The sequence below is a fragment of the Megascapheus bottae genome, chromosome 5 (assembly GCF_031878675.1).
Source record: "Megascapheus bottae isolate mThoBot1 chromosome 5, mThoBot2.hap1, whole genome shotgun sequence".
In the NCBI taxonomy this organism is placed as follows: Eukaryota; Metazoa; Chordata; class Mammalia; order Rodentia; family Geomyidae; genus Megascapheus; species Megascapheus bottae.
In genome coordinates this window covers 14,994,875-15,055,485 of record NC_143513.1, presented here as the reverse complement: position 1 = coordinate 15,055,485, position 60,611 = coordinate 14,994,875, and the positions used below count along the sequence as shown (strand labels likewise).

The 60,611-nt window shown below is 37.7% G+C and overlaps 1 protein-coding gene and 1 pseudogene across 1 annotated transcript; both read left to right on the top strand.

Moving 5' to 3' along the window:
• The first annotated feature begins 43,535 nt into the window (after positions 1 to 43,535).
• On the top strand, positions 43,536 to 44,542 carry LOC150063032 (heterogeneous nuclear ribonucleoproteins C1/C2 pseudogene; annotated as a pseudogene).
• A 2,201-nt stretch (positions 44,543 to 46,743) lies between these two features.
• On the top strand, positions 46,744 to 59,616 carry Agr3 (anterior gradient 3, protein disulphide isomerase family member). The gene is made up of 8 exons (XM_090332289.1): positions 46,744 to 46,807; positions 49,281 to 49,394; positions 52,939 to 53,002; positions 55,437 to 55,489; positions 56,194 to 56,270; positions 56,694 to 56,757; positions 58,079 to 58,162; positions 59,472 to 59,616. Exons 2-8 carry the CDS (start codon positions 49,289 to 49,291, stop codon positions 59,519 to 59,521), a joined length of 498 nt encoding a protein of 165 aa, XP_090188415.1. The 5' UTR covers positions 46,744 to 46,807; positions 49,281 to 49,288; the 3' UTR covers positions 59,522 to 59,616.
• Positions 59,617 to 60,611: the final 995 nt, after the last annotated feature.

Below are 60,611 nucleotides of genomic sequence, written 5' to 3'. Positions count from 1 at the left end.
ATTTTGCTTACTCATTAGGTCTTATAGATGGAAGTCATCACAAAGAATATTGTCACCCTTTTCTCTTGGGATATGGTTTACAGTTTTAAAGACTTCAAGTGTTTGAAGATATTGTTGTACTCAAGTGTGATATTTTATGAATGCTAATAGTAAAGAACAAAAATGAAGATTATTATTATTGTCTTTCAAGACGTGGATTTGAAACGGTAGTGAAGGCTATTTGCTTTAAAAATGTTCAACTTTTTTTTCAAATTTGTAATGCAAGGAGAAAAGAAGTTGATGTTAAATTTTAGAATTACACTGTAATCATCTATCTCTCCATATTCCCCTCAAAACATCTGGAACCAATACTCATTTTTTCTCCATATCTCCTTTTATTTAAAGAATTATGACATCCATATTGCACACTTTTCAACAAGGAATTTACAGAATAATAATTTGCATTCTCCATATAGAGATTTTGTTCACAAAATCTTCAAACAAGCATTACATTAAATGATAGTCCTGAAAAAATTACTACAGAGGGAAGGAAAGAACTAGAACAGGGGTGTGAAGGTTTCTGCTGATCTGACTTGTGGCACAAATAGATCTGGAGAGAGTGGAGCCGTGGTGTGCTCCCAGGTCACAGCATTAGCATTTCTTGACACCTTGCTAATGGCACTGGTCAGGTTTCCCTAGTTCTCTAAAGGCAGGTAGCAAAGTTCTGGATTATCAGCCTTCAGATGACTATGATCCAGTGAAATATGTTCATCATCATCGATGCCTAGGGCTGTAGTCTTTTACTTTTCTTTTTATCTTTTTTCTTTATTTTTAGTGGAGTAGGAAGAAGGAGGAAGGGGCTAGATGTGCAAGTACAATGCTTGCATTCAGCTTTCTTGCCTATGGCTAATACTCTGCCACCTGAGGCGCACCTCCAGTTCAGCATTTTTGCTTAATTGCAAATTTGGTTAATTGGAAAGATAGTCTCTCAGACTTTTCTGCTTGGACTAGTATCAAACTTCCATCTCACAGATCTCAACTTCCAGAGTTGGTAGAATTTCAGCAACCATTGCCAAGGCCACAGCTCACAATATATTCTGTGGAATATTTTTTCCCGGAAGCCAAAAACCAATCTTGATTTGAAACAATTTAGCTAAACATGGTGGCATAATGCTTATAAGCCAAACACCTGGGGGACAGAGGCAAGAAGATCACTGCTTTGAGGATACATGGTGAGCACAAGACCAACCTAAGCTACATAATTGAGACACTATCTAAAATACTAAATAATATAAAATGTAAGTCCCCAACTATACATATCCTTCTATGCACAGTTCACCAACTAATACAGGTCTCAACATCAATCATAAAATTTGATTATGCATCTTTGCCCCCCATTTCTATTAAATTGCACAGGTTTTTACAAATGACAGTGGCCCACAAAGCACTGAACTAGATCCTATGAGAACATAAAAGTAAATAACATATGACCTTTGAGACTCATAACTGGGTCAGGAAAACAGACACTCCTAATCATAACACAAACACAGAAGTGGTACAAAGCATATTTCAAATACATGGCAATACAGAAATATATATATTATGCCTCATGAGAGAGAGACTCATAGATGGTGAGTAGGTGAAAGAATGTCTAAATTCTTCTAAGGGAGCCTATGATTTCTTCATGGAGAGGTGGCATTTGATCAACTAGAAATAAATGTTTCCTGGGGCAAAAAGTTCTCAGAACAAAAAAGTCAAAACTAAAAAGGTGAGAAAAAGAATATTTTGTTTGTAAGTATATGTGTGAGGTATCTGTGTATGTGGGGTATGTGAGTGTGTATGAATGCATGGGTGCAGGGGGTGTCTAAGTGGGTAGAGGGGCATTGTTGGCACAAAGAAAAATGCAGAAGAAGTTTAAATGAGAAAATCAGGAAATAGCTTATGTCTCATATGAAATGGCTAGAAGTTCTATCAGCAGCAATAGCCCAGTATCATCAAGGATGGTGGAACTCAGCCTAACCTGACTACAATGACAAAATCTCAAGGAACAAGCACAAACTCTGGCTCAGAAGATTCAATGGAGGTGTATCCTAGAAGAGCTGTCGAAGCTGTCACACTAAGCGACACATATGAAGAAAGCAAAAGAAAAAAGAAGAGCTCAGGATCCCAGAGAATGAGAGTGTAGGCATTGCAAGAAGTGATACAGTAAAGATATGAACTCTTGGGACCTCCAACACTAGCCCCATCCCTTTCTAGGAGGCAACCATTGACTGTATGGCCCCTAGGGTCAGGGTGCAATGACTTTAATGTCATCTGTGGCACCATTCAGAAGAGCAGATTTCAGTTAGCCATTTGTGTTTTCCTACCAAACACAAAATAGTTGGTCCCTTTAATTATTTTTACTCTATTCGATTCCTTCATAAACTTATAAGGAGCCAGGCTTCCTTTCTTATGGATTGAGCACATCATAGCAGTGATAACAGCATATTCTCTCCACAGGAATAAATCATACAGATTTAGGATTTATAGATTATCACCAAAGAATTTTTATATTGGTACTATGAAAACTATTGGTACTATGAAAACTATTGGTACTATGAAACAAGATGAGGGGCAGGGGTAGGAGAAGGGAAATGGGGTATCAATGTTTGTGAAGTAATGTATCTTCTATCTGGTGAATAGAATGTAACTCTTCTATTAGTTACAATAAAAAGTATATGAAAAAAAGCCAGAAGTGGTGCTATGGCTCAAGTGGCAGAGTGCTAGCCTTGAGAATGACCAAGGACAGTGCTCAGGCCCTGTGTTCAAGCCCCAGGACTGGCAAGAAAAAAAATGACATTGGGAAAGATGATCATTTTCTTCTAAGAGAAATAAATAGGAATAAATAAAAGAAATTCATTAGTATTTGAAAAGTCATTTGATAATCATTTTATATACCTGGAATCAAAACTGATAGATCTTTAGTATGGGGAATGAAGAGTGAGAAAACAGATATAAATGTGTTGTACTTTGATCAGTGATGGGTCACATCTACCATGTCAGCTCTATAACCGAGTGATGTGACATCTGTCTTGATTCATGTAAGTACACTCCTGGATGTTCCCTCAATGACAAAACTATTTAATGATGCATATTTTCCAAGCTATTTCCTCATTAAGCAACATGTGATTTATATAATCTTCATGTTCTCTAGATTTTTTGTTCGTTATTTACTCTACTCCACATATGATATCCCATTCAGTAACTCTACAAAACCTGGGCTTAAAAGTTGCAGAAGCCCTTGTTTATACATGAATACATCATAGATCATTCTGATATTTTAATCCTATTTTTTTCAGAAGGTAGAACATCTTAATGAAGGAAAGAACTTGAGTTTTAGACCAAACTGCATCATATGTAGAATAATATTGTTATTTGATGACTCGGAAAAAGTCTTTGGATGAGAATCCCCTATTTTTGTATTATTCACATTACCTTAATCCCCATGGAATATCTTTATAATATAGGAAGCATTTAATTCAAATTTTTGGATGGAAAAATTCAAGCATCAATACTTCAAACCTCATTGATCCAAAAAGGGAGCTATAAATTTAGCTATCCCATTAAATTTATACTGTTTTTCAAATGGGGGATATGGGGACTGGGATCCTAGCTGTCCTCTCCTCCTTCTAATAGTAGTTCTTACTAATTCCAACTCTATGATTTCAGATGCCTTTATTGGCCATCCAAAAGCCTGTGATTCATTGCATAGTTTGGCATTTACTTTGCAGACTCAAAACAGAGCTCTGCCAAACTCCTCTACAGCTTTCTTATGTCCTAAATCCAGCCCATCTCAGAATCGCTATTAGCATGAACATCTGTTTCTTAAGTGCTTGTGCACACCCCTTCCTGAGCCATGTCTCTTGAGTGAGATAAATGTTTGTGAAAAGGCCAAAACAACTGCACACAGCTCACTTCTTCAAAGCACAGCCTACAACACTTTTTTTTTTGCCCACATAGCAGCACTTCTTCAAAAATCCTCTTCCTGCAGTAAATTGTGACATTTTGTGTGTATCTGTTTGTGTATGTGTACACACTTGTGTTGATCCTGGGGCTTGAACTGGGAACCTGTGCACCATCCGTGAGCTTTTATGTTCAAGGATATCACTCTACCACTTGAGCCACAGTTCCATTTCTGACATTGTTAGTAGTTAACTAGAGATAAATGTCTGAGTCTTTCCTTCTCAGACTTACTTTGAATTGCCAGCCTCAGATCTCAGCCTCCCATGTAGCTAAGGTGAAAGGCAAGAACCACTGGTGTCCCACACCTGTGAGGTTTTTTGAAGCAAAATTTTCAACCCTTTTCATTTTTCCAGCATAGTATAAATTCACATTTATGATGTTCCTAATTTTGTACACAAAACAAGCAAATGGCTCAAAGTTATATTATTATTATTATTATTGGAAATAACATATATGCATTGTTATAATAAGATCTTTATAGTCATGTGGTAAATTTTCAATTTCAAAGACTCCAAAGGCTTCCTATAACTTGCTCCATACATTTTTCACATCATAAAAACATCTAGTTCTCAGCCAGGCACTGGCAGCTCATGCCTATAATCCTAACGACTCACAAGGTTGACATCCGGAAGATCATGGTTAAAAGCTAATTGGGGTACCATCCTCCCCCACCCCCATTTAGGTACAACCAGAGTTGTGGCTCAAGTAGTAGAATACTAGCTGAGCAAGCAAGCCACACAAGTGTGACTCCTTCAGTTCAAAGCCAGCTATCAGGGGGAAAAGAAAAGAAAAGGAGGCATTCCATTCTTCAAGAGTGCCTAATCAGGGCTGTGAGTGTGACCTGGTGGTACAGTGCTTGTCTAGCATGCATGAAGTCCTGGTTTCGATTCCTTAGTACCATATACACAAAAAAAAACTAGAAGTGGTGCTGTGGCTCAAGTGGTCAAGCTCTAACCTTGAGAAAAGCCCAAGGACAGTGCTCAGGCCCTGAGTTCAAAACTCAGGACTGACCAAAAAAAAGAGTTTCCATTCAATTTAATGCCACTATTTTAACATAGAAATGAGAATTAATTGCTGTAGGAAAGTTCAAGGACAATAAAAAAGAATTTTCACACCAGGCACTGTGGTTATGCCTGTAATCCTAGCTACTCAGCAGTCTGAGATCTGAGGATCAAGGTTCAAAGTCAGCCCCGGCACAGAAGGACCTGAGACTCATTTCCAATTAACCTCTAGAAAACGAGAAGTGGGGATTGGCTCAAGAGTAGGTCGGTAGCCTTGAATTGAAGAACTCAGGGACAGTGCCCAGGCTCAGTTCAAGCCCCATGACCCATTAAAAAAAAAGAAAGAAAAAAAAAGAATTTTCACATTGCAGAAGGCCCAGTGCATGTACCAAAATGTCATCACACATTTGCTGGACTAGATGAGCAACTAGAAAAGAACCCTAATAAATCTGTGGGTCAAAGTCAGACTAGTGGATGTCTAAGTGACAGATATGAGAGAAATAAATACAGGTGTCACCTCTACAGATATCCTGAGTCGAATTTGGAATTCAGCATCTGAGCACATCAGATAAATGGCTATTTGCAGTGAGACTCAGAGGATGTAAGGAGAGAACAAATGGGAACTTGGCTTCTGATAGACTTCAAACACATGTGACCCAACAAAAATCTGTTTTCAGAAAAGTAAATGAAACTCTTTGCAGAAAAATTCTTTCAAGAAGAAAAGGAGAAAGAGGAGGAGAGGTGGAGGAGGAGGAGGAGGGGAAGGAGGGCGTGGGGAGAAAGCCACAGGCAAGTAGTACTATTTATCTAGTGACAAACTCTTGCTTCAAAGAGACATATGTGATTTGAAGCATCAAATGATGGCTAGCCCTTCCACAGATAGCTAGCTGAGCCTGGATATATAGCAGGGTCCTAGTTTTAAGAGTTTTAAGTAACATCACAGAGACTTCTTTTTGCTTATATCTAAGCAGTGTTGACATGAGCCTCCAGTATAGTCTAAATCTCAAAGGACAGAGCCTTCCTTCCTCATGAAACTACAATTTTCAGGACATTCTCTGACCTTTAGGATAAAGCAGACAACACGAGGAGCTGCATTCAGTAAAGGAGTCACAAATATTGACGTAGCATCTCACTGTGCACCACAGAGTGAGAGGTACCTTTAAAGTGCAAATGTGGTTGAGCTTAGCTCAAAATACTCAAAGAAAACTAGCAAGGAAATTAAGTATCTTAACTATCAGGTATAACTATTTAATAAAATTTAGTATGACTGTTCAGTGACCATATTTGTATCTGTAAGTTACTTTACCTAGAGAAATAACTATTGCCAATCCTTTAATGTATCATGACTACTAGCTACTACTAACTACTATCATAACTATGAGAAGGATGGAATATATCATCTATTCATTCTTCATGCCTCTGCCCACCTCCCATCAGCTCTCTTCCACAAAAGGATTGATCAAAAATGTTTGGTCATAATTACTTTTGTTTGAATCACTTCACTTTAAGGTCACAATATTCCCATAGGCATTTCCATAGCCTTCCGCTTCCAGGGAACAACTCCTTTCCTGCTTTGTAGCAGAATAATTGAGCTTGGAGCAACCCCTGGAAGCCTATTCCATGTCACACATAGATTCCACAATGTTCCATCTAGGCCTAGCTACTCCTGTCTCCACACAGGCAGCACAAGCATGAATGAACACACTAATCACAAGTTTGGGAAGGGAGTGAAACAAGAGTGGATGGAGGAAGAGCAACTCAAGTCTGTGGTTCCAACTTGACACTAATTTAAGAGTTCTACTTTGCTGGTGTGGTGGCTCACACCTCTAATCCTAGCTACTCAGGAGGCATAGATCTGAGGACCCCTGTTCAAAGCCATCCTGGGCACTAAAGTCCTTGAGACTCTGATCTCCAATTAACCACTAGAAAACAGGAAGTGGCGCTGTGGCTTAGTATAGTTGAGTGACGAGCTCAGGGACAGCGTGCAGGCCCGGAGTTCAAGCCCCACAACCAACAGAAGAGAGAGAGAGAGAGAGAGAGGGGGGGGGAGGGAGGGAGGGAGGGAGAGAGAGAGAGAGAGAGAGAGAGAGAGAGAGAGAGAGAGAGAGAGAGAGAGAGAGAGAGAGTTCTACTTTGTGACTAAAGGTATTTCTGCAACCATTTACAATGTGATCATAAAATAGCCCTATTAGTCCATGTGGAGAAATATGGTTGATAAGTCCGAACTAATGATACTCATGAAATATCTCAGTGCATCCTGTGCATATCCATAACAATTATTTTTGAAAAGAAGGAAAATCTATGTGAGGACAGTTAAGTATTCTGTGGGAATGAGATCACAAAGAAGTTTTCTGCATCACAAATCTGTATTGAAATCTTTTTGATTTGTAAATGGTAATGCAATCTTTGGATGTTTGTCACCAAAAAAAATTCCCCCAGTGAGAGCCTTTGTCTTCTGGACAAAGTCCATTAATATGACCTCTGCCAGCTGCTTACAAGCCAGGCTCCACCAGCTACTCTAGTCGCATTACACATACCAAATATATCATTTTCAGACTATCTATGTATGTACATTTGACTATCTAATGCTAACACAGTCATCCATCTTTTCTCTAGTTTGCAACACATCAAATGCATGCCTCTGTTTCTATTACTGTATTTTTTTATTATCTTTAAGTAGCTATACAAGAGTTGCCATTCAAAAATCAGTTTATGAATTCAGCATGTCTTGATCCATGCCACCCCTTTCAACATTCTCACCCATCACCCCCAATCTACCCCTTCTCTCTTTTTTTCTTAATTTTGTAGGATATACATTGAACTCAACAGCTAAGCAATATCTCATAGCAAGATTCAATGTACTACTGATTTATAAGTGATATCCTATATTTTCCCCAGTGAGGGGGCTTGAACTCAGGGCCTGAGCACTGTCCTTGGGCTTTCTCAAGGCTAGGGCTCAACCACTTGAGACACAGCACCACTTCCAGCTTTTTCTATGCATGTGGTACCAAGGAATAGAACCCAGTGCCAGGCAAGCACCCTACCACTAGGCCAAACTCCTGGACCCTGATATCCTATTTTTGCTCAATAATGAATTCAGTAAACTGATACTGAATGTTTGCAGCATACTTCATCAGCTCTCTGGAAACATGACTTCAAAGAGACTTTTAACAGACACGTCAGAAATTGCATAGAAAATATCATACTCTAGCCTGCTGTGGTGAGCCAGTAGGTTGAAATACATGACAACAGAAGGATCTGTGATTCTGTCTCGTGTGGATTTTCACTGTAGTTTCTGAGGTTTACTCCTCACACCTACCAGATATTGGAAGCAGTGCCTATCTATAAAGATCCAAAACATGGCTGTCATTTTGTGTATTTGTTATGATAATTTACTAGCAAACTTGAGCTTTGTCTGGAAAAATTGATTCTACTCTGGAATGTTGGCACTCAAATCAGAATGACAAAGAACACATGTAAGGATGGGGGAAGGGAGGTTGTATTTTAAGCACTTCTGTCAAATTGTCTTTCCTAGGCAAGTCATTCCAGAGTAGAATCAATTATACAAGTACACATTTGATCTACTTTGTTATTTCAGGGTAATGATGAAAGCTACCAAAATAAAAAAAGGTATACGACACAGTATTCAGAATGTACATCGTACAAATCTATAGCTAAAATAAGGTGACATCTTGAATTTGCTTCAAAATATCAGACTGTATTTAGGGAAATTGAATATTGTTAAAATTGTTCACATATAATCGTTGAAGCTAGTATTAATAAAGATGATGAAGTTTGAACACAAACAAGGCAACATGAGAGTGTTAAATACCACTTTCAGCCATTCCCATTTTTATATTACATGTATGTGCTATTGCTGTTTTCCCATAATGCCTCTGGGGAGCACATTTTTATCTACAACCCAGGCCACTGTGACACACCCCCACCTCTATTTGTTTGGAAATAAGAGAAAGAGACCCCCAACTCTACTTGTTAAGAGAAAGAATAGAATTAAAACATCAGGAGGGGAAAACAGAAAGGACAAGGAAAGGAGTCACATTGTCCAAAAAGAAGTGCATTCTTTACCTGATTTATGTAACTGGAACATCACCTTTAATGATAATTAAAAATTTGGAAAACAAAAAAGTCTTGATTTCCCATACTAGAGCATCTTTAAGAAAAATGAGTATCCTCTGTTGAAAATCCTTTCTGTAATGAATTTTTGCCATTCTCACATCAAATTAAAAGGAAAATTCTTGAGGCTATCTGTATTTCCAGCCTGATTTAGATTCTTAGCTGTAATTTGGCTTTATGCATTTTTTCCTTTACACACACACACACACACACACACACACACACACACATACACACACACACACACACACACACACACACACACACACCTTAGCATTATTTTCTTAACATGCCTAATACATCTGAAAGGCACATCACCATCCCAGAAAATGTACTGTGCAGACTCAATGCCTCATATAAATATGTGGAACGAAGTTGCATATTTTCAATTACTCCATTCAAGATGTCTTTTCGGTCTCAACTTCTTACTCTAAGTTCATCTGCGTGCTCTGTTTCATATTTCAGTCTAACAGACAACTTCCCAAGGAAACTTGGCTGTGCATGAGCATCACCATTTAAAAGACAAAGACAGACTAGTAAGCAAAAGCATGGGATTTTACTGGCTTCCCACAGAACTCATTCTTCCACACCAAATACAACATTCTTCAACACAGATGAGCATTACAGAAAAACATACCACACCTAAAAATACCTCCATTGGGAAGATACAAATCTGAAAAATGAAATGGAGTTTGGCTGTTCATTGCAACTGAGTCATATAACTAGTTTAGGCAAAAACTTTAAGCAAAATAACTGATATTACTGTTGGAACACGTGAAAATAAAGAACCCATTTTCAAGACTTACTCACATAACTTTAGCTGCCATTGGAAATTTGAAATAAAGAAAAACAGAGCACCGGAATCCTATTTAGTCACTGGTCATCTGCTACCATAATAGAAACACTGCCTTTTTTGGCAAAACAAAAGCTTGCAGTTACCTGGACATGGGAGATATCAGTAGATGGAGAAAACAGGAGATAAATAGAATACCTAACAGAAGTATAGCATGGATAATACTAAGAGACAATCACATTGCCCACTGGGACCACCTTTTCTCTATATTCATGTACTCAATTTAATGATACTACGAGTATAGTACTGTTTTGGGAGAGAACATTAGAAAGGTTCCTAGCATCGAAAAAATGAAGGAGACAGAGAAACATCTAAATACCTTCCAAAACTTCATGAAAAGCACAGACACATAGATGCATGAATAAATTAAAACAATTAGTTCTATCATCTAAAGTTATAGGGAAAATATTGATTGCTTGGTTGATAAATTATCTGTTATAGAGCCACAGTTGGTATCTCTTATTTTGAAACTGAATATCAGATGAAGTCTATTTTGTTGGAAAAAATAAAACCTAGTGAAATGATCATTTATTTGACTGAGATGGAATTTGTAACAATCCTTTACAATATGCACACCACTTTGTTGATATTATAAATGAACAGTCAGCAAAAACGGACTGTACAATTTACTCTCTTTAACTTAAAGCTAGATATTCAATAATCTTCTGAAATATGTTCATCCCAATTAACCAATCTTTTGAATTTTGACAGAGTGAAAGTGCAATTTTATTCCCTTGACTTCTTTCTTGGTCTACATAGCTGCAGAGTCATGTTCAGTTCTAGTCTATACTTTTTCTGAATGAAAGTGTTTTTTAAACTATATGCATTGCTTACTTGTTATCTTCTTGCATGATCACAAGAGGAAACTTGAGGAAAATAAGACTGTGGAGCTTTTCTGGAAAATGCAAAATTAATATCACTTTCTTTTATAATCTAAGACTATAGTTTATTAATTATTAGTGTATCTGGTCCTTGGCCCAGTGTACCTACTTTGATTCTTCCTGTATATGTACAAGCTGACATGTTTAAAATGTGAGGGATTTCACTTTTCCACATCTTAGCTAAGAAACTAAAACTACTAAAACAGGAAGACTGAAAAAAAATAATTTATTGATTAGACCCACATTGTATATATCAAAAATTAAAGTATCAGATTTAGAAAAGAAAATTTGTTTTTGAATAACTATATATATTCTTTTTCATCTTTTATCTTTGAAGACTATTTTAAACTAACATGTCCATATAATAGAATTAGTTTCAAATAGAATAGTAAATCAGTTTCTCACAAACATCATAATGCACATAAAAAGGTTTTGGTATCATTTATCATATTTTTAAACACTACAATTTACTGTCCTAACACCAAAGATCAAATTTCTTATTATTCTAGGATATTAGCATACATCAAACATCATCAAATTCACTATAGAATTGGCTACAGATTTGAAAGCCTAATCTTGTGTTGACAGAATAAGAACTTTATTTTTGTCATTGTTATGCATTTCTAAAATTGCTGATATACTCCATGATGGTGTACAAATTCAGGTACTGTTTGATACACTGATACCAATTGTGATCTTCCTGACCATTCCATATAAGAAAATCCAAGAATCATAGCTCATGCATGAGGAGGAAGTATATATATTTGGTGAACATACAGAATCACTCTTCTTTAACATGCTAGTATCATTAGAATATTTTATATTCACTGTATAATAACTATGATCACAGACATGAAAAAATTCTCAGCCCTTAATCTTCAGTACATAAGATTTCACCTATTTACAGTGCAATCCCATATCACTGCTGGTAATACACCTGAAGCAGATGAGGGACTAGACTCAGTACTGGAAAAGGAATATGAGAATAACTCACTATAACAACTATTTGTTTTAATCTTTAAATGGCTGTACAAAGGGTGAACATTTTAACACAGCCATTTGTAAATACCATAATGTATCTTGAATTCTTTCTACATTCTCACCACCACTCCAACCCACCTCTTCCTTTATTGAAAAATAAAATCCTGATTACTTTGACCCAAGCAGAGCAAAACCTTTTGAATAACCTGTCATAGTCGGAATACCACAAAAGGGATAGATTTCTTGACCATACTCTGTGTGTGTGTGTGTGTGTGTGTGTGTGTGTGTGTGTGTGTCTTGAATTCAAAGCCTAAACAATGTCCCTAAGTTTGCTTTTGCTCAAGGCTACTGAGCTAACACTTGAGCCACAGTTCCACTTTCAGCTTTTTGGTAGTTAAATGGAGATATGAGTTTCATGAACTTTCCTGCCCAGCTAACTTGAAATGGTGATTCTCAGATCTCAGCCTTCTAAGTATCTGGGATTATAGGTGTAAGCCACGGGTACCCAGCATTGAACAGAATAGTTTTAATTTGAGTAATAACTGCATTTGAAGACTGTGATAAAAGAACTCTTCTTTGAATTTCAGATTAAGATGACATATGGATATGTTTTACAATGAGTGATTTTAAAATGAGAGGCAAGAATCTTGGTTCCACCCACCCCATCTTACCACTTCTTACTTCTGTTTCTGCTTTTATTTCTTGGCTGTTCCTTCTCTGCCTCAAAATAATTTGCTCATGGCACTTTCTTGATTGAAGTGTTTGCTTCTGTTGACATAATAGTTTCTTTTTGTCATTGTTTCTGTTCATTAGCTATACTTGTATGTATCAATTGTATCTTTCAATACTATGTCATTGTATTTTCTTGAAACACTTGTAATTTTCATAACCATACTTACCTATTGGGAAACAAACGTGTTAATACTACCATGAGTGGGAGATTTTGCTTGTCCTTGGTCTATCCCAAGTTCTGCGTGCTTCACAGTTCCTCCATTCACAGTTCCTACATTTTCTCAGCAAAGCACACAGGGATTTTCTTTTTTTTAGGTTCAAGACCAGGACTTGAAGTATCTGACACTTTCACTCTCTGTTGAGCACTCTAACATCTGAATGATGCCGACAACCTGAACACAGAGGAATTTTTTTCTTCCATTTCTAGGACAGTTGTGTTACTCATCAAATGAACTACCTCTGAAGTCACCCCTAATTGTGTTCTTAGTACTAGGTTTTGACATTCTATATTTGGCAAAGTATTTTCCTACTTAATGACATTCCAGCCCTCTAAGTATTGATTGTAAGTTGTAGCTAGACTTCTAGAATCTTTTTGAGTCAACCAACAGGGATAGATGTAATGGTGCATGCCTGTAATCTCAGTGTTCAAGAGGAAGAGGCAGGAGGAGCACAGGTTCAAAGCCAGTTTGGCTTACATAGCAAAAGCCTGAAGCAAAAGAAACAAAAGCAGACATCTAATAATATACACTTGGAGGAGAAATTCAGGAAACAGAGGGAGAGAGAAGCCAGTTGGCAGAAGTGGTAGCCTCTGGCAGAAGAGGTTGCTAACAAACCTGGACTGCCTACAATGAGGGTTCATAGCAGCTCCATCCCCTCATCCTTGGATGGAGCCAAGTGCTCTGCAAGCCTTGGTGATGATTCTCTGCAACTTGTGGTAAGACAACTGTCAAATAAACCAAAAGCCCTCCTGGATGCCTGCCACTTTTTATTATACCCTTGGCATCATCTTGCTCCCTCCTCTCATACTTTCCTTGGTTTTTTGTTTGTTTGTTCATTTTGTTTAGCATTAAAAAGTGTCTGACAAGATTTTTTTCTTATCAAATAAAGTAAACGCTGTGTTTCTTGACATATTTTAACAATTAACAACTTAATTTGATTAATAACTTGGAAGAATACAAAGCCATTCTTTCCTATGGCTTTTATGGCATTGGTCTGTAGTTTTCTTGTACCCAAGATTATTAAAATCTTTTAAATTTTATTTGTAAAGGTGATACAAAGATGAATTACATTTACATAAATAAGATAATTAGTACATTTCCTCTTGTACAGTGTTAACCACATCCCTCATTCTGACTGTTTTTCTCATCCCGACTTCCCTCCCCTCAGGTTGTATAGTTCATTTCCAACATAGTGAATGGACTTCACTACTGTATTTGTTCATCCTTTGTCCCACCATTTTTGTGCTTCCCCTTCCCCTCCCCTAATTAGATAAATTTACATACAAGACAAAGGGTACAGAAACCAAAAATAGCCACAAAAGGGAATAAGCCAAAGGCAGGTGGGGAGGCTGGGGGGGGGAGGGGGGAACAGGAGAAAAAAGAATGGCAAAAAATATGATAGAAATGCCTCTCATTTCCATTTCTTCAGATCATTTTAAGAAACATATTTTTACATGATCCAATGCAGAAAGCTATTGAGCCATTGTGATCCTCTCCTACGAATATCCTTTGTTTTCACTGTATGAATGTTTACAGTGCTGTTTAATTCATCATGTCAGGGTGTAATTATTTGTCTTTGACTATCCTCTGTATTTACTTGTAAATTTATAGATCAAATTTAATTATTATAAATAAGGGAAACCATGCAACCTATGTTTCTTGGGGGGCTGGCTTACTCTGCTTAGTTTAATTTTTTTTCAAGTCTTTCCATTTCCTTATGAATGGGGCAATGTCATTCCTTCTGATGGAACCATAGAACTCCATCATGTATATATGCCACAATTTCTTGATCCATTCATCCACTGAGGGACATCTGTCACCCAAGATTTTTTATACTGTTTGATTCTCCCTAATATACAGGGATTATTTTTCCCTGCTGGATGTTTTGTTCCTAGCTTAGAGAATTTTGCACATGTAATTCTAGGAATGTCTTCTGTTCATTTACTCTGACCATCAACAGTCCTTCACTCCAAAGTCTCCGATCTCTCTCAGCAGTGGGAATGCCTTTCTTATGTTCTTTGAAATTTTCCACCCACTCTTTTTTCTGTTCCGCATTTCTGAACCTCTTAGTTTGATTTCTCTCTTTTCTTTCAAATTTCCTTTGTTTGTGACATTGCTTTATTTTGTAGGAAATTTCCTCAGAAATGCCTTCAAGCTCCCTTAATGACATTTCACTTCATTAAAGGCATACTTTTAAGCCAGATTCAGTGGCTCATGCCTATAATGCTAGCTACTCAGGAGGCTGAGATCTGAGGATAGAGGTTCAAAGCCAGCCCAGGCACTCAAGTCCATGATACTCTCAAATTAATCACTAGAAAATGGGAAGTGGCACTCGCGGGGCTCAAGGGTAGGGTGGTAGCCTTAAAGAGCTCAGGGACAATGATCAGGCCCAGAGTTCAAGCCCAAAAGAAAAAAGCCCCCTCCCCCCCAAAAAGGCATACTTAATGTCTAAACTTTCTTGAACTTTTGTAGGCTCCTAGTTTTTTTTCTTACTTTAGTCTCTGCTTACTGGATTATCTTTTCCTTTTAAGATTTATTCTATTTCTTTTCATTGCTTTTTGTCTCTCATACTATTTGTTTTCTTCACATTTTTTTACAAGTTTTTCAACTTTGAGCCTGAGATCCTCAGTTACACGTTTCAAGTAGCTAACAGGTTTCTTCTACCTGCAGCTACCAGCAGTTCATCTTTGTTTGTATGTGTACAATCGTACACATACTATGCATCTCTATTTTCCCTGTATGTCACTTCTAGTCCATGTGTAGAAAGAAATCTATGTGGGATTTAGTTGTTGTTTTCATTGTATGTACGTGTGTGTATGTGTATGTGCACATGCACGTACATCTGTGCATCAATATGATAGGAATTGAATCCAGAGCCTAAAGCAAGCACTTTAATACTGAACTTTATACCCAGTCTACAAAATCCACATACATGGGCACTCATGACTGGATGGCTTTGCTTGGGTCTTTGGCCGAAAATCAACTTATCAGGGTTGGTGACAGAAGCCTTTCAATTCCAGCATGGGGACAGTTCTAATCTATGTTAAAGGTGCACACTCTGAGAATCCTACATTTTGGAACAAGAACTCTGTGGGGACTTCTTTGTTCAATTGTTTGTTTTGCATGCTCTGGTCATGATAGTGAGGAATAGGGAAGTATGAGCACAAGAAAGACAAGGAGGGCAAAGCAGAGATCTCCCTGCAGAGGCTGCTTAGGGAGTCTGGCTTAAAGAGAAAAACACAGTAGAAAAGCCTGAGGCAACAACAGACATCCTTAGGAGATTTTAACGCAGGAAAAGGAAATCAGCAGCTGAAGAATAAAATACACTGAAATGCTCATCCACTTAATATACATAAGAAATAATGACAGGGCATCCTGTCTGTGCTGAATGCTCTACAGTTGTCTATTCTTTGTTTCATCACAAATGACTGATTTGTCGTGCTCTTCTTCTGCCTAAATAAATAGCTTTCTTCCTACTTCCTACCTCTCAGAATACTTCAGTGCAGTTGTGCGTGACATAAACATGTCCTCACCTGTTGGCCTGACCCTAGAACCTGAATGGCAGAGGCAAAATCTTGGCACTGGTAATGATTACATCACCACAGCCTCACTAAGTTGTAATCTAATATATAAAACTAATATATAATGTATTATATATATATTATATAATTATATAATATATAATATATAAATTGTTGTAATCTAATTATATGGTTTGTATGTGTTAATAACTCTGCCTATTGCATTGCTATTATGAATGTGTTTCACAAGCTCTGTTTATGCTTTTGTTCCTGGGAAATTCGATACATTTTTTTTAAGTTGTCATACAAGGGGTTATAACTCCATGAGTCAGATGATTATTTATTTATTTTTATTTACTAATTAATTATTTATTATTATTTGTTTGTTTTTGTTAGTCCTTGGGGCTTAGGCTCAGAGTCTGAGCACTGTCCTCATCTTTTCCTCAAGACTAGAGCTCTACTATTTGAGCCACAGCACCACTTCTGGCTTTTTCTATGTATGTAGTACCAAGGAATCAAACCCAAGTTTTGTGCATGTTAGGCAAGCACTCTACCACTAGGCCAAACTCCCGCCAAGATGATATTTTTAAGTTTATTTTTCTGTGCCAGTTCTGAGGCTTGAACTCAGCACCTGGGCGCTGTCCCTAAGCATTTTTATTCAAGGCTAGCACTTTACCACTTGGCCATAGCTCCACTTTCAGTTTTTTTAGTGGCAAATTGTAGATAAGATTTTCACAGACTTTCTTGCCCAGACTGGCTTTGAGTTGCCATCCTCAGATTTTATCCTTGTGAATAGCTAGAATTACAACTATAAGCCACCAGCACCAGCTGATTTTTTTTAAATTTCATTTCTGCACTAAGTCGAAAGGGTTTTTTTGTTTTTGTTTTTGTTTTATTTTTTTTTAACAAGAATAGCCTATGAGTCGAACAAACACCCTGAGGTGCTAAGGAATAATCTCCTGGGCATTGTTCCAACCCAAGCTTTTAAAATTGGACCTCCCAGGCATTTGCACTATATCCTACTCCCCCATGTGGCTCACCAGTTCGCAAATCTGCCACTTAACTGAGTACTGTGAGAGATGTAATAACAATGCATATGATGTGAGGTAGGCCACCAGAAGGAAGAGCCTACACCATTTGATCATCAAATACAGAGGTTGGAACAGCTACAGACACTGGCAAATCAAATGTCCTCAGGCCACATGAGTGGAGATGTCACTGTGGGAGTCTAAGCTTGAAGAAGTCAACCTGGATTAAATCAGTTGGGGTTCCAAGTTTTGTCTTAGGCAAATTTGGAGGAAAAAAAATGAGAAAAAGTGTTAGTCAACAGTGTTTGTTCATTGATACTCACTTGGCACTAGGTTGGGGGAAAGGGGAATATGGAAGGGTAAGTGGGAGAAAAAGAGGGATGGGATAACAAGGTTTAAAACAAATGCACTCATTACCTTACTTATTGTAACTGTAACCCCTGCTCATTACCTTTTCAATAAATATTTTTACAAAGTGTTGTGAACAATTTCAGCACTAGAGAGCCACTATTTCACTGTAAAACTTGATCATACAAACTTCTTTTAAGAAAAAAAATTAATTCTTCTTGACGTCACGTTAGCATCTTTGTAAACATTTTCTATAATGGACATGTATAACTCAGGACTTCAAGTAAGCATCCATAAGGAGAATTAACTAAGCATTCAAAAAAGCAGTAAAATGTCTCAGAGGAAAATAAATATGTACATGTTTAGTTTATATGGGAATATTGTTTATCCTGAAAGAGAAAAAAGATTTATGCACAGTGAGGCCAAAAGAGGACACTGTTAGGGGAGGAGCACAAGGGCACAAGGCCCCAGTGTCTCTGATCATATAAAATATTCTTTATCAAAAAGAATTCAAGAAAAGAAAAACATTCATTTTTTTTGTCTTGTTTGCTTACCTGTTTGGGAAGGGGTAGGGGACACAGAAAGGGTGAACAGATGCAGTAGTAATACTCAGTAGACATTATGAACTAAAGGAACTATACACTTGGGGGTGGGGATGTGAGGGAAAAACTGGGAGAGAGCTCACTGAGAAGGGGTGACATTGTCCAAAAAGAAATGCATCCATTGTCTGGTTTAGGACACAGAAATTCTTCTATATATCACTTCTTTTTCTTCTCCTCTCCTTCTTTTTTTGTCAGCCATGGGGCTTGAACTCCTAGCCTAGGTGTTGTCCCTGAGCTCTTCAATTCAAGTGGTAGAGTTCTACTACTTGAGCCACAGTGCCACTTCTGGCTTTCTGGTGGTTAATTGGAAATAAGAGTCTCATGGACTTTTGTGCCTGGGCTGGCTTTGAACCAAGATCCTCACATCTCAGCCTCCTGAGTAGCTAGGATTACAGGCGTGAGCCACCAGTGCCCAGTTTGTACATATAATATAATATAATATATATTAATAACAATATAATATAATATATATGAATAACAATAATAACAATTTTTGCCAGTACTGGAACTTCAACTTAGGACCTGGGCATTTTCGTTGTTCTTTCTTAAACCTAGCACTCTATTCTTGAGCCACATCACCACTTCCAGCCTTTTCTGTGTATGTAGTACCAAGGAATCAAAGCTAGGGACTTCATGCATGCTAGGCAAGCATTCTACCACTAGGCCATGCTCCCAGCTCCTATAATTTTTTATTATAATTAATAGAAGGGTTACATTATATTCGCCAGATAGAAGGTGCATTACTTCATACACATTGCTACCTTTTCTCATGTTTTTGTCCCCATTTCCTTCCCCCCATGCCCAACATTTTTTTTTTAAAGAGCAAAAAGGAAACTGGGCGCCAGGATTCATGCTTGTAATACTAGCTGCTCAGGAGACTTGACATCTGAGGATAACAGTTCAAAGTCAGCCTGTGAGACTCTTACCTCCAATCAACCGGCAAAATGTGGAAATGAACCGCGATAGAGCGCCGTTTTGAGCAATAAAACTAAAGGACAGTTCCCAGGCCATTGTCAGAGTGAAAAAGAGTGAGAGCTTAAAGGTGACCATGTGACTGTTGAAATGTAAATATATCTAGTCAGCAGAAAGCACCATTTTCACAGCCAATGAGCCAACCACTTTTTACCTCCTCCTGCTGTAAAAACCCATCAGCAAAAGTGGTAGCTGATGTTGCAGTGGAAGTTAGCCTACAGGAAGAGGGACTTTATTTTTATGATCAACATAAGTTAAATTTTTAGAAAGCAATGGACTCCATCTACAAAGGGATCACTTCATAGATTCATGAAGGATGAATGTGTTAGTGGTTTACAGTCTCAGAAAGTGTGAATGGAGGAGGGGAGCTGTGACAACTGGGAGAGAAACCAGAAGGAAGAGGAAGCAGTGTGGTAAAAGGGGAAGCTGCTTGGAAGGAATAAAAAGGGTGTGGGGAGAGGGAGTGGAATAGAGGAAGTGGCCAAACTGGCTCTCAAACCAATAGTAACTAAGAGACGGTGTAAATATTCCTGCACTTGCAATGCCTTGAGATAGAGATAGTAAAATGTGCAGTTATTTTCATGCCCTGCCCCCACAGCCTCTGAAGTAGCCAGTTGGTCCTTTTGGTTTATCTACCTTCAAAACAATGGTGCCACTCCAATGGCCACTGTTTTGACAATGCTTTCTGCCACACTTGTAAAAGAAGAAATGCCTTAAGATCTTTGAGGCATCCTTTGTTGTTCCATTTTGTAGAAAGGGAAGTGAACACACCTGAGCTTTGAACACATGGTCCACTTGACATCCTTAGTTCAAGCTGGTCAAATAATACTTGATGCTGAAAAGCAATAGAAGACACTGTGAAGTCAGGAAGAAGGATAAAGCAGACCCTGTATGATTAAATTCCAGTTGATTAATTTTATGATGCTCTGATCCAGTGAATATGTACCATAGTTGCTTCTTATTCTAAAACGGAAGCCATATCTCCATTTTCTTTCCATTTATACTTGGAAAACAAACAACTCACTCAATGATCTTTGAAAAACATATATCCCATGAGACAAGGAGGAAACAGTTCGATTTTAAAGAAATGAGTTGGACACCTGTAATCCTAGCTTCTCGGGAGGCTAAATTCTGAGAATCCCAGTTCAAAATCAGCACCAGTAATAAAAACATAATTATCCAGGAAAAAGCTGGAAGTGAAGGTGTGGCTCAAGTAGCAGAGTGCCAGCTCGAAGGAATAGCTAAGCAAGAACATTAGATGAGGTCCTGAGTTCAAGCACCAGTACTGGCATTAAAATAAAGGGAAATTTTTGATTGGTTTATTTTTAGTTCCAGTGAATAGAATAATATAGGGTTGGTTGGAAGTAATAAAATTTTTAAAAAATAGCAAAGCAAACAAAACTTAACCAGGGGCAGAACCTGGACTGCTATCTTATTCATACAATCTATACAATTGTCCTACTGTGAAGAAAAATGCCATCCCACTAGAAACACTAAATCATTTGTAAAGAATATAAGGTAAAATGCAAAGCTCTCCATTAAAATTTTCATCCCTAAACCCTCAAAGTGCTCCTTACTGAGTGGTACTCAGTAAGTGCTACTTAGGAAACAGAGATAGAGGAATCTTGGTCTGAGGCAGGACCAATTCAAAATGTGAATAAAAACACAGGCAAAAGAGCTACAGCAGAATGCAAGTTAGAGCATTCACCTAGCAAGAATAAGGTCCTGATTTCAACTTATACCAAGAGGTGTCATTACTATTGTTTCAATTGTAAATTCACATATTGATTATGGTAGATGCTCTAATATTTAATTTTATTTTATTTTAAAAGTTTTCCTTCAGTGAATATTTCAAATTCTAACTTCTATGTATGTGCATGTGAACATAAAACTTCTGACATCAGAGTCAGAAATTAGCATTGCCATTCCTAAATAAATCTAAGGGTTTTCTTCTGACTAACATAAATTTATCTCCACAGATTAGCATTGCATTCCTATAGATTATATCATAGAAAAAGAAAGTGCCAAACTTGTGGAAGTGACTATGTGTTATGAGCCAGCCTTTCAAGTTGAAGAGGTTTTTTTGTCTTTTAGATTAAAAATAAACCTCCAAAAATAAATAAATAAATAAGTAAAGCTCCAAAATGTTTCCCCTTCTTTATAACAGCATTGCTCAATAGTTGAAGGATTTAGTGAGGAAATGTTGTAACTGTTTCTCTATGATATTTCTTATTTGATTAAGGACCTTAGGAAAAAGTAAAGGACAGTGTTTGGAATAAAATATTTCATAGCAGGACAGGGAAGTAAACAGATCTTAGAGGCCACAACAGAGGGAATGAGGTAGAAGGGAAGAGGAACTGAATAGTGAGAAAGAGCTGGGAAGCATATTCTGTGTCAGTGTCAGCACAGCTGACAATGGAATTTGGAAAGGAAACCCACACTGGGAAGGGATAGTTGGGAAAAAGGATAGAGAATTTAACATAAGGTCCCAAACTAGCCTGAACAATCAAAATATGATAATAAAGAGAAGTTTGTTAAAACATTATCTGTCAAGGATTTTGAAGAGCAACTTAAGAAAGTAATCCTATGTCATTTATAAAAGAAATTCTGGAACAGATGAAATCGAACAACAGTATACAAACACTTGAAGTTGACAGCCTTGAAGATGGTAACTGTGGACTTTTTCTTTTTCTGGAATACTTCCTATGTCAAGTGTTCAGAGAAAGCCCCTTATGCATCCTGAGTCAATATTTAACTTCCTTTGTACAGATCTCTGAACTCCCATCAACCGATTCCCTGAAAAAGAGTATGTCTTCCATTCTTGGACCATTTGCCTACACAGCATATAAGAAAAAGACATCCATATAGTGCCAGTGGTATTCCTTAAAATGTTATTGAAAAGCCTGGTGCTGGTAGCTCATGCCTATAATCCTAACTACTCAAGAGGCTGAGATCTGAGGCTCACAGTTTGAAGCCTTCCTAAGCAGAAAAATTTCCAGTGAGATTTTTATCTCTGGTTAACCACTTAAAAAACAGAAGTGGCACTGTGGCTTAAGTGGTGGAGAGCCAGCCTTGAGCACAAAGAGGCTTAGGGTCAGCACCCAGGCCCCTATGTTCAAGGCCCACAACCAACAGCAACTATAAAAAAGTTATTGAAGGAATTTTTATTTCACTTTAACAACTTCTTTAAAGTGAAAAGGAGGAGAAAAATACTTGTTTTTCAACAAATGTACAGAAATGGACTTGCAACTTAGAATAATTGGCTCATCACTTTATAGCTGAGCCAACTGAATCACATACAGAAATCACATTATTGTTCAACACCCCTAATCCATAGTATAGTCATGATGTGGATACCAGTAGATTAAAATAAATTTCCTTTAAAATATGCATAGTAAATAAACACAACAGCAACAATTATAAACCGATGTCTGGGAAAATGTTTTACATAAAACAAGCACATGAGAATAACAAGGGAACCAGTTAAAAGATGATCAACATGGAAGGTCTCTTTTAGAGTCCACATTTCACCTAAGGCTGAAGGATGAAGAATCATCAAATGGAGGAACTGGGACTGGCCATTCCACGAAGAGGGAAGCATACGTGCTTATGTGTGCTGACCAGAATTTGTAGAGCAAATGGCAAGAGTTTGGGAAAAACTACTGAAACAAGAGCCTAAAGAGTGAAGAATTGTGTCATGAGACATGAGATAGGAGAAAAGAGAAAAAGAGGGACCAGATCAACTTGTAGAGTCTGGACTTTGGAGACCAATTGATTGCAAGTATTTTCTGGTTTCTTTTCTTTTTTCTTTTCTTTCTTTCTTATTTTAGAAAAAAAAAAAAACTTTTGGTGGTTAATGCCTACAATCCTAACTAGGGTGATATTGGAGGATCACAGTTCAAACTCAGCTGGGGCAGAAAAATCCTCATGAGACTGTTATCTACAATTAACTACTCAAAAACTAGAAGTGGTAGAGCACACTAGCATTGAGCACAAAGAAGCTCAGGGACAGCACCCAGGCCCTAAGTTCAAGCCCCACAGCCACCACCAACAACAACAACGAAATATAACTTTTGCTTCCATGTACTAAAAGAATTCGATTTCATGCACAATAGATAGAAAATACATTATAGGATTTTTTAACAAATAAAGAAGAGCAGTTACTGGTTGAACACAGATGCATGCATAATATATCAATTCTGGTTTCCAATATTTACTTGGAAATAAAACATTATTTAAATCAGAGTTAGCTGGGTGCAGTGGCTCACGCCTATAATCCTAACTACATTCTTGAGCTAAAGAGCTCAGGCACAGTGCCCTGCCCCTGAGTTCAAGCCCCATGACCCACAAAAAAGGGGGGGCTGGGAGTTTGGCCTAGTGGTTAAAGTGCTTGCCTAGCATGTACAAATACCCGGGTTCTATTCCTTGGTACCACATACATACAAAAAAGCCAGAAGTGATACTGAGGCTCAAGTGGCAGAGCTCTAGCCTTGAGAAAGTCCAAGGACAGTGCTCAGGCCCTGAGCTCAAGCCCAGGACTGGCAAAAAAAAAAAAAAAAAAAAAAGCATGTGTGTCTAACCGTATATGAACATTTCATGAGGACAAAAATAAGACATTGAAGGACCAATTTAGACTTAGCAGTTATATCTGGAGACATCTGAGAGAATATATATTTTTAAAAAAAAAGTTTCCTGCAGGGTACCAGTGGCTTAATATCACAATCCTAACATCTCAGGAGACTGAGATCCGAGGATTTCAGGTTGGTTCATAGCCAGCCAGGAAATTCTGAGACTCTTACCTCCAAGTAACCCTAAAACAGGCCCGAAGAATTGCTGTGGCTCAAGTATAGAGTGCTAGACTTGAACAAAACAATTGAGGGACAGTGCTCAGGCTCAGAGTTCAAGCCCCAGGACCAGCACAAAGAAAAAGAAAACACTCTCCTGCTTGTGTTCATTTTTGGTAAGCAGGTCTTCTCTCTGTGACCACTAGCACTTCTATATGCTCACTGTCATTGGGTTTACTAAGAAAGAAGGAAAATACGTCCCTTGTTCCTCACAAATTTCATCCATTACTTTTTCTTACTCAGGTCTCTAGTTACAGAAGACAGTCATTAGAAGGCTAGTTGGGTTTGCTTGGACTTGCCATGTTCAAACACCTTTTAGCCACATTATTAAATGTGTAGTTCTCTATGAGAAGGTGCTAAGAACTGTTCTGGTACTCTACAAATGACCCCAGCTCCATCTGTTTCACGGGAACGTTCAGTGTTTTGGAGAACAATGTGGTTTTGAAGTTAAGATCAGATTTGGAACTGAACGGATTTCTGGTAAGTAAAACAGAACTGAAATGCCACAGCTGTGAAGATTGGTCTTGTAGTCTCCACCACCACCAAGTGGCAGGTACAGCTACTACAAGTACCCCAAGATACCACAGGCTCAGCAAGGTCCAAACACTTGCCTGGCTGTTGACCAGCATTGGTTTCTAAGAATTCATTTAGAATATACATAGTCAGTGACTCAAAATCTGTCACTTTCCTAAAATTTTAGCTGAAAATATAATTCACTACTGTGACTTAAGTACTAAATATGACACTAACAGGCATTATTTGAAGAACTCACTGTATTAATCTCAAATGGGCACAATTGCATACAGGATAGAAAATTATCCAGAGCTTTAAAACATTTTCCCCAGGGATTCAGGCTGGCCTTATTTCACACAGAAATTAATTCCTGATTGTTCTTGAAGAGTAATCAAAGTTAATGCAGCAACTTCTTCCTGGGAACAGGAAGATGAATTGCCCATCTCTTCAGTCTCATCATTAAATCTTTTCTTATTACTTATATACATTAACATAAGATTTAAAGATTTTTTTCATATGGACAACTTGCCTTTTTTAACTGCAAAAAACAGCATATAATAGAACCCTGGAAAATAAAGTCTCTGCTCTTGAAATGGTAAAACATAAAGGACCATTATAAAATATCAGTACCCCCTCCTAGATCACAGTGTCACCTGACACTGTACGGAATATGAGAGAGCACTGAGGCATCAGAATGAAGAGTTGGTTTTCAAAGAATGGAGCTCTCCAGCTTTGCCCGTTCAACAGATATCCTAATCCCATGTGACAAACAAAATTTAGTTGATCAGGATCAATTACATTATGAACTTTAATTTATATGAAAATCAAAGAATAGTGTCTGGAAATCATTTCTATTAGTAGTAATCAAAGGATTAAAATTTTATAAAGCAATTACAATCAAATGCCATTAAGGTTATAGAAAGCATGGCATAACTATGAAGTCAGAAAAATATGTAAACTCAGGCCATATAACAGATTTTCAAATGGATCTTAATCTGGGATATGTTTACCAGCAATACATCAAAGACCTAATATACAAGGAGTTATATACAAGGAGTTCAAGAAACTAATTCACCCAAAGCTAATAAGCCAAGCACTAAATGGGCAAAGGAAGTAAGGAAAGACTTCTTAAAAGAACAGGTAAGAAAGAATGTCAAAGAAACATATAGGATATGTTCATTATCCATGACATAAAGGAAATGAAAATCAAAACAACTCTGAGATTCCATCTCACCCCAGTTAGATTGGCCAACATTGTGAATTCAAACAACCGCAGTGTTGGCTGGGATGTGGGGAAAGGAACACTACTGTACTGTTGGCAGGAATGTAAACTGGTACAAACACTCTGGACAGCAGTTTGGAAATTCCTCAAGAAAGTAAACAGAGATCTTTCTTTTTACCAAGCCATAATACTCCTGGACATCTACTCAGAACATCACAAGCCAGGATACCATAAAGCCACTTGCACACCCATGTTCATTGTTGCACTATTCACTATAGTCAAGTTGTGGAAAGAGCCAAAATGCCCTATCATAGATGATTGTATCCAAAGAAAACACCAAACCTATACACAATGGAATTTTACACGGCCATTAGAAAACAATAACATTATCTTTTGCAGGGAAATGGATGAGCCTAGAACAAATTATGTTAAATGAGGTAAGTCAAGCTAAAAGAGACAAATGGAGCATATTTTCTTTCCTATGTGGAAGCTAAATGTAAAATACACTGGGACATAATATCTTACATGTCTCCAGAAATTCACTCACAATGAGTACAAAGGAAGATATTCTTAGGAGAGGAATAGATAGACACAATGTCTATGTACATCTAGTCATACAAAGTATTTAACAAAATGAATTTCATGAAATGGACACAAGAGGTTTGTCTTTTGTGCTATTTTTTTCATATATTTTTATTGTAATTAATAGAAGGGTTACATTACATTCATCAGATAGAAAGTGCATTACTTCACAAACGTTGATACCCTTTCTCATGTCTTGGTCCCCATTTCCCTCCTGCTACCCCTGCCCCTCTTGTTTTCCCCCCTTCCCTATCCTATTTCAAATAACCAAATAAGCATATATACAATATATCAGATAACAAGGTGAAATACTGTAACAATATGAGATAACCAGGGACAGCAAAAGAGATGAGAGATAACATAGTACATTAAGGACAACCATCACTCATTTTATATCATGCTATATGGCCTTATGTATCTAGGTTTTTGTTCTATTGTAAATCTCTGCTAGGAGCGCCGTAAGTTTCTACTGATTATGACAAATGAGGGAAACCACTGAGCCTATGTTTCTTTGAGTCTGGCTTAGTTCACTTAATATGATTTTTTTTAAGTCTTTCCATTTCCTTACAAATGGAGTGAGTTCGTTCTTTCTGACAGCAGCATAAAAGTCCATTGTGTATAAATACCACATCTTGTTGATCCACTCATCAACTGAGGGGTATCTGGGTTGGTTCCATATCTTTGCTATGGCAAATAGTTTTTGTGCTATTTTTGTTCAGGTGTTGTCAATATGCCTTAAGGTATGGAAGGGGAGGCACAGAAATGGAGAGACAAAGAAACGGTCCGCAGTGGTACTCACTGTGTTGAAAATGAACTGTACAACTTGCAGGTGGGATGAGAAGAAAAGATTGGGAGAGTGTGAAGGAAGGGTAGCATTGTCCAAAAAAAGAAATGTACCCTTTACCTCACTTGTGTAACTGTAATCCCTGGGTACATCACCTTTATAAAAAAAAAAAAAACAATTTAAATTGCTTAAAAATAGATCATAATGAGAAATTGAAACTCTGATGGACCCAGTGAGGAACTGGAAGTCTGGCAGGTGCTGTTTTTGCCTAAATGCAGTTACCTGAGGACTCCTCATCATGTAGTGTTTTGTAGTTTGCAGAATACTTGCTGGACCATTTGGTCCTTCATTTGAATCTTGTAAAAGTTCAGCACTCTAAAGTGTTCTATCCCCCTATTTAAAATTAAGGAACCTATGGCTATAATCTCAAAAGGCCTGATTTTTTAGTGGCTGAAAACTGAGGACTACAGCCATGTTTCTCTGCTCTGCAACTATTTCCTTTGATTTCATTGTTTGCAAAACACTACAAGGTTTATTTACTCAAAAATGGGTAAAGCCAACACAATTTCCATGTAATAAGTAAGGAAAATGGAAACCAAGGAGATAATTATGTTCCCAAGAGTAAGGGAGAACTAGAGGTAGGAGAAAATAAATACCACATTCTGTATTCTAATAGTCTCCTATTATAAGAGTGAACGTTTAACAATCAATTGGTATTTATATAGGGTGGGAGGTAGAGTTCTAGTATCACTTTTCTGCATGTGGATATTCAGTTTCTCAACCCCATTTATGAAAGGGGCTTTCTTTTCTCTCCGGTGTTTGTTTAGGCCTGTTTGTTGATGATCAGATAATTACAGTTACTTAGGTTTATTTCTAGGTACTATGATCTATCCCATTCACCAATATGTCTGTTTTATACAAGAATAATGCTGATTATTATTATTATTATTATTATTGCTCTTTAGTATGATTTGCAGTCCTACATTGTGCTATGTCCTATATTGTTCCTATTTTCTTCAGGATACTTTAAATTTGTGGTTTTTCTATGCTTCCTTATGGATATTAGGACTGATTTTTTTTCTGGTTCTTTGAAAAATGTCTTTGAAACTTTGGTGGCTCTTGCACCTAATGTATAAATAGTTTTCAGTATTATGGATTTTTTTTGCACTATTAATTCTGCTGATCTCTGAAAGATAAGAAGGCGTTCTACTTTATGGAGTCTTCAGTAATTTATTTCTTTATCATTTTAAATGTTTTTCCTTGTAGAAAATGAAATGAAAAATTTCCCATCTTGTTTAGATTTTTCTGTATTTTATTTTATTTTAAGGCTATTTTGAGTAGTATTGTTCTCATTTCTTTCTCAGTAAGTTTGCTATTGGTCGAATGAAAAACTGCAGGTATTTATATATTGATTTTGGATCTTGCTACTTTACTGAATGTGTTTATCAGAGCTAAAGGATTTTTAGTAGAATCCTTAGGGTATTTTCAGTGTCCTCAGGATCTATATCATTTATTAACAGGAATAATTTTGACTTCTTCCTTTCCTACTGTATTCCTTTTATTTCTTCATCTTCTTTTATTTCTATAGCTAAGAATTCAAGCTCTATATTGAATGAATGGTAATGAGGTATCTTGATCTCACTCCTGATTTTAGGGGAAGAACTTCCATTTTTCTCCATTTTTGTGATGTTGCTTATAAATTTACTGCATATAGTCTTATATATTGAGTCTTTATCCTTCCATTCTTCTTTATGGCTGTTTCTACCTTAAAAGTTGCTCTTCTGTATAAACTCAAAGCCAACACTGACCAGTCAGATATTTTTAGTCCATGGGCTAAGTTCCCACTTTTGTATATGAGCTGCCCCTCACTGTTGCCTTTTGAGGCAGCACTTGTGCAGCCCTCAGAGTGTCCCCCAAATGTCCCTGATAGTGGAGAATAAATTACTAAGCACAAAGATATAAACCAGGACTGGAGAACAGAGAGACTCAGTAACTTTGCCTAGAAGTTTGCATTCTTTCAGGCCCCACATGCATCACTTTCTGGAAGTGAGAGCACAGGGAAATACCATGTTGGCCTCAGGACCAGTGCAGTTAGTTGCCAGTAGCTAGCAGATAACTATGGGGATAGTGATCACTCTGACAGCCACTGTCTTCGTGCTGTTTTCCAGCAATACTAAGGTACTAGAACTTCCCCTAGCCATGCAGGAAAGGGTCACCAGCCTCAGGCCCTTTACTGTCCAACCTGCTGGCACTTCTTTAATTTCTTGGCAGTCTGCAACAATGCCCCTTACCACTCCTCAACCCCAACTCCAGGCAATATCATCCCTACAGACTGTGGCAAGGTGTCCCACTTCCTTGTTTTTCAAGTCCTCAGAGTAGTTTCAGATTCCTTCAGGCTGATGACTCCGTCACTCCAAAGCCAAGAAGTGAACCCAGAGCTCAACCAGGTGGACTGCTCAGTCCTTTGTTGTAAAATAACCTTCTGGCAAGGAAAGTTGCTAGCAACAGGTAGGGTGGGGCCACCAATCACTGAACCTGTCAGAATTCTTGCTGAGTGGCTCAGTCTCAAAAATCTAACAGCCTATGGATTCCAGAAGCCTTAGGGCAGTGTCTGTAATTTTAGCACTCCAGCAGCTCCAGTAATCTGAGCCACTTGCTTTTTTGTTGAGATGGGTTTGAGGCAGTGAAAACTGCTTTCCCTGAGTGTAGCCAAGCCAAAGAACTCAGCACCTTTCACTTCCTGAGTCCACACTGTTACCTTCCCACCTTAGTGAGGTGGAAGTCTTCCCCACTCCACAAACCTCTGTGGCCATCTTCCTTGCAGCCACTACAGCTGGCTAGCTCAAGACATTCTGACCTGTGATTTCTCCTTATTCTTAAGATTTCCAAATACTTCTCAGTGTTTAACAGGAGGCCCTCTTCCAAGATGGAGCAGAAGGATGTCTCTTTTAGTGTTTGACTATTATAATGAAAAATAAATTTCCTCTCCGGGGTTTAAGGTTTGAGAAGTGGGTTTGGCCCGCAGATAAACCTGCAAAACTATACCAAAAGCCACTTGGCCTGCCAGGGGATGTTGGCTTGAATTTCCCTTTTATTTTACCCTGGAACGGGGGGCAGAGGTGCAGCTACACGTATCCTAGTTTATTGTGACACCTTTCTGCTTCACATACTTTTCCAATGTGTTTTCTCTCTTGCAAGGCTCTCTTCTGCTGTTTTGAATATCTTACCTACTTGCGACTCTAACTCTTCCCATTCGCTGTGTCTAAAGGAGAAATTTCCTATTCTACTATCTTTCCCTGAGCCTCACATATAATTCTTGTATGTGGGGGGGGGGGGGCGGAGGGTGTCAGTCCTGTGGCTTTAAATCAGGAGCTTGGTACTGTTCTTGAGCTTTTTTATTACATATACACACATATATATATATATATATATATATATATATTTTTTTTTTTTTTTTTGCCGGTCATGGACCCGAGTGCATGCTAGGCAAGCACTCTACCACTAGGCCAAACTCCCAGCCCCTTACTTTTATTTTTTAAACTCAAGGCTTGTACTCTACCTCTTAAGCCACAGTTCTACTTCTAGCTTTTTTTTTTCATTTTTTTATTGTAATTAGTAAAAGGGTTACATAATATTTGCCAGATAGAAGGTGCATTAATTCACATACACTGATACCCTTTCACATGTCTTGGAACCCATTTCCCTCCCCCCCCCACACCCTCTACTTCTAGCTTTTATTAATTGGAGATAAGAACCTCACAGACTTTAATGTCTAGGCACGCTGATTACAAGTGTAAGCCACCGGTACTTTTTAAAATGTGTTACTGATTTCAGTTTGCAAGTATTTTGTTGAGCAGTTTCCCATCTATGTTTCTCAAGGATATTGTACTATGGTTTTCTTTTTTGTTGTGTTCTAATCTGGTCTTGGTACCTTCACAGAAAGAATTTGGAACTTTCTATTTTCTGGAATTCTTGGAGGACAATGATGTTAATTCTTTAAAGATGTAGTATAAATATACAGTGAATATCCCTGGCCCTCAGCTCTCATTGTTTGAAATTTTTATTAATTCCTCATTTCTCATTAATCTGGTTACATTTTTACATCCTTTTATTTAACTATGGTAGGTTATATGTGTCTAGAAATGTATCCATTTCACTGGATTTTCAAAATTACTACAATTTGTTTTCCAAATTTTCCCATGAGTCCCTGGATTTAAGCTATACTGAGTCAAGAAGCTTGTTACTGAAGATATCTCTGCAGGCCTACGCAGTAGAAATTTTTCAACCATCATCGCAATGCTATCACCACATGCAGATTATAACAAAATGGGGAAACATGTTGGAGTGCAAACTAGCCCCCGCTCCCAGGCTGGAGGTATTTAAGAGCTCACATTTATCACATGGAAGTGAAAGGGTAAAGAAATCAAAATTGAACTTGGGCTCTGAGTAAACAGTTTTGAGACCTCAAAAGCTATACCCACAAAGATAGAAATGGAAAGATTTATTTAACAAAAATGGACATTGGAACTCAGCTTTGGGACAAACCTGTCAACTGTGCTGTCAACTGTGACAAACTAGCTAACACAACTTTGCAATGAAGAGAGGGATGAATTAAAAATGTCTCAGAGAGGGACTTACATTGGAGGATTGAATCACAACTGAGGAAGGGAGGAAAAAATGCTGATTTTCAACAAGATAACTCAAACTATTGGCAGGATGCATTTGCTCTCCTAAATTGAGATTAGAACATTTTAAAGCCCTTGACCATTTATTCCATAAAAACAGGTAGAAAGGTAAGGTGCATGTGTATAAATTTGAGGTTTAATAAGATGAGATATAATGAGAACTATGACCAGTATGGAATGAGTGTGTATGTGTGTGTAAAAATTTCTATTAGGACAAAATCCCTGTCATTTCCAGGACTGGAATAATACAAAGATTAACTCTTTACTGAAGAAACATTTTGAACTGATAAGATGTTTCATGTAAAACTCATTCCCTGTGTACTCCTTAGGCAAATATTTAAAACTAACAAAAATAGTGTGTTTTCATTTCCCTTTTATAGGTAACACCCCACCCTATTTCTCCCAGATACCTTGGCACTAGAAAAGGTCTAACCAGTCTAACAACTATGGTCTCTCGCATAATTTGCCTTCATCTTTTTATGATGAGGCAGTTGATCCATCTGGTGAAAAGAGAAATCATGTGGACTATGATTTACTTGAAAAATGAAGCCAGCATAAACATATCTTCTGAGATGCAAAACTGCATCTTCTTTAAAAGAAGTGAGGAAAATTTCCCACTTGTCTTCTACTTGGAGAGAAACATGCCCTGACTTCTGCACATGATTTGTTAAATATTAATGAATCCACAAGCTATAAAGAACCCCTGGGGTGGCCTAATTACTTCTAAAACTGTTTAATTCCTATGAGTAATCCACTTCATTAATTTTGCCAAGTAATACTTAGTTTGTGTTCAACTTTTTCATGGCTCATTTCCAAAATGTTAGCATTAAGGCAACTGCAGTGTTTGCAAATAAAATGCTAGAGAGAACAACAGAAACTTACAATTATGCTCAGTTTTCTGAATTGTTCCACATCTTGCTTACAGACAAAAGCTCAAAAGCCTAAGATATCCACTTCTTCTTTGCTATGACCCCATATTACACTAACTAATAACTCCTTCAGCCATGTCCACTTCCTAGTCTCCACACCACAATTAGGGTTTTGCCATTTGGTTAGGACCTTGTGTCTGGAGAATTCTTCTGGGTTCTCAAGGTATGGTCAATGGTAACCACAAGTAAAAGTAAGGCAATGTGATAGTGGAAGCAGAGGATGGAGTGATGCAAACTCAATCCAAGAAGGACTGCAGCTACTCTGAGAGATGGAAGAAATGAACAAATTCTTGCTCTGGAGCTTCCAGACACAACCTGCTAACATTTTTATTTCAACCCTGAAGGACTCATTACAGGCTTGTGACCTCCAGAACTGTAAGGTGAAAAATCTGGTGTTGGTGTTAGCCACTAGCCATTTGACAATTGTTTACAATTTCAACTAAAACTAAAAGAGATGCATTTGTAAATGTATGAAAACGTTGGAGCATGAAAGACTCTCAGTGTGTGCCTCACACTGGGCTGCTACTTGAGCACAGAGCTCAAACATCAGAGATAAACTGCAGGTTGCCCTCTCTCTCTGATTGGACCACTTTAGCTGTAGTGGTGGGGTGGGGGAGGCACAAGAAAGAAGAGTAAGCATTAAAATGTGGAGAACAGGAAGACTAAAAATCTAAGGGACAGCAAGACAGAGTTAGTGTAGACACAGGTTTCCTGGGCCTATATCACCATTCCCTGTGTCTCCCATTGCCAATAATGGCCCAGAACCATTGTTGTGCCATTGCATCAAATAACCATTTAGTAGATGGACATTATTAAGCAGTCTACCTGACTGGGTAGATGCCAGGAATCCTACTTCTTTATTTCTCATATAGCCTTGCAATTAACTTCTCTCTTCCTGAGATGATGCCAGAAATCTCTGTTCTTTACAACCTCACAGAGACTAATTGTGATTCCCTCTGCTATGCTATCTTTGAGGATGGAGACTGGGACAAGATGGCAGGTGAGAAGCATCTACTGTTTTGACTCTGTGAATGAGACATAGCAGATAACTCAGAAGAGACTATATTCTGGCAATAGGAAGGAAAGAATGGTTTCAGGAATTATGAAAGAGGTGGCATTGTGTGCAGTACCTGTTATTTCTGCTCTAGCAGGAAGCTAAAATAGGAGAATCGGGGTCTATCCAGTTAAAACAAAAAGTAAGATCCTATTTCCAAAAAAAAATAGCCACAGCAGAAAGGATTGGAGGTATGTCTAAGGTGATAAAGGTCCAGTCTACCAAACATGAAATCCTGAAGTCTAACTTCAATATTAACAAAAGAAAAAAGAAAGAAGAGAATAAAAGAGAATATTATAGGGGCCATGAGTATGGCTTAGTGGTAGAGTCCCTTGCTACATGAGGCTCTGGGTTCAATTCCGAGGTACCACATACACAGAAAAAGCTGGAAGTGTCGCTATGGCTCAAGTGGTAGAGCTCTAGCCTTGAGAAAGTCCAATGACAGTGCCCAGGCCCTGAGTTCAAGCCATAGAACTGGCAAAAAAAGAATATCATAGATTTATATTACCAAGCTGTAATGTAAAAAAATAAGTAAAATTCCCCAAGTGAAGAAAATGACAAGTTACCAGATCTTTACTGAAAATATTTTTTTTAAACCAAGAAAGCTGATAGTGGTTTAACACCTATAATCCTGGCACTGAAGAGGCTGAAACAGGAGGATCACAAGTTCAAGTTCAACCTAAGCTACTTGTTAAGTTATAGATCACCCAAACTGTGATATGAAGATTTGAAGAAATAAAAGCTTTTTCCCAGATGCATTTTTGAAAAAATAAGCAGCAGATGGCGCTACCAACATATCATTGAAGTGAAAAAGGATGACCAGCTATTTCCCTCTATTGTAAAGAACATGTATAGTTTGGTTCATTCTTTTTTTTTTTTTTTTTTTTTTTTTGCCAGTCCTGGGCTTGAGCTCAGGGCCTGAGCACTGTTCTTGGACTTTTCTCAAGGCTAGCACTCTGCCACTTGAGCACCACTTCCAGCCTTTTTCTATGTATATGGTACCAAGGACTCAAACCAGGGTCTTCATGCATGCTAGGCAGGCACTCTAGGCCAAACTCCCGGCCCTAGTTTGGTTCATTCTTAAGGAGAAAAAAAATTCTGTATTATTATGATCCTATTCTGAATAAAAAGCAAGACACATGATGTAAATGGTTGTGATTAAAGCATTCGATCTTTCTGATAGACAAATGACACATGTATCATAATAGTTATTATTTTAATGAACATGATATAAGTGCTTTTCCTTTTCTCGAAAAAAAAAAAAAAAACCTTTGTTACATCATCTCTGCTGTAAAGGTAAATTGAATTCCTCATTCCCCTTGTCATTGAAAAGCACCATCTTTCAAGAGCAGCAACACTGTAAGTGCATAGACACTGTGAGTTGAATAAGGCATTAGTCCCAGATATATAGGCTGGATCTTGGAGAATGCCCTGGACCATGTTGTTTCCCTGGAATAATGTAAAAGCCAGGGATTCCCTTTATCTGCAGCCACACTTGAGCATTACCCTTGACACCAAATCTTTTCAATGGCAAATAAGGACAGGCTCAAGATAAGAACAGCCTCTCTCAGGCTTTTCCAGAATAAGGAGTCTTGCCTAAGCAAGGTAAGTCAACTGCACAAGCGACATGGGAGAGAACACACAACTGGACCCCACGCATCCCTGGCATTCGAAATCATCACTGCACTCTTCTCCTCAGCACCACTCTCTTTGATCCAGTTTCTGGGGTGTCAGCCAGGCAGGATTCATGCCATTCTCTAACTGCAAGTTTGTTTGTTTGTTTGTTTGTTTGGTTGGTTGGTTGATTGCTGCATGTCCCCTGGGAGTCATCCTTTCTTTCTCCTGGATAAATAGCAGATCTCATGCCTTTTTCTGCTAACTGTTAGGTAATACATAACTAGAGACAAACTGGTTTTCAAAGTATGAGTAAAAACTCCTATTTTGGCTAACCACCAAAACTTAGGTTGGGCTAATTTGGGTTAAGGGATCTTATGGAAAAGTTTTATAATCATTTTCCATTTTTTGCAATAAATGTTGCTTCCACAGTCTTTGATTTATTCACTTAAATAAACTTAGACTTGGAGAAAATGATAAGAAGTAAACAGCACTACTCTGAGAAAACAGTATTATCATTGACAAGTCAATATATTTCAGGTGTCAATTTCTGACAGTTGTTTTCTTTGGTGACACCACTAATCCCTAATCCTTGTTACTTTCCCAGATGGCTTTCATTGTATTTAAATTCAATGTATTTCATTTTTTTAGAAATCTTGCCTTTCTTTCTGTAACATTTTGGCTCATGTATTTCAACTGCCTCCATATGCAGTTTCCAGAGGATTTCAGTGAGGATCTCAAGGCCAGTTTCCTATGGAGCAGGTTTTCCTTGGGTATACAAAAACTATCAATCAATTGATGACCCAACATTAATCCTCTCAAGTCTCTTCTGTTATGGGCACATATGAACCCCACTGTTCTTTTGTAATAGGCTTCTCCACAAAGACTTACCTTTCTTCAGCTACCAATTCCTCTGCCTCAAGTCCTTGCCACCTGACATCTATAATCCCATTTTCACAAATCTCATTTTTCCTCAGGAATAAGGCTGGGGCTGCCTCATGATACATTGGGTTTTTTTCCTGTCTATTAATAACTTTACTCTTGACCTAAATCAGAGCTTGTGCCTTGCCAAGAAATAACATTTTAATCATCTAGGAGATAGCCATCTGATGTTGGAGGGGCTGGAGGCCAGAGGGATTTGAGTTGTGAGTTTGTATAGAAGAACGCTGAGAAAGTGGAATGGCTATATGAATAAAATTGCAATTTTATCTTAGTTCTGTATCCATCCAAGCTGAAGACATTTAAACAATGTCTAATAAAGCACTTGGTTTGTCATTTCCTAAAATGTCAGCCAGATTTAGAATAACAATTTATATTAGGAAAACAGCAAGACAATTTCATAGTCACCTTGACCTGAATAATCATTTTATGGAAAGAGTATATCAGTAATGCTTGATCAGTCTCTGACAGTACTATAAGCTGCATCAAGTGAAAAATTTTAAGGATATTCTTTCCTATATCTAAGAACATAACCACAGACTTGTATCTATGGAGAAACTACTGTGTAATAGTCATCATAGTTTTTATAGACAGCTAAAATTTTAAGCACAAAACAAAGAAAAGTGATGTAAAGATGTGTTTAGTCTAAGCAAAAGCAAATCATTTGCAAGACACAATAAACATAAAACAAATGAAATACTCAAGTGTCATGCCTGTGATATTGGCTACTCAGGCTGAGAAATGAATCAAAGTTCAAAGCCATCTCAGGCAGAAAAGTCTATGAGACTCTTATCTCCAATTGACCACTGGAAGTAGCCCTGTGGCTCAAAGTGGTAGAGCACTAACCTTGCATAAAACAGCTCAGAGTGCTCAGATCTTGAGTTCAAGTCCCACAACTGACAAGAAAGAAAGAAGCTGGGTACAGTGGCTCACACCTGTAATCCTAACTACTCAGGAGGCTGAGATCTGAGGATTGCAGTTTAAAGCCAGCCCAGGCACTAATGTCCATAAGATTCTTATCTCCAGTTAACCAATTAACCAGAAAATGGTGGCTCAAGGGGTAGGGCAGCATCCTTGAGCTGAAGAGCTCAAGGACATCACCCAGGAGCAGAGTTCAAGCCCCATGATCACCAAAAAAGAAAAAAAGAAAGAAAGAAAGAAAGAAAGAAAGAAAGAAAGAAAGAAAGAAAGAAACCTAATACCTGACAAATGTAACTGCAACCCCTTTATACATCACCCCAGCAACAAAATACAATTTAAATGTTTTTCTTGTTTAGTTTCTAGCCTTAATGGGCTCACTTGAATAATAGTGGCAGAATAAATAAGAAGTAATCATTTTTTCCAATTAGTCAGCAAAAAGCTGGAAGTGGAGCTATGGTTCAAGTGGTACAGTACTAGCCTTGAACAAAAAAATGCTCTGGTTCACATACACACATACATGTAGAATGACAACTTGCAATTCAGTTAACAATATATCTTTGAACATTTTAGTGTATACTCTCATCTCAAAAAGAGACTGACAGACATATGGACACACAGAGACACACATATTTACACACATACACAGTAAATAGGTCATTTTAATCCTGAATTTGATTTATGACTTAAGTGGCCAATTAATATTGTAAAACTGTGGGTCATTACCCATGAAATAATCAATCTCAGTCAATATCTTGGCTTACTGAGTTTATAATTAGGTTTATTTATATTGTGATCATGACAGGGAGATATAGAGAGGACCTACAATTTTAAAACGTAGCCATTAATGAGATACTTGAAATCAGTATAAAGAGATGGTCTATTTTACATGTTTTATCTTATAAAATTTATGTTGAAGTTCCTCTAAACTAAGACTGACAGTGCAAAAAATAGTTCAATAAGATTTAAATTAAAATTTAAACTATATCTGCTGAACAGAATTTTCTTTATGTACCTGGTAACCTAGCACCAACAGAAATAATATTTTCTTAGCCAAGCATTATGTGATTATAAAGAAGCAGTAACTACTGATGCTAATAATTTGAACTATATTAATAGAGGACAAATTTTATGACAATTGAAGAGAATTTTATTTAGAAAAAGAAATATAATTTCCTTTGGAAGTCAATATCTGGAGGTAAGATGGCAGGCTAGATGTTCCCTTCATATGATTTCATGAAAAGAAGAGTAAGGGTAACAAATAAGGGAAGAGACACTATGAGAAAAGAGAGAGAGAGAGAGAGAGAGAGAGAGAGAGAGAGAGAGAGAGAGAGAGAGAGAGAGAGAGAGAGAGAGAGAGAGAGAAGTAGTAAAATCAAGGAAAAAGTGACAGTCAGGCACCAGTGTCTCATGCCTGTAATCCTAGCTACTCAGCAGGCTGGCATCTGAAGATCATGGCTCAAAGCCAGCCCATGCAGAAAAGCACATGAAACTTATCTCCAATTCAACAATAAAACAAAATAAAAGCAGAATTGGATCTGTGGCTCAAGTGGTAGAGCACCAGCCTTGAGTAAAAATACTCAAGAAAGTCCTGAGGAAGCCCTGAGGACTGGCACCAAAAAAGAAAGAAAGAAGGAAAGAAAGAAAGAAAGAAAGAAAGAAAGAAAGAAAGAAAGAAAGAAAGAAAGAAAGAAAGAAAAAGAAAAGGTGAGAGCAGGTGCAAATGCTGGCACCTCCTACCTACAATCATAGCAATCCAGAAGGCTGAGATACAGAGGACTGTGATTTATAACCAACCTGGTCGGGGTCGGGGAAAGGAATCCATGAGAGGTCCAGCTGCAAAATAACCAGCTAAAAGCTAGAATGCAAGTGTGGCTCCAATGGGTAACAAAGTGAGAAAGGATAATAGTTCAAGCCTTGGTACCATCAAGAAAAATTAATTAACTAATTAATTGAAGGTGAAAATCAGCCAAAATCCAAAGGGAAACAGAAGAGGTTACAGAGAAACAAGGAAAGCAGTGCACAGCTTCAACCCTGGTTCCACTGTGGGGAGGGGACTTCAAAGCCATAGCCACAAGGCAGCCCTGGTGACAACAGACTGGAAATAATCAGCCAGGGAACATCTGGGAAAGCCAACTGTTTGACATAGAGCTCACCTGAACACTTACACCAGGAACCATCACAACTCAGGGAACCCAGGAGCCCTGACAGCAGTGTCTGCGAAGGAGACACAAGAGGCTGTCAAGGAAAGGACTGAAAGCTGTGAACTTGGCTTCAGTGGATCACTCCCACCTGTTGACTCCTTGCTGGATAGGATCTGAAAGCACTGAGTCCAGCTGTGTACACTGTTCCTTCAGGGAAACACCCCCCCACACACACACAATCACAACCACCAATCAGATCTTGCTACTCTGTGTGCTTCCCTGAAACCCTCATTGCTGTACAAGAGGACACCTCTGTAATCCTAGCTACTCAGGAGGCTGAGATCTGAGAATCAAGGTTCAAAGCCAGCCAGGGCACAAAAGGATCTGTGACTCTGATCTCCAATTAACCCCTAGAAAACGGGAAGAGGGGCTTGACTCAAGGGTAGGGCAGTAGCCTTGAGTTGAAGAGCTCAAGGACAACACCCAGGCCAGTTCAAGCCTCATGACCCACTGAAGAAAAAAAAAAAGAGGACACCCTCAGCTTGTCCATCCCTCAGCTGCCCTCTCGGTACACAGAAGGGGGGTGGAAACATCTGAAGGCACTGGACACCTCCAGCATACTCCTCCAGTGTCCAGTGGCTTTCCAGTGGCTGCAAAGCTCCATGGGGCCAGAAGCAGCTTCTGGTATGCAAGGAAAGGAAGTTAGCAATGTGAATATAGCCCTTAGGTAAAAACAGACACTACATAGACTTCCCCAAAGGCGGAACTGAGAGGAACTCAAAGGCCTCAGCTCTGGTCCACTACTCCAACCGCTACTCATTCAGTTTCAGTAGTAGAAGGTGCTCCAGTTTCTGGTATTTTTTTATTTTTAACTATATTTTAAATTGTTATTTTTACTTTATTTTGCTCTTTAATACTTGGACATTTTTATTTTTGTCTTTGTTATCTTTGTCTAATTTATTTCCCTATATTTTTCTTCATTTTTAATATTGAGTTTGTTTATTTCTTAAAGATTTCAACTTGTTTACATTTTTTTCATTTTTCTTCCCTTTTATTTAAATAAATTTACTTCCTCTTTTTTTAACTTGTCCCCTAGTTTCTCCTCTCCTCTCCTTCCTTCCTTCCTTTCTCTCTATTTTTCGCTTTCTTTTTTTATTTTTTAATTACAGATTTTATTAACATTGATTTTTACACCATATTTCAAATGTCATGTTTAACAAACAAATATTCAAGAAAGGAAGCTCTGTATACAATCACTGGCACTTAGATTTTAGAACATAATTAAAATTAAGCTGAGAGTTTTATGTCATTGGTACATATTACTGTATACAATAAAACATTATGTCTATAGAGTATATAGTCCATCATAGATTTTTATGTCTATGTATTTATGTTTATATCTCCAAGACTCTCTCTTTTATAATGTCAGTCATGGGGCTTGAATTCAGGCTGGATTATCCCTGAGCTCTTTTGCTCAAGGCTAGCAATCTACTACTTATCCACAGTTCCAATGTTTAGGTAGTCAATTGGAAATAAGAATCTCATGAACTTTCCTGCCTGGTCTGGTTTTGAACTGAAAGCCTCCTCGTAGCTAGGATTACAGATGTGAGCCACCAGCACCCAACTTATCTCATTTTTTTAAATTTGTTACTATTTGTGACTTCATTAGTTTTTTGCTTCAGAGTTTAATCTGTTTTACTTCTATCACTTTGGTCTTACAGTTATTAGTGTTGGTAGTTGTCTTTAACTGTTGTTGTTGTTTAATTGTATTTCTGTGTCTGGTTTGATATGGTGCTCTTGTTGCTATGACAGTTTGGTTTTAATCTCTGAGCAATACTTCTCACCAGCCCATGGATCTTCCCCCAGAGTAGTTTATATTTTAGGCCACAAAGCAAGACTTAATAAATAGGAAAATACTGAAACCATTCTTAAATCTTAACAGATTACAGAAAGATAGAACTAATCACCAGCAAAAATAAAAAACTAGTCTTTAAATACATAGAGATTAAACAGCAAAATTAATATTATAAAATGTCCAATTACCTAAAGCAACCTACAGATTGAATTCAATATCCACAGATATTCCAGTCACATTCTACACAGAACTAGGAAAAAAAGTGGTTCTGCTGGGTGTAGTGGCTTATACCTGTAATCCTAGCTACTCAGGAGGCTGAGATCTGAGTACTAAGGTTCAAAGCCACCCCGACACTAAAAACTACAAGACTCTTATCTCCAATTAACCATTAGAAAACTGGAAGAGGGGCTGTGGTTCAAGGGGTAGGCTCTGGGACAATGCCCAGGCCCAGAATTCAAGACAAGAGAGAGAAAGGAAGAAAGGAAGAAAGGAAGAAAGGAAGAAAGGAAGAAAGAAAGAGAGAGAGAGAGAGAGAGAGAGAGAGAGAGAGAGAGAGAGAGAGAGAGAGAGAGAGAGAGAAAGGAAGGAAGGAAGGAAGGAAGGAAGGAAGGAAGGAAGGAAGGAAGGAAGGAAGGAAGGGAGAGAGAAAGAAAAGAAAGAAAGAAAGAAAGAAAGAGAGAGAGAGAGAGAGAGAAAGAAAAAAAAAGAAAGACAGGCTCCTAAATGTTAAAATAAATAACAAAGCAATTCCAAGCACAAAGAGTAATGCTAAAGATATCACATTATTTAATTTCACATTATACTACAGAGCACCATAGAAACAAAACAGCATGGTACTGGCACAAAAGTATACATTTTGACCAATGAAATACAATTAAAGACCCAGAAATAGGCCAATACATATACTGTCATCAGATTCACAAGGGGAAAAAAAAGTACCTCAAACACATGTTAGAGAGAACACAGTCTTTTAGACAATGGTATTGTGATTTCCACACATAGAAGACTGAAATTCAATCCCTATCTCTCTTTGTATTAGAAAATAAAACTCAAAATGGATAAAGAACTGAAACTTTGAAATTGCTATAGAGAAGCATCAATAAAACACATCAAACTTAGACATAGGCAAAGACTTTCTGAATAGATTATAGTAATGTAGGTAATAATAGCAAGAATTGAAGATTAGAATCCTCAATGCAATCTGGGGACTACACTGAATTTGAAGGTACATTCACAGAAAAGGAAATAATGACTACAATAAAAGGATAGCTTTGCCAGCTCTTCATCTGACAAGGGATTAATAGCCAGATTATATGGCGAATTTAGAAAAGTAAAGTCCAAAAATTACATAATCCCCCAAAATAAAAATAAAAACATAGAGCCAAGTCCATTTCAAATGAAATAAAAATGACATAACCCAATCAACAAATAAACTAATCAAACTGAATATACTTTAGATGAAGAAATTCAAATGGTCAAAAATATTTGTCCAAAATATTCATCAGAGAGAGAAATGAAAGTCAAAACTACACTGATGTTCCATCTTATCTCAGTCAGAATAAATGGAAATTGTCAAGAAAACAAGCACAAAATGTCAGTAGGGAATCAGGTAAAAGGTACTCTCATGCACTGATGGTGGGAATGTAAACTTGTGTACCCACTATGGACAGCCATATGGATATTCCTCAAAAATCTAAAAGTAATCTGAGTGCTGGTGGCTCATGCCTATAATCCTAGCTACTCAGGAGACTGAGTTCTGAAACTCCAGTTCAAAGCCGCCAGGGCAGGAAAGTCCAGGAGATTCATCTCCAATTACTCACCAGAAAACCAGAAGTAGCACTGTGGCTCAAAACGATAGTGTGTTAGTCATGGAGGGAAGAAAGTGGGGGTGGAGTTCAGGCACCCCTTCTTAGGCCCTGAGTTCTAGCCACACAACTGACAAAAATAAAAGAAAGAAAACAGACAAAAATGAATATATGCCAAGATAGTTTTGAAGTTGTCATAATAAGCTTAAGGACACATTTTAAAGAATTTTACCTTTAAGAATATTCTTTAGATTTTGTGAAGAGGTGACTGTTGTTTCCTCAGTGTCAGCGTCGAGCAGCAGTCGACTTCTCACAGAAACTGGGAGTAGGAGATTCAAATAGAATCTCTTTTCCCTCCTGCCTTCAGGTTACAAATCCCTTGAAATACTTAAGGTTAGTGGAACGTTGCTTGAGTGAGATGTTTTTTGATCTTCAGCTACACTTTGTGAGGAGCCAAACTATCAAACACAATGGCTAGCAACATTACCAACAAGACAGATCCTCGAACCATGAACTCTTGTGCGTTCATAGGGAATCTCAATGCACTTGTGGTCAAGAAGTCTGATGTGAAAGCAACCTTCTCCAAATATGGGAAAATTGCAGGCTTCTCTGTTCATAAAGGCTTTGCCTTTGTGTAGCATGTTCATGAGAGAAATGCTCAGGCTGCTGTGGCAGGAGAAGATGGCAGGATGATAGCCGGCCAGGTTTTAGATATTAATCTGGCTGCAGAGCCAACAGTGAATGGAGGAAAAGCAGGTGTGCTACGATCTGCAGCGGAGATGTATGGCTCAGTACCAGAACACCCTTCTCCCATCAGCTCGACTCAGCTCCGCATTGGACTTGGACTATGACTTTCAATGAGATTATTATGAGGGATGTACAGTTACCCAGCACATGTGCCACCACCACCTCCTATTGCTTGGGCTGTAGTGCCCTCTAAACGTCCACGTGTGTCAGGAAACACCTCACGCGGGGCAAAAGTGGCTTTCATTCTAAGAGTGGTCAGCGAGAATCTTCTTCCAAGTCTAAGAAGGTGAAAGGAAATGACCTTCAAGCCATTAAGAAGGAACTGACCCAGATTAAACCAAAAGTGGATTCTTTACTGGACAGCCTGGAAAAACTTGAAAAGGAGCAGAGCAAAACAAGCAGAACTGTCCTTATTGTCTACAGTAGAGGTGAAGAATGATAAGTCAGAAAAGGAACAGAGCTCCCTGAAAAAAGAGGAGACTAATGTCAAGATGGAGTGGGGGGGGTGCAGATGACTCTGCAGAGGAGGAGGACGATGATATAATGGAGCTGGGGCAAGACCAGCTGGAGTTGATCAAGGATGATGAAAAAGAGGCTGAGGAAGGAGCAGACGACAGAGACAGCGCCAATGGCGAGGATGACTCTTAAGCACATAGTGGGGCTTAGGGATCTTATCCCATTATTTCTTCACCTAGGCGCATGTCTTAAGATCAAAATTTCACCAGCTCCCCTCCCCTAGTCTCTTCAGCACATTCTTACTGTTTTCCCTATCCTAGGCCTTCCCGTATTCATTAATTCATACTGCCCTGCGCCTACTTCCATTTTTGCTTCCTTTGATGCTCCTGATAGTTTTGTTAAGTCTTGCCCTGTAATTTTTGCTTTTCATTTTGATACCTCTTTATGACTTAACAATAAAAAGGATGCATGGTTTTTTATCAACTGTCTCCAAAAGAATCTCTTCTGCAGGGACTGCAGTGCTTTCCATTCATACAAGATTTCTGTAGTTGCTTCCCTATCCGCAAAGGCAATCTCACGCATTTAGTTGTAGCACCAGATAGCAGCTTTAAATTAGAAATGTGTGTGTGTCACAACCTACGTGAGAGTGCTGTGTGGGGCAGTTCAACACAAATATATTTTTGTGAATGAGAGCTGGCACGTCAGATGCATCCTTTGGGAAAATAGTGCAATAGTCTTAATATTTGTTTTCTAAAGTTGATACTGTGGGTTATTTTTGTGAACAGCCTGATGTTTGGGACCTTTTTTTCTCAAGAAAAAACAATAATCAAGTCCTTATTAAGCCAGGGAAAAAAGAATATTCTTTAAAATAATTATTTGTGAACTATTATACAATAAAATGAGTTTGAGCTAAAAATACATTTTTTAAAAAAACTTAAAAAATTGGCCTGGCACTGATGGCTCCCACCTACAATCCTAGCTACACAGGAGGCTGGGATCTGAAGATTACAGTTTGAAGCCAGCCTGGGCAAAAATATTTCTGTAAGATACCTCCAGTCAGCCTTGAGGACAGAAGAGGCTTAGGGATAACACTCAGGGCATGCGTTCAACCAGCCCAACAAAGAAAGAAATTGAAAATTGTAAACTTTAATGACTTTTAGTACTTCCTTTTACTCTCAAAATTGTCCTCATTTAGGGAATAAATTTAACATTTTTATCTTCACAAATCAAAGAGCTGAATTACCAAGAGACCTAGATTGTCACCTCGTAAATAATTCACTTCCTCTTTTTTTTTGTTCTCACATTTTTATCTACTAAAATGAATACTATGTAAGAGTTTAACAAGGATGTCAGGGGATTTATCCATAAACTATTGCCCATCATGAACAAAGTTAATGCTTTCCCAGATATTTGTTTAACAGGGAAATTTTATGGAACATTATGCAACTGTCTTTGCTTTGTTTGATTGGTTGGTTGATTTTGTGTCAGTCCTGAGGCTTGAATTCAGGGCCTGGGCACTGTCAGGAAAGTTCATGAGACTCTTATCTCCAATTAACCACAAAAAAAGCTGGAAGTAGAGCTAATGGCTCAAGTGACAAGAGCACTATTGTTCAGAATAAGAACCGAAGGACTTAGCTCAGGTCCAGAGTTCAAGCCCCAGGACATAGAGGCAGGGAGGGGAGAGAGTAAAGATTTTTTTTATTCTTACTTTTGGGCTGTACAAAAACAAAATGGACCTTATTTCTTAGCCCTCTGACCAAGATCATTTTGACTGTTTTTAATTATATAATATTTAATAGAAAAAACCCTAAATAAATCGAATTGTTTTTTTTCCTGTTTTTCATTTTTAACATGATAAAGACATTTTGTGAAAGATTGTGGAAAGTAATAAAATCATGGAAGTACTGAAAGTAGTATTTTTTTCTCTCCTTTTCTCACACAAAGAGAAGAAAAGAAAGAACTTGATCCTCGTTGTTAATTATGTTTCTGTAAACAGAGAAACCCTTAGGAATTCCTACTTGCTTTATTTCTAATCTACAAACCTCTCAGAAAACAATGGCACACACAGTTTCTAATTTCATTCCCTTTTTTTCTCTTCCTCTCCCTTTTTTTATGGTACTGAAATTCAGCCAAATATTCAACTATTCTAGAAAGTGAAAGACAGAGGAGAAAACAGCCCAGAGACGGTCTTTGGCTTCATTTTACAAAGACATTCAATCTTAACCCAGAGAGAGAAGACTTTTTGTTGGTTTGATTTTTTTTTTCCTTTACTGAGAGAAGCTCTCCTGGAAAGGAGTACAGTTTTTCAGACAAGACTATTTTCATAAGCTTGCTGATAACAACACTCTTGTTTCTATGCAGGTGCCATGGTACGTCAGGTGCACGTGTGGGGCTATAAAATCTATACCCTTTGTAACCAGACACATCCAGGATACCCTTGCAACACGAGCACTGGCCAGTTCTGGTAAGCAAGCAAAGTTTCCAGATTACAAAATCAATGTTAGAGCTCTATTCTATTCCGATGATCAGTTTTTGCTGTTTAATAGTGTGGCTCTCCAGAAAGGGTGGGGAAAGGGAAACAAAACATGTTTTTTTTTGTTTTTTGTTCTCTGTGTGTGTGTGTGTGTGTGTGTGTGTGTGTGTGTGTGTGTGTGTGTGTGTGTTTGGCAATTGCTGCACTGACTTCATAGCTTTATTCTTTAATCATAGTAATGATAGCAGAATAAACTAGAGTTAACCAGCAGGTATGCTTTAAAAATCATTGTAGGAGTACCAAAAACTCTTCCTTGTATTCTTTCAAATGTTCCCTTATTCTGAAATATAAGGTTTTAATATAATGTTGGAGGACAAGACTTGATTAAGTTACTTTTAGCCTCTTTTATGTGTTTTTATATCCTTTTGTTCCTCTTCTCAAAGAACATGAAGAGAGGCTTATGACATTTTACAGTTTTGGAGCTTTATCAGCCTCTAAGAGCACATTCAGTAGAGCTTCTAGAAGCCTGTGGGACTTGGGTTAAGACTATCTTGAATGGTACCTCAGTTTCTCACTGCTGCTTTCAGCCTGAGTCTTCCCTGCCAGATTGGACTTGTGACTCAGGTTCCTTTCTTTTTCCTCCAGATAAAATCTATCATCCCCCCTCCACCACTCTTAAATAAATGTATGTTAATTGCACTAAGGACGTTCATTGCATTTTCATACATTTATCTAATACACTTTGATTATTTTTTCTTTTCTTTCACTCCACACCTCCCCCTCCTTAAAATCTAAACTTTCTTAGATTCAGACTTTCAGGCTCAGAATGACCAGAAGTTAAGGTACAAGATGACACTTTGACATGTCTCCATGCTTCATGGTTTAATAATCTAAATATGGGAACTGAAATTGAAATCCTTATCAAGCACCATAGTTAGTATTTAACAGGCTTTTTTTGTTTTTGTTAGTGCCTGAGAACGAAGAAAATAATATGGTTGATTTATTGTTTGGAAGCAAAAAAATTTAATGTAGTAGTGAAGTGCATGGTTTAAGTTACTTTTGAAAAGTAAAATCCTCCCTCCTAACAAAAAATGCCTGTCAGCCAATGTTTATAAAACTTAATTGTGGACATTTGGACATGTTTCTTTAAAGTCCACTGAGAGCTGCTATGGTCAGCTGTCCCCTTCTGAGATCACTGGACCCTCAGCAAGAGGGTCTTTGCAGCTCAGAGAGGAACCAAATACATCATACATCATATATCAGGGGAAAATACTAGAATGGGAAGAAGGGGAAAATACCTAGTGAAACGTAGACGTCTGTACACCTCATCACCAAGCTGTTGAGTATACTTGTTCTCTTACTTTAACTAGAATATTATACCTGGAAAAAAGTCTTACCAATGCAAGTCATCATTTATGAATCTTTCAATTTTCCACAATACTTCATGCAATTAAGTATACCAACTTTTGTGTTTGAATAGAAACAATAAACAACCATTAACTATTTTGGCTGGATAAGTTATTTTTTCTCTTTTTTTTCTGTTTTGTGTGCTGCTACTGGGCCTAGCACTCTCCCTTACCTTTTCCAATCAAGACTGACCCTCTACCACTTGAGACACACATCTACTTCCAACTTTTTGCTAGTTATCTGAAGATGAGTCTCTTGGATTTGTCAGCATAACCTGACTATGAACCAGGATCCTTAAATCTCAGCTTCTTGAGTAGCTAGAACTACAGTTGTGAGTCATCAATTCCAAGCTAGATTAGATAATTTCATTATTTTGGTGGAGAACTCATTACCAAATAAAAGTCAAAAAATAGATATTTTAGAAAAGCCTTCAGTCTAAAAAAATTGCACAATTATTTTTACTCTTTTATATGCACAATTAACTTATAGCACCATGATGTTACTTGGTTTATTGAAGAGCTGAACTATAACCAAAAAGGCAACAGGTTAGGTGATGGCTGGCAATGTGAGAATGGCATGTGAGAAAAGGGACATTGAAGGCAAGAGTCATCTGTATTCTACTTTATCCTCTGATGATTTTCAAGCAGTATTTGCTCCTGCACAATCTTACTTTCTTTTAGAGTTCAAATGTTTTGGGTTCAGAAAAATGCAGACAGAATATTTTTATTCATATTTATCTTGCTATTTATGGCATGCTGCAGCTTAGAAAGGACTAACAAATGGGATGCTATTTGAGTTCCACTGTGGAGCTATGAATAGTGTGGCTTAAATACAACATCCTCTACAGGAGGCTTTTCTTTTTCAATGTCATCATGATACTCTCAACCCACTGAACCTTCATGAAACTAAATTCTCAAATGCTCTAGGTAGTGGTTATATCATGTGCAATCAAAGAGCCATCATCAGTGCATTTTATTCAACTGTTGGTAAATGTTTTACTAGTATTCTGAATGAAACCTATTTTCTGTCATCCAACTGCTTCTGATGGGTCTTCTAGAAGACAAGATGTTACACTCAACTTTGACCTTCTGCCTCTTACATGTCGCAGTTTCTTCCAACCTTGCCATTGCAATCAAGAAGGAAAAAAGACCTCCTCAGACACTTTCAAGAGGTAAGACAATCTCATTTTATTTTCGGAATCTAGTCAGTTGGACTGTTTTTCATCTACACAGTATCTTCACCCATAGACCAGTTAGAAAGAAAATAATTAACAGGAACATGTTTGCTGTATATGAGTTCAAAGTTGATGTGTGTGGGGGGGATGTGGGTGTGGGTGTGGGTGTGGGTGTCGGTGTGTGCGCACGCGCCAGTCAACAGGGCTTGAACTCAGGGAGTGAATGCTGTCCATGATTTTTGTTTTTTTTAAGGACAGAACTCCAGTAGTTAAGGCACAGTGCCACTTCAAGCTTTTTGGGTGGTTAGATGGAGATAAGAGTCTCGTAGCCTTTTCTGTCCTATTGCTTTGAACTGCAATCCTCAGATATCAGCAGCTAGGATTATAGTCATGAACCAGATTTCAAATTAGCCTAATCAAAACAAAAAAAAAGGAAAGAAAAAAAAGAAAAACCCAAAACAATGAAATAGAATGGATTCATTATTTTTTGAAATATTTTATTAACACTGATTTTCATATCATATTTCAAATGTCATGTTTAACAAACAAGTATTCAAGAAAGAAATTTGTATATGTAATCTATGGCACATAGATTTTAGGACATAATTAAAATTAAACTGAGGGTTTGTATGTCATAGATATATATCAATCTATATAACATTATTATGTCTATAGAATATATATCCCAGGATAGATTTTAATGGATTTATTATTTTAAATAGTTATCAAATTAACTTTCAAAACAGTGACAATTTAAGAAGGAGGCATGGCTTAAATGGTACAGTGCTTGGCTAGCAAAACATGAAGTGCTAAGTTCAAAACCCTAATACTGACAGAAGAAGAGAAGGAGGGGAAATAGTGAAGAATTGATAGGATGTCTATGGCTCTTCATTTATTTGGTTACTCACTTCCTTACTTAGTTACTCACTGGTGCCAGTATAGGTACTTAAACTCCTTAGTGTTCATTGTTGAACTTTTAATTCATGCCTAAGCTCTGCAGTGTGACTTGAACCATACCTCAAATTCTGGTGTTATTTCTTTTTTCTGGTTAGTTGGATATAGCCATTTCTTTGATTTGTCTGCCTGGGAAGGCTTTAACCTTCACCCTCATACCTCAATGTCCTGAGTAGCTACAATTATACAAGCATGGGCCTAGTCAGAGCCTAGTTCTGTATTAAGGCAAGAAAATAATTTGGATTTTTTAATACAAGGAATACCTATAAAATTGTACATTATCTCAATTCCTGTAATTTTAGGTAACTAAGTCCTTGCTATGATTAGTAAAACCGTTTCAGTGGTTTTAGACACTGTAATCAAAATTTCTCATTGCTGGCAGGTTTTAAACAATTGTATTTTTGTACTCTCTTACTCTGGCTAAGAAACAAATATAACTTCACATGTTAAAAATTACACTTAGGGGCCAGGAGTTTGGCCTAGTGGTAGAGTGATTGCCTAGCATGCACGAAAGCCCAGGTTTGATTCCTCGGTACCACATACATAGAAAAAAAGCCAGAAGTGGTGCTGTGGCTCAGGCAGTAAAGTTCTAGCCTTGAGAAAGCCCAAGGACAGTGCCAAGGCCCTGAGTTCAAGGCCCAGGACTGGCAAAAAAAAATTATACTTAAAAAGTCTCAAGAATGACTATGGTATCTCCAGATAACTGAAATAGGATCAGAATTATTTATCCTTACATGGTTAACTCAAAATAGTAAGTATAACCAGAAACTTCTCAACTGCTGCTTGCAACTATAATATGAATGGAGCAAACAGAAAAAAAAACCCAGAAAATTAAAACACACTTCAAATTCTAAAACATTGACCTGCCTTCTAATGTATTTATTAATTAATAGAAGTGCCGTGTATCTATAAATGATCACCATTTACTTGTTTATTAATTCACCTTTAGTTTGTTGTTTACACAAACTACATGCCTAGAAAACCAATATATATTTTTCCAGAAAAAATAATTAAAAGGTGAAATACTTCCCTAGGCAGAACTTGTCCTGTAGTCCTCATTGTAAGGATAATAGCTATAAAAACAATGAGCTAAGTAAATTTAATATACCAAAGACTGAAGTAGTCATTGTCCTAAAAGCTTTCTATTTAGCAAAACAACATTGCTATAGAATCTAAAGACATCAACACTCCGTATGCTTGAACTTAAATGCTAATGTCAGATTTTGGGGCAATTTTTTGAATAGTGAGTAAGGACAATAACTGAAGAATACAGGATTTTCCTTGAAGTGACACATTATCTAAAATGTTGGTAATGTTTGTGCAGATCGAGAATACATAAAAAATACACACTTGCAAAGGGTGAATTGTAACAGTATGCAAATTATATTTTAAAAAATGTTCTGTGTTAGGTGCTGTTGGCTCATGCCTGTAATCCTAGCTACTCAGGAGGGGCTGAGGTCTGAGGATCACAGATCAAAGCTAGCCTGGGCACTAAAGTCCATGAGGCTCTTATCTTCAATTAACCAACAGAAAACTGGCCCAAAGTGGGAGAGGGCTATTTTTGAGCTGAAGAGCTCAGGGACAGTGCTCAGGCCAAGTTCAAGCCCCACAACCGACAGAAAAAAAAAGTAATAACGTAAGAAAATAATATTGCCGAAGAACAAATTTAAAACAACAACAAAAAAACACAAAACAGCATAGAATGATTTTTAGCTTGCCTCATAATTTTGCTTCATGACTTCTGTCTGTTAAGTATACCTGATAATCAAACCAGTCACTGCCGCTTGATAATGTTAGAAACACAGACAAAAATCTGGAACAAAATTGCCCCCTTAAATACTTCTACTTTTACATTCTCTTTTATGGTTAGTCTTAGGAAGTTCCTGAAAATAAACCACAATATTTCTGGATACTTGATGCAGTCATTACAATGTCTTCCTCTTTAATCCCAAATATACATTCCCAGCTGCTCACACCTCTTCTTTTTGGGCTAGTAGGTCATTGTTATTCAACAAGTTCTATTTCCCTCTGCTCCAATCTTGTAGAGGTTTCCAGCAAACATCTGTGTTTAATTGTATTTTCAGTATTGAAATTCCTGCATTAGAGTATTGGTTTTTTTCAAGTAGAACTCAGAGGAAAAGTTGGTAGTCCTTTTTCCCACAATGTGCTTGGGCTTTAGAAGAGCTCAGCATCTCTCTGCACTCACCATAAGAAGGGCACTTGGAGATACAGCCCAAAGGATTCATAATAGTTTTACATACTTGAACTGTTGCTTCCTGGAGATTCTGAGAAGCCACAACTTTTGCATGAACCAGAGATGTCTTTTCAGCCACCATAGGAGCATTGTTAAGTATTTACTGCATTGAAGGTCATGGGCTTTGAGGTCTGAAACAGTCTCAAATCCACACTATAACCTGAAAGCATCCCTTCATATTCCATTATAAATGAAGACTTTTTACACCTTATGCCAACTAGAAGCTTGATATTTCTGTAAACTTCTGTAGGTAAATTTTATGACTGATACATATTTCAGAGCATTTCTGTAGACCTTCATTCATGCACTGATTGTCTTTCTTTTCTATGTCAGGATGGGGAGATGATATTACTTGGGTACAAACTTATGAAGAAGGTCTCTTTCATGCTAAAAAAAGGTAAAATGTGTCTCCATTGATTTTTAACAGACTATACAGCTGTCTCAGAGAATATCCAAAATGTGAAAACATTTCATCCAGTAGCAGCAGAAGGCACATCTTTCTCAACTGCACATGAAACAGCCTCTGTAACAAATCAAATGTTAGAGAACAAAACAAGCCTACACAAATTTAAGAAGATGGAAATCATCTCAAATTTATTTCCCAATGGTGGCAGTACAAAGCTAGCAAGAAACAGAAAGGATTGCAAAAAGTTTCAAAATAAGTAATATGTTGCTGAACAGCCAAAGGGCCAAAGAAAAAATTAAAAGGGAAAAATTAAAAACTATGTTGAGACAAATGAAAATGGAAATCTAAAACACCAAAATTTATAGAATGCGACAAAAGTTTTAAGAGGGAAGTTTATAATAAAAATATAATAATATAATATAGAAAATCTCAAATAAACAATCTAATATGCCTCAAATAATAACAAGTATAAGCCATGCTGAAAGTTAGAAGTGAAAAAGAAAAATAGAGATCAGATTAGAAGGCAGTGAAACTGCAACTAGAAAAGATCAGTAAAAATATGAACTGGATTTTAAATAGATGGACAAAATTAACCTGGTTGACTAGCTAAGGAAAAGAGAATAAAGTCAAATAAATAAAATCATACATGAAGAGAACATGGATGTTACAGACATACAACAAACCTACTATGTAAGTTATATTCCAACATACTCAACAACTTACACATATAAAACCTACCAAGACTAAAGACAAAATATAAACAAACCAATGAATAAAAAAATTATGCATAAGTTTAAAAATCTACTGAGAAATGTCTGGAATCTGATGGTTTCACTGACAAATAGTACTAAACTTCAAAGAATTAATATCAATGGGGCTGGGAGTTTGGCCTAGTGGTTAAAGTGCTTGCCTAACATGCATGAAGACCCGGGTTCGATTCCTCGGTACCACATACATAGAAAAAAGCCAGAAGTGGTGCTGAGGCTCAATGGTAGAGCTCTAGCCTTGAGAAAGTCCAAGGACAGTGCTCAGGCCCTGAGCTCAACCCCAGGACTGGCAAAAAAAAAAAAAAGAATTAATATCAATGATCAAGTTACTCCAAAAATAAATAAATAAATAAACGAGAGATAATATTTCTGAAGTCACTGACTGAGGCCAGAATTATCCTCATAGGAAGTCAGACAAGGGTGGTACAAAAAGTCCTAGCCAATATTATTAAGGAAAAGAAAAAGGGAAAAAGACAAGTTAGAAACAGAAGTTAAGTAGCTCTGACTTCGCATGGAAAAGGCCCCACCCAAACACTGACAGAACTAGTCAATGAATTTTGTAACATATATAATCAGTATACAATAGCAATATGTAAATTTTAGCAGTGCTTCCATATCTCAAAGAACAAGCCATGGTGATACAAGCCTGGAATCTCAACTACACTAAAACCATAAGTGATCTAGGTCCAAGGCCCAACCCAGGCAAAAAATCATAAGATACCTACTGGAAAAGCAAAGGAGGTATAGTTAATTGTACTGCACGCTTGACTACCAAGCACAAAACACCCAATCACTGTCAAGAGAGAACAAAGCCAAAACCAAACCAAAGTTACAAAACCTTTTTTATTTTATTTTATGTCGGTCGTGGGGCTTGAACTCTGGGCCCGGATGCTCTCCCTGAGCTCTTCAGCTCAAGGCTGCAGACCGCCCTACTCCTGGAGCCACAGCGCCACTTCCAGCACTTTTAGTGGTTCATTGCACATAAGAGTCTCGCGGACTTTAGTGCCCAGGGCTGGCTTAGCCTCTTGAGTGGCTAGAATTACAGGCGTGAGTCACGGGCCCGGCAAAACCTTTTTCAATGTTATGGGGGAAAAACTGTACCCTTAAAGAACCCCTATTTAGGTTGCTTGCGAGTTGTACTTCAGCACACAATGAGAGGGTGTGAATATATTCAAGTATAGTTGATTATTACCTGCCTTTTTATAAATGCTAAAATAGAAACCAAAACAGAGTAGTATTAGACTCTAGTGAAATTCATTGGAAACTAGCATTTTGTTCATAACATCTAAACATCTAAATTTATCTAAAGATAAATTTTATTTATTTATTTTATGTTCACTTAATATACAAATGAATCACCTGCTACACTTGTTAAAAAATGGTTCCTGGGCACCGCTCCCCAGTAGTCCTGATGATTATTTAGACTGGATGGAGTCTATGAGTTTACATTCCTAATATGCCCTTTGGTGATCTCCATTCCTCAGGTGAATTCTGGGGCTATATATAGAATATTTAGTAGTGCTGTAGACAAATGGTTAAGACATGTAAACAGAAGCTGTTTAAGCCTTGTTGAAAGGACCCAGAGATTCAGTTTAAATGCCTGTATGTAGTTTGACTCAATGTCAATCACTTTACTAATTCCGCCTTCCTCTGTTTAGTAACAAACCACTGATGGTTATTCACCACTTGGAACAGTGTCAATACTGCCAAGGTAAGTTTAGCTCCTGAGTGAGACCTTGTATGTAGAAAGAGTGTCTGGCAAGAGGACTTAAGGCACTCAGCAAATCCATTAAAAGAAAGGTAACTACCAGAGTACCACTATCTAACCAAGATCCATAAAGACGACCAGGGTAGCTAGTGACCTATTAAATATTTGGGGGGCGCTGGGATGTAGCCCAGTGGTGAAGGGCTTGCCTAGCAGGTTCAAGCTCCACTACTACAAAATAAATAAGTATTTATTTATTATATGTTCATTGGAATGAGAGAGGCGGGGAGAGGGAGAGGGAGAGAAGGAGATAGAAAAGGGTGGGAAGGAGGTAGAGGGGAAGGAAGAAAGGAAGGAAAGAAGGAAGGAAGGGAAGGGAAGGGAAAAAGGAAGGAAGGAATCAAAAGAGGATGGGGGAAAGAAAAGGAAAAACAATTGAGAAAACTTGCTGAAGGAAGATGATTTAATCAGTGAATCTATGATCTACATGACCTTATTAAACTTAGGTCTTCCTTAATGTAATGATCCCCTGATGTATCAATGAGAGACCCTGTCACTCATTGCTTCCCAGTGACTAAATGACAAAGAGGACCTATGAACTTTCTGAATGCAAGTTATTCATGAATGTAAGGTGTCAGCTTTCTTTTGCTATGATACACTGAAGATGTCTTGCTTCCTAAAATTAACAAGCATTTTGGTTACCCATACAGCACTAAAAAAAGTATTTTCCCAAAATGAACAAATTCAAGAAATGGCTCAGAATGATTTCATCATGCTGAATCTTATGGTATGTGAACTCTTAATATTTTATTTTTTTCCAGTCCTAGGGCTTGAACTCAAGGCCTAGGAATTGTCCTTGGGCTTTCTCAAGGCTAGTGCTCTACCATCTGAGCCACAGAAGCACTTCCTCCAGCTTTTTCTGATATGTAGTATGGAGGAATCAAACCCAGGGCTTTGTGAATGCTGGGAAAGCACTCTACCACTAGGCTATTCTCTGGCCTCTTAATATTTTCTGAGTATCATAATTTAATGGAAATTTTGACTAAACTCTTTTTCTTATTTCCACAACTTATGGAACTAAGCATTATCTGATACACATTATTATGCAGAGTTGGAAAAAGATGTACCGAAAACTTGATTTGCAGAAAATATTTGATATTAACTGTAAAAAAAAATCCAATTCATAACACTCATTTCTTTCTTCTGTCAGCATGAGACCACTGATAAGAACTTGTCACCGGATGGGCAATATGTACCTAGAATCATGTTTGTTGGTATGTGTGTAATCTTATGTGTCAGCTTTACAAATTCAGTAGAATCTTAGCTATCTTGCTTTTGTACACTTTAAACAGCTAGTTCAAGGTATTATTGTTTTTAAAGGTAAGAAAGTTTGAAGTTATTCTTCATTTGTTAGTTCTATAGTCCAAATTCACTATATCTATTTTTTACAAATCTTAAACATTTTTTTTTTGCCAGTTCTGTGGCTTAAACTCAGGCCCTGAGCCACAGAACGACTTCTGGCTTTTTCTATATGTGTGGTACCAAGGAATTGAATCTGGTCTTTGTGCATACTAGGCAAGCACTCTACCACTAGGCCAAACTCCCAGCCCCTTAATTTCTTTTTTTTTTTTTTTGTCAGTCATGGGACTTGAATAATCGGCCTGGGCACCACCCCTGAGCTCTTCCACTCAAGGCTACCGTCCTACCCATTGAGGCACAGTGACACTTCTGGTTTTCTGGTGGTTAATTGGAGATAAGAATCTCATGGACTTTAGTGCCCTAGCTGGCTTTGAACCAGGATTCTCAAATCTCAGCCTCCTGAGTAACTAGGATTATAGTAGGCATGAGCCACCATGCCTGGCTCTTAACCAATTTTAAAACAAGTTACTCTGCTAAACAAAGACCCCAATATTTTTTAACAGAGTGTACAAAGCCAGATTAATTCAACCTAGCTGAATCAACAGATTGATTGACCACATTCATATATATGAAAATTATGAATTTAGTTGGTATGCTCAAGAATAATTCTTCAAGGGCTACTCAGAACCCCTAGAATAGAGAAAGAGAGTTCTCAGTAACCCAATGAAGTCCAAGCCTGGCTCATATTTATACTCCCAGCTACTCAGGAACCTAAGATCTGGAGGATTTCAGTTCAAAAGAAAAGTCCACTAAAACTACATTTCTATTAACTGGCAAAATGTTAGACTGGAGCCATGGCTCAAGTGGTAAAGCACCAGCTGAGCAAGTAAACCAAATGAGTTTACAAGGTTTAGTTTAAATCCTGGTACAGAGAGAAAAAGAATATAAGGAAGGTAGGAAGGAAGGAAGGAAGGAAGGAAGGAAGGAAGGAAGGAAGGAAGGAAGGAAGGAAGGAAGGAAGGGGTAGGAAGGGAGTCATTTAGCTTCTCCAAAGGCTGTATATATTTCCAGAGGATGTGGACAGGGAGTCCCGGGGGTCAGGGCTTCAACAGTGTAATTAAAAATGTTATCTATCTATATATTTATCTCTATCTATCTACCTATCTATAATATATATAATGATTTCTTATTAGCAAGTAGAGTGGTCTCTTAGGAATTATCTTTATATCCTTTCAGACCCTTCTCTCACAGTCAGAGCTGATATAACTGGAAGATATTCCAATAGATTGTACACATATGAACCTCAGGATATGCCTGTGTGTAAGTATTCATAAATGACCTTGGACAATGGCACAAGTTGACCCCTGACTACTAAAGGGACCAGTCAATACCTATATCGTTGCTACCCACAATCCTGAGTCACTGGGGCTGCTGATATTCAAAATGTAACTCTGAGCTGCCACTGAGTCTGCTCTGCTTTTATAGGAATATCTAAAAGTTCTTCAGATCACTAAAACCACTAAAAACACCTTCATAGACATTAAAATGACATCGACCTCAAGGGTCCATTCTCTTCCTGTCAGAAACCCCATGTGACTTCCTCCAATGATAAGAATAAAATATTTTCTGGGGGCCAGAAGTTTGGCCTAGTAGTAGAGTGCTTTGCCTAGCATGTAGGAAGACCCAGGTTCAATTCCTCAGTACCACATACATAGGAAAAAGCTGGAAATGGTTCTAAGGCTCAAGTGGTAGAGCTCTAACCTTGAGAAATCCCAAGGACAGTGGTCAGGTCCTGAGCTCAAGCCCAGGCTTAGCAATATATATATATATATATATATATATATTTTTCTGGGCTGCTAGCAACTATAAGCAAATCATTATCAATTATATTTAAAAAGATAATTATGCCTCTCAGCTTCAGCAATACCAGATCAGTTTCATAACTGATTAAAAAGAAAGCAGAGGCTGGAAATGTGGCTTAGTGGTAGAGAGCTTGCCTAGCAGGTATGTAGCCTTGGGATTCATTCCACAGTACCATATAAACAGAAAAAGCTGGATGTGGCACTGTGGCTCAAGTGATAGAGTGCTAGCCTTGAGCAAAAGAAGCTCGGGGATAGTGCTCAGGCCCTCAGTTCAAGCCTCAGAACTGGCAAAAAAGAAAAAAAAAGAATAAAAGAAAATGGATACTTTCTCAAAGCTCCTCTGATACCATTGCTTATCTTAAAATAAGGGGTCAGGGCGGGAGCATGGCCTAGTGGTAGAGTGCTTGACTAGCATGCACAAACGCCGGGGGGAGGGTGGAGAGGGGGCGTTGATTCTGGGTACCACATACACAGAAAAAGCCAGAAGTGGTGCTGTGGCTCAAGTATTAGAGCACCAGCCTTGAGAAAGCCCAAAGGTGCCTGGGCCCTGAGTTCAAGCCCCAGGATTGGCAAAAAAAAAAAAAAAATCAACCTGCTCTGACTGGTCCTGATTCCTAAATTTACATATATACTGTTAGCATTAACTACAGCATCGACTAAATCTATTAATTTAGGTGGGCCAGTTTCAGAACCTAGCAGTATTGATAAGCTAAACCATTTAACACTGTCATTCCTTATAGCACAATATGTATTTACTGTGATTTCAGTGATAGAAAACATGAAGAAAGCCTTAAGACTTATCCAGTCAGAGCTGTAAGGAATGACGGAAACGGCACTGCCACTGCAATCTAAGAGGTCAGGGTTCATGAAGATAACCTCTGGCTTACTGAATATATATATATATATATATATATATATATATATATAAATGGCTTTTGTAACATTACATTATTTAAATAATTTTGAAATAGTTTTATGAAAATAAAGTATTTCAATATAGGTTGAAACCTAAACATGAAAATGTAGTAGTTTGTTTTCTGTCTGCATGAATATCAAAGAAACCTTGTTTCTGGCCAAGACTTATGGAGATAAAAGACCCAATAAAGAAGTTTCTGCTCTGACTGCTTCTGTTTTCTCCTCTCTTATTCACTCCTTCCATTATTCTCGTTTTAATTCTGCTCTCTCCACTGTGTGAGACCTTCCCATGCAGGTCATGAATGATCCCCACACTACCAAAACACCCAGATACATCTATGTCCACTTCTTATGTGAATTTGGAGTGGCATATTTCACAGTTAAGCACCTTCCTCCTTTCAATTCAGATAGACATTGAAGGTCCAACTGCAAAATACTGAAAGTATACTCTAAAACTCAACTGTGTTTTTCCTTAATCTAATTATTGAGTAGATACTTTTAAGCTTTAAATATTTTAAGAGAAATGTAACTGACTCAGGAATACAGAAGCATTTCTCCAGCTAACTAGCAGGGGAAAAAAATCATACATCTATTGTGAAATTATCAAATATCCAACCACCAACTCAGGTCTCCAAAGAGTCAATACTATGTCTTCTATTTCTTTAAACAATAACTACAACAAATACCTGTTAATGAAAATCCCATGTCAATTTTATGGGTGAGAGATTTTTTTAACCCATAGATTTGACTGCACGTAACAAAGTCTGAATTTTACTTTATTTTCCCTTGTATTGTTACTGGGGATTAACCACAGGGCCTAATCACTGTCCCTTGGCATATTGCTCACTCAGGACTGGTAAACTACTACTTGATCCACAGCTCCACTTCCAGGTTTTTGCTGGCCATTTGGACTTTCCCCTGCTGGTTTCCAGCCTCTCAGTTCTCAGATCTCATCTTCCAAATATGTAGGATTACAGGAGGGTTGAAAAGAA

Coding starts and splice junctions, on each gene's coding strand:
- Agr3 (XM_090332289.1), top strand. CDS start 49,289: ATGTTACACTCAACTTTGACCTTCTGCCTCTTACATGTCGCAGTTTCT. Junction 49,395..52,938: donor TCCTCAGACACTTTCAAGAG/GTAAGACAATCT, acceptor TTTCTATGTCAG/GATGGGGAGATGATATTACT. Junction 53,003..55,436: donor CTCTTTCATGCTAAAAAAAG/GTAAAATGTGTC, acceptor TCCTCTGTTTAG/TAACAAACCACTGATGGTTA.